We start from the raw sequence: 60,948 nt of genomic DNA on the forward strand, positions 1-60,948 counted from the left end.
TTTGAATTCCATGTTAATAATACCATACAGTATGAGCTCTTTTGTATGTAAAACTTCTTTCATTTACCATAATATTTTTGAGATACAGTCAGGTTGTTGTGTGTAGCCATTTATTTTTTAAACCAAAATAATCTCTATTCATTTTTAGAGATTCTCAGGTTAAGAGTTTCTTCTAAAAGCAACAGGAAAAAATAAGCTTTTTTTTTTTTTTTTTTTAAGGTAGGGGAGAGAGAGTTGAAAGGAACCTGAGTGAAAGGTACTTTGGCCTCTTAATTTTCATGATAAAGAAGTTGAGGCCCCGTCATTGCTCTGGGGCACGCAGACTGAGCTGAAACTGGAACCCAGGTCACCTGATTCACGGCTTGAAAGGGTTAGGAAGGCAGCTGAGTGGGGTGGTTGTTTGAGCTGAAGCCATGTGAGAATAGAGTTTCGACAGAGCTTTGCTTTAGAGGATGTGAAACTACACTAACCTCATGTGACAAAAAATCCTCGGAGGCCTTGGTGTGGAGCCAGAGGAGGAAGTTTGACATGGCCTCTGGTTACCAGCTCCACCTCTGAACCCACTGGCCCAGGATGACTTATGGTGAGCTTTCTGATTTGCAATAAAACTAGACATGGGACAGAGAAAGCTTTTCTACACCATGCCCAAGGCAGGACAATGCTAAAGGAGGGGGAAAAAAAAAAACAAGAAAACAAGAAAGACACTTTCAGCCACATGGCCTTCCCATAGCAGGGGACCCAGAGCTGAAAATAAAACACCCAGGGAGGAAGGGATGCTGTGGTTACAGACAGAGCCTTTGTCTCCCAAGTGCATGTTCCAATTCAGCCCAGGATGACAATGACCTGGAGGTTCCTGCCTGCCAGCTGTTGGCTGGCCTTTGTGAAAGTCCCCGAGCTCCAGGCCAATGCTTAGCGGGCAGGTATCCATATCGTGAAGCCAATTGGCACTGCTGGTACCTTTGTTGATGATGTGAGCACAGCCACTGGGAACCAAGGCTGCTGGTGCACTCTTGCTACCAGCTGGCAGGTGCAAACCCATGGGCAGGTGCCCTGGGGAGAGACGGTTAGTGCTGCCATGGTAACCGATAAAAAAAAGGAGGTTTCTTCAAGGTCAGTTTGCCCTTTTTTCTGCTAGAGGATATTGTGAGGAAGAAATGAATTTGTGGCAGCCCTGACTTGTGTGTAAATGTGTCCTTCATCTGTTTTGAATTGACACTTCTAATTGGATCTAATATTAGTGTCACCCACTGGGCAAATCTGGGTATTGGTGGGTCTCCTGGGGTATGTCATTGTGGACAAAGATCAAGTCACCAGAGAAGTCCCAGAAGAGACGTTCCAGTGTAAACCAAGCAGGATTGAACAAAGAATTCCAAAAGTGATTTTGAAAAGGCTGACAGTCAGGTTGGACAGGTTCTTCGGGCTATTCCGGGATGTGAAATTAATGCAGACTGTCTGAGGCGTGTCACCCTAGATGTCCTTTGGCCAAACTGTCCTAGGTGCAAGGACGAAGGGACCCTTGTCAGCTTGCTTGGTGCCTCAGGGGTTTGTCACAATGCATTCATTGTAAAGAAGCAAGCTTTCCTTATCATCATTGTCCTCTCTGTAAACCTTCTGCTCATGCCTTTACCTTGGGCAAACACATTTTCTGGTTTTGATTTAAAAGTTCAGCTTCTTGATAGTAATATTTCTGCACTTCATTCTGATAAAAGTTGTTCTAACTCAGGTCATTGGCTTGGGTGTCAGTAATTTTCCCATTTAGCCTCTCTTGTGTGTTTTTCATATTCTGAGATTTCTGTTGGCAGAAATAACAGCATTGTATTAATTAATTAGTAGCATTGTATTATTGCAGGGGCTTCATGAACCCCTGGGAGAATTTTACTCTGTTCTGCTTACTGGGATGCTACCAAAATTATTTAGTACCCTGACAATCAGAAATATCATTTTTTTGGATAAACTCTAAGCAACTTGCCTGCAAGTATAACCATGGAGGTTGGCCTCAGCTTCCCAATGTACAAAATGAAAAGATTAGATTAAATGATGTCTTCGGGTCCTTGCCAGCTAGTTTTCTAAGATGTTTGATTTTAACATAAAAAGAAAACCTGTGAATATATTCAACAAATAACAAATGGAATTTACAAAGCTCTGCACTGGATCCTTGTATTCAGTAAATATTTATAATTCATCTACCAAGTCTGGGTGCTGGGGCTATGGAAGCGGATACAGCATCATTTTCTATTCTGAAGGATCTCATAGCCTAATGAGGGAGGGGTCACAAGAAAAAAATTCTTCTCGAAATTGGCAGGAGTTTGAAGACAAAATTCTGCTTGGGAAAAGAACTTACCTTTTGGTTTGGAAGAGCTTCTAAACTGACATGTTTAATGTAGAAAGATAAGTCTTTTTCCCTGAGCCCCCTCAACTGGCAGGGCCATAACTAAGGTGATATTGAGTGAGGCACTTGCCTGGGATACAAAAAAAAAAAAAGGGTCGAGGGGGATGTCAAAAAACTTAGTGGTTAAGATAAACTGCACTATAAAGTAGTTTTTTAAAAATCAAAATTAATGAAAACAAAATCCCTGATGAACAAAGGATGAAAATTTAAAATAAAGACAGGATCTGATGCTGCATGTGTATATACCCTTTCCTCACTTTCCTCCCCCTAATCTTGGCCCTGGTTCTATTAAAATTTTATACAACTTGTAATTTGATTTTTAAAAGCATAGCATTAAAATATTAGAATATTTTAATATTAATATAATTGAATATTTTATATTACAATATAAAATATCACAATAACAATATTAATTAGTATAATTAATTTTAATATTACTATTTATTAATATTAATTTTATTACAAATCTGGAGGCATCACATTACTGAACTTCAAACTGTACTATAAAGCCATTGTCACCAAGGGATGGGGGGGTGGTGAGGTATAACAGACTACACATAGGGTACAGTGGACACTGCTTGGGTGATGGGTGCACCAAAATCTCAGAAATCACCACTAAAGAACTTATTTGTGTAACCAAACACCCCTGTTCCCCCAAAAACCTATTGAAATGAAGAAGTTTTTTAAAAAGAACATTAAAAAAACTTGCCAATTTGATTTTAAAGACAATTGCATTAAAATAGTAAACTATTTTAATATTAATATTAATTTAATATTTTATATTGAAATATAAAATTTTATGCTAAAATATAAATATTAAAATAATAAAGTTTAGACAAAAAAGAGTAGAACAGAATTTAGGGTTTTAGAAGGCTGTCAATAGAGGGAAAAAAGAAGTCTGTGGAAGGGGCCTGGGTTCCTAGAAGATGGTGGTACATAGCTGAGAAATTCTTCATAGTGGAGAATGGTTTGTGAATATTTATGAAACAGATATCTAATAAGGGTTTTGAAGTTGTTCCTCACTCTGTGTTGCCTTTTATCCCCCTTTACCCACTATCCTTCAGTGAGAAATCTGATACATACAATAACCCTTGAATTTATGCTGAGTTGAGAAATAGGACGGAAGAAGGGTGTTGTCCAGCATGTCCAGGAAGTGGGCTAATGAGAGAGTAGGAAAGATGTAGAAACCAGGAAGGATGTAGCAAGGACCGCCTCAGGAGAAGGGAGAGGACTGCATGGGTGGGTGGCTCTGGATATTCTGAAGTACAGAGGGTGCAGCCTTGAGCTCTAGTGTTTTGTAAAATTAAAGGGAATCTCTTAGGCAGCAGACACTTGGCATGCCTGCGAATCAATCATGACAGTACGTTGTTGTGGCCAGTCTTTGGTTTGTCCCTCCAAGGGAAAGGTCCACTTTCTTCCCTTGGAGGCTGCCCTGTATGGACCACAGGAAAGGGCTCCCTTGACCCTGGATTCCAGCTGGAGTTCCCTCCAGCACCAGCAGATAATTGGAAGGAGGGAGGAAGAGCCAAACTCAGGGCTTTTCCAGTGGCTCCTTTCCTGAGGGTTTGCTCCAGACTGGCTACATTCCTCTACTCAAGGTTGCAGTTCCTGTGAAGCATCCCTCTTCTTCTCCCTCCAAGCTCTGAGAACTACTTCTTCCTCTTACCTTTCCAGCCTAGGGATAGTAATAGAGCTCCTCTTAATTTGCCCAGCGGTATGTACTAACTTTTGTAGTCTCCTTATACTCTGCTTCTTTGTAAAGAGTCTCTGTTTTAAACACTCTTCAGTATGAGATTTCTGAGACCTGACTCATACAGATGTGAGAAGGACTAAAAAAGGTTTGTACGAAGCATTATAGGCTGGAGGTGGAGAACGCGATCAACTGCACAGTGGGAAGGGAACATAGGGTAGGGGCATGGAGGGTTACATGAGTGAGGTTTGAGCTGAATCATGTGCAAGGGGATATTTCCCTGGGATTAGGGTAAACCCCAGCCTGAAAACAGACTTGCAACTGCCAGGCCAGTGTCTGTGTAAGTAAATCTTAATGATTTTCATGGTCATAAAAGATAATGGTTACCCAGTGGGCTTTAAAAGACACGGGCAAATACTATACAAAGCAATCTACAGATTCAATGCTATTCCTATCACACTACAAATGTCATTTTCACAAAACTAGAAAAAACTATTCTAAAACTCACGTGGAACCAAAAAAGAGCCCAAACAGCCAAAGCAATCCTAAACCCCCAAAAAAACAAAGCCGGAGGCATCACATTCCCCAACTTTCAGCTATACTATAAGGCTACATTAATCAAAATGGCATGCTACTGCGTACAAAAGCAGATACAAAGACCAATGGAACAGAATAGAGAACCCAGAAATAAAGGTGTACACCTATAACCTTCTGATCTTTGACGAAGTCAACAAAAATAAACAAGGACTCCTTATTCAACAAATGGTACTGGAATAGCTTCATATGCAGAAAATTGAAACTGGACTCCTATGTTTAACTATATGCAAAAATTAATTCATGATGGATTAAAGATTTAAATATAAGACCTCAAATTATAAAAATCCCAGAAGAAATCCTAGGAGCACCATTCTGGACTTCAGTCTTGGGAAAGAATTTATGCCCAAGTCATAAGCAATTGCGACAAAAACAAAATTGACAAGTGAGACCTGATTAAACTAAAGAGCTTCTGCACAGCAAAAGAAACTATCAAAAGAGTAAACAGGCACCCTAAAGAATGGAAGAAAGTGTTTGTAAACTATGTATCTGACAAAGGTCTTATATACAGAATTTATAAGGAACTTAAACAACTCAACAAGCAAAAGAAAAACCCATTAAAAAGTGGGCAAAGGACATGAACAGACACTTCTCAAAAGAAGACATACAATCAGCCAACAAACATATGCAAAAATGCTCCACATCATGAATCATCAGAGAAATGCAAATCAAAACCACAATGAAATACCATCTCACACCAGTCACAATGGCCATTATTGAAAAGTCAAAAAACAGCTGCTAGTGAACCTGCAGAGAAAAGGGAATGCTTATACGTTGTTGGTGGAAATGTAAATTAGTTCAGCCACTGTGGAAAGCAGTGTGGAGATTTCTCAAACAACTTAAAACGGAACTACCATTCAACCCAGCAACTGTATTACGGGTATACACCCAAAGGAAAATAAATTGTACTACAAAAAAGGCACATGTACTCACATATTCATTGCACTACTCACAATTCCAAAGACATGGAATCAACCTAGGTGCCCATCAATAGTGAATTGGATAAAGAAAATATGGTACATATGTACCATGAAATATTACACAGCCAAGAAAAAGAATGAAATCATGTATTTTGCAGCAACATGGATACAACTGGAGGCCATTATCCTAAGTGAATTAGCATAGGAACAGAAAATCAAATACTGCATGTTCTTACTTATAAGTAGGAGCTAAACATTGGGTACTCATGGACATAAAGATGGGAACAACAGACATTGGGAACTACTAGAGGGGAGAGATAGGAAGCAGGGCAAGGGCTGAAAAAAACTACTTATGGGTAGCATGCTCACTACTTGGGTGACAGGATCATTCCTATCCCAAACCTCAGCATCATGCCATAAATGTATGTAACAAACCTGCACAGGTAACCCCTGAATCTAAAATAAAAGTTGGAATTATTTTTTAAAAATTAAAAAAAAAAAGCCCAGGGAAACTGAAATAATAAAATAGCCATCACCCCTGCTCCTTTAATTCCTGTTGATAATCTGGCATGCTTTCCTCCAGATTTTTTATGGAGTTGAAGTCACACTTCATACAATTTTGGATCCTAATTTCCCTAAACATTATATAATGAGTAATTTTCCTACCATTGAAAGACACTGCAAATAACTGCTGGGAGGCTGCACCTTATACAGGAAGCCAAATAACCTTAAATAACCAAATGCTATTACATCATATAGATGTACTATGATTTTTAAAAATGCTGTAGTGATTTTGCACATTTATACCGTAAATTTTTTTTTGCTTGTTAAATTTTTTGCTTGCTAAACATTTTTAATTGCTACTAAAAAATACCCACAAAAACAAAACCTGACTGCAGACATGTCTGCATTTTAGGATTGCTGGGTTATTAAAGATTTTGGTCATTTGTTTATTTTGTTTTCTTTCTTCTTCTTTCTTATTGTTAAAGAAGATTGAGTTTTCCCTTGGTGAGTGAGGCAGAGAGGAAAGGGTGCCAGAGACCCCATTCTGAGGGCAGGCCCAGTAACTTAGCCAGGAAGGGACTCCTTATAGATAGACACTAGCTACAGTGATGCTGAGTCCAATTTTGCATAGTGCCTTTCCAAAATTTCCAAACCTTCAGTGTAAGTCCTATTCAATACGGCTGTACGTTAGTAGTGCCTTGCGGAATGAAGGGGAACAGTGTACCTGCAAAGAAAGGAGGGCTGTGAGGGTGAGCAAGAGGGTTGAGAAGCTCAGCAGGAGCCAGGAGCAGGGGTTGGGAAATGAGTGACCCACACCCACCCAACAGGAGCCTCCTATGGCAGAGCCTCTGGAAGATTGAGATGGATACCAGACTTCCTGCAGTTCAAATAATTACATTTGAATACTGAAGAAAAGAGAGGCCCCCAAGCCTGAAGGATTCAGTTGTTATGTCATTCTGACAGCAAATAAGGGAAAACAGAGGAAGGGTTGAATGGGGACATATTATGAGGGAAAGATTGGGTCACTTACTGTGTCAGAAGGTGATGGGCATTAGACCTGGAGGAGGGAAATGCTATTTTATCAGAACAATTCCTGCAAAATGATCAAGAAGGGTACATGAAAATTTGTTCAGAGTTTTTGGAAAGAGAAAGTCTAATCCCTTCTGGAAGGCTTCTTTTATAAGGCTGAAATGTGGCAAGGTGAGCTATGATCCAACTTATTCGTAATAGAATCTTATAGGAAAGGAATTCATGCTCTGATGGGCTTGAACTCCAAAAGAAATAGAATTACTTGGGTTTTTCTTGTTCATCCCATGATGAAGCTAATTCAAATCTCAACTTAGTTGTGACTTTTTACTTAGTGACTTTTTTCCCCATTAGAATCCCCAAATAAGTGACTTATTTATTCTCATGTTATTATTCAAACCATTCTTCAGCTCACACTCAACCTCTGTTAGACATGAAGCTGGGAAATGGCTGGGAAAACATCTGATTGGGACATGCTTGCATTTTTCACATGACTTTGCCAAAATGGGTTTCTGTATTCAAACTGAGAGCTTCTACCTTGAAAGCCGTCTTAACTTAGCATTCAAATCTGCTTTGCAAGATCTTGAATTTAGAATTTCAGCTAGTTTTCGCAAATAATTCATAGAATGGTTCTATTTTTCTTGGGAAATGAAAACAGCACCTCTTTGGGCAGGATTTAGAGAACCCTAGGAAAATACAGGGCTAAGGTTTTGATGTGTCTTTTATTGTCGTATTGATTGGATAAGCTGTAATCTGGGAATCTCTCTTAGAAAAGAGCACATAGGACTTTGGCAAGAAGGCTGTTTTAATAAAAAATTATCTTCTTTAAAGGTCAGAGGCCTGTTATGTAATGTGTAAGGTAGGATAAAAGGCTGTTCTTTCTGCATCCATAGAATCCTATGTGTGCATAGTATGAAAAGCAATACCAAACACCCCTATCCAATATCAACTCAAGGAAAACATTAGAATGCTTTCTTATGTCCAAAAATGTGGTATTCCTTTATGTGAAGTGCCTCTGGACTGGGAAGCAGGACTGAACTCTCCAGCATCTGGCATCTGCTTTTGTTGTATCAACATGGTTCTGAACAGGACATGGTGATGTCTCTGACATTTGGTCTCGAATATCTGAGCTTTTTGGTCTTATCTTCACTTTCATCAACAAGTTGAGTGAAAATAGAGAAGACATATTTAGATGTTTGTAGATTACATAAATTTGAGAGGTTTTACTAACTGAATCAGTATTTCTAAAAGAGCTCCACATGTTAGATCAATGGACTGAAACTAAGGGGATAAAGTTAAATGAGGAATGAATACCAGATCTTCGGTTAAAAAAAAACAAATTGACTGGAGATGACTGGCTTAACGGAAGTTCATGTGAAAAGTCTCATGAGTTTTATCACCGAGGAAGTCCAATGGGAGTTGGTTGCCACGTGGTGAGCATCGAGTCTTAGAGTGCATTCACAGGAGTAGAATCCTCTGATAAAGGATGGCAATGGCCTGTCTGCATTTTAACCCTAGTCAAACTGCAGCTGAGTTCCATATACTTAGTAGGGTCAAAGACAAATAACAAAAAACAAAAAAGCAGAGTTTGGAGACAGTCAACCAGCTGGTTAAAAATCAGGCAACTGTATCATATCTGGAACTGTTGCAGAAATTGCAGAAACCATGATTTAGCCCAAAATGGAAAAGCTCAGGAGGAGGCATGAGTGATTTCTCTATGGAAGGGTTGAAGAGTATGGATTTTAGAAGATTTTATAGATTTTAGAGTGCATGTAGTAGTGGGGCAAGACCAGGATGAATGTCTGCATGTTTAAGGGAAATCAAATGGAAATTGATGCAAGAAAGGATTCTCCAATGATCTAATGAGTAAGATTTGTTCAAAAGTAGAATGGACTGGCATGGGAAACAGTCCCCTGACCCTGAAGAATGAGGCCAGGTCCCAACCTTCTGGCAAAAATTTGTGGGGGGATCAAAGTTTAAGTTGTACCAGATCCCCCTACAGATTCTGTTCATTGCAAAGTAGGTACAGGTTTTTCCTGGGGCTGTTCCCTCTCCCCTTTATCACAGCCATCACTCTGGGAAGGACAGGATCAACTACATAGCACCCTAAAGTTAATCACCTGTAAAGCTTGATGTCTTGAGCCCATGGGTATTTACACTTCAGCAAAGTTCCACCAAAACAGACATACTTCTATTCATGCAGAATACACTTGCTTCCACTAACAAACATGGAATATCACGAGAATAGGATTTTCACGTGCAACAATAAACTCCTGGAAGGAGACATTTGGGCAGGAGGTCAACTTGCATCTCTTAAGTGAAAAGACACAGGCAAGACTTTATATCCTATAGAAGTAGAAAGTCAGGAATGATTCTTCCTCACCTATCTGTTCTAGACAGTATGCTGTCTGTTTCCTCAAGGCAATTAGCAATCATTACCTAATGGGCTCAGGAGAAATAGAATACAAGGAACTGTTGCTGTTCTTTTTTTTTTTTTGAGATGGAGTTTTGCTCTTGTTGCCCAGGCTGGAGTGCAGTGGCACTGTCTTGGCTTACTGTAACCTCCGCCTCCCGAGTTCAAGCAATTCTCCTGCCTCAGCCTCCCTGAGTAGCTGGGATTACAGGCATTCGCCACCATGCCCAGCTAATTTTTTGTATTTTTAGTAGAGACGGGGTTTCACCATGTTGGCCAGGCTGGCCTCAAACTTCTGGCCTCAGGTGATCTGCCCACCTCGGCCTCCCAAATTGCTGGGATTACATGCGTGAGCCACCGCGCCCGGCCTGTTACTGCTCCTTGGTGTTGTTGTGGGGTTGAGAGATCAATGGGAACAGGAGCTGTGATCTTGGTTTGTGATGAGAATTTTTTAGCTACCACCTTCCACTCTAGGTCACTTTATCTCAGCAGAGGAAGTGGAAAATGAAGATGAAATATTTGGACATGGCTACAATCATAAACTCTCAGCTTTAGAAGATTATTTCTCCTTTTTCTTCTTTCTCCCAGCCAGCAAGAAGGATAGAACAGGGAGGGTATCCAAGCTGCAGGAAGGCAGGCTACCAAATATTTTTGGGGTGAAGAGTCGCTATCCCAGGAGACGGGAGAAAGGGCTGGGAGGAAGGAAAGAACTGAGGAGTATTTTTCTCCCTCATCCAGGAGGCGCCTGGAGACCCTTTCTGAATCCGGCATCCTCCGGTTGGTGTCTTTGCAGGGATGTGCAGGGGCCCTGTGGAGTTCCTGCAGAATCCTGCAGCTGTTGGGGCCTCGGAGGAGATAGGCAGTGTGTCTCCCAGTCCTTGTTAGTCCCACAAATAGCCCATTGAGGGGAGCAGGAGAAGGGAGAGGCATCCAGGGCTGCCCCTGGGGTCCCTCAATGGGGGCACTGTTTAGGCTTGGGTGGAGGCCAGCCCTGACACCATGCTGGTTGTTAAGGCCTCATTCTTCCCAAGGAGGCGGCTGGAAAGGCAGCAGAGCAGCTGAGGCTCCAGAAAAGGTATCGCTCTTGTTCCTCACAGGGCCCGACTGACAAACGAGAGGAAGCCACTTCCTTTTTAATTATTTTCTGTTGTTCATTCCATTTACATCCCAAGCGTTTTCCCCCCTTCCCTCTCACTCTGGTTTTACTACTCAAGACCCGAAACTGATGGGTTTTTCCTTTCTCTCCCCAGTCTCAACTGAAACTTAGAAATGATGTCAAATTTTTCTGTTTTGTACCAATGTCATTGGGCATCCCATCCAAGAAGCACCCTGAGAATGGCTGCAGTTTTGCTGTTGCTCTTGAGTAGTTGAAAGACTCTTTCAAAATGAAGAATGAGGCTTTGGAGATAGCAAAATACTAGTTAACCACTCCGGGAAACAGCTGTTGTATTTCACGTCTACCATTTATACGCCTCTTTCTGATAACACCACCTCCTTCCCTACACAGCCCACGGGCTTTGGTGGGGTTGATCTGACCCATGGATCCCCCGTTTCAGGGGTGAACACAGCACCTGCCAATGGAAGCCTGCATCTTTTATTCTTCTGGCTTGGGTGAGGGGTACTTGGAACCAGACTGGTCCAAGTCACAGTCAATCCTGAAATATTTTGCTGGAAGCATTGAGAAAGAGACTCCATTTCTACTGAGATTGATGAATGGGTACAGTGTAAGTTGAGAAAAGTAAAAGAAAAAATAATCACTTCTGCTACCACATGGGGAGAGTCAGTGTGAGAATACAGGTTATAGAGGAAAACTGAGCCAAAGTGACAGACCCCTGATGACATAGGGTACAGACTGGACCCAGGTATGTCTGAAGCTAGCACCCTGACCTTTCAGTTATGCTGGTCAGTATATTCTTTTTTTATTCGTTTGTCTCATTTGAGCTGTGTTTCTGTTAGCTGCAACCGAAACTACCTGGTATGTCTGAGTCATGCAGAGATATTAAACTTCCTTCTGCTTCCTAATCCCTGCTCAGGCTACTCTTATTTAATTATTTGCTACAGTGTTTTGTCCCAAACAGTACCAGAGCTAAGATGCCTTAACACTGTCCAAGATTTTAGCCTTGATGAAAACAGGACTTATCCACTCAGCTCCTCTATGACTGGACTGGGTAACAGGCTATATTGGAATCCCTACCTGCATCTTGGATCTGTGGTAAGAGCCTCAGCCTTTCCCATTCATCCAAGGATCATTTATTCTGTGTCTACTGCATGCCATGGAATGGCTTGAAGCATCTCACAGTCAAGCAGAGAGACATTGGTGTAAGAGCAAAGAAGTATGGTGGGCACTGCAATGAGAGTCTACCTCTGCTTCCATGGGGAGGATCGAGGAGGGAGTGGCCAGTTCTTAGCAGGAAGAAGAAAGGCCTCACAAAGGAGGCAATGCTTGAACTGTATCTTCAAAGAAGAGTAGAGAGTTTTCAGCTGAAAAAAGTGTGGGACAGACAGACCAGTCCAGCCTAGAATAGAAATGTTAGCTGGACAGCCTTCTGGCATAAAAACCTATCAATTGTAGGACAGAGAGGCAGTTCAGTCTTGTGTGTTTATCACGTTTCATTTGTGTGTTATACTGTATAGAACAGAGAAATGTGTGGCCACAGTTGTCCCCTCCTTCCTGCACTTGTGAAACTCAGAAATACACATAATGTTCTCTTACTGCTAAGCAAGGTTATATAGATGGTTGAGTCAATTGTGGCAGGTGGACCAGCATTCCATGCCTAGTCACCAGCTTTGTGGGGATATGCCACTCTGGAGGGGACAGCAGTGTTGGTAGCAGCAGCATCTTGCTACTTCCAGATCCAAGTTAGAACCGTATGCCCTTAAAATAAATTATCCATTGGTGGACCCTGACTTCCTCTTCAGCCCTTTCAGTAATTTCGTAAACACTCTGTTCCTACACTAAATCCTTTTTGTTTCAAATATCTAGAGTATGTTCTGCTGTCCATTCTGAGCCCTGATGGATACAGTGTATTAATAGAGTTTTTAAAAATGTTTTGAATTTTATGATGTTTTGACATCTTGAAAATTTTGCTGTTTGGGGAGAGACTGACCCTCCTAGGGTCTGTCTTACAGATAACAAAAGGCTCGCCTTTCATAGGCAAACAAACCAATAGAACAACAGAGTCTATACCTTCAGTAACCCCCTTTAACTCTCATATACCAGTCCAGTATTTATCTGCCCTAATTCATTCCAGGGCCAGGTATCAGACAACTAGAGAACACTCCTAGAGCCCAAAGCCTGACAGAATGATTCAAACTAGCCAATCTGAAACTGTTTACTCTGCCCAGTTTTAGTTCTCCTGCAGAAACCCCAATGAAAACTCCAGCCTAGACTTTCCCCTCCTTGCTCCTGCTTCTGCCTCCTGACAAAACCGGGTGCTCCCTAGGTGGCCTTGCATGGTGTTGTGTGCCTTCTCTGGGGGAAATGTAAGTGATAAATATCTTCTTTCAATAGCATCAGGCTCTTTGTGTCATCACTTGGTCACCTCCATAAATTAAAATCCTGTGGATATAGTCATTGAGCCATAGAGTTCCCCACTGTGAGGTCTGTAAGGGTCAAGACCTTGCTTATCTTGTTCTCCATCATGTCCCTAGTACCCAGCTCAGTGTCTGGCAGCAGTAGGTTGTCAGTAAACAGTTTCTGAGTAAGTGCATGAAAAATTGTAATATGCACATGCATGTATATATGTATAAATACACATAGTCTAAAAATTTCAAAAGATGCCTTAAGGCTGAACATGTCAAGAGATACCTTTCTAGCAACAAGTGTTATGTTGTCATAGGCTAGTAGTTACTGTGAGCTAGACTTGATGGAGAAGTCCTGGTAAAAATAAACTGGATTCTGGTGGATAAGAAGAAATTGGATAGGAAAAAAAGGGGGGGGCATTCTAGGTATGAGTCCCCAGTGCTACTATCACTGTACACTGATGACTAATGTGTACTCTCTCCTGAAATGAGGACTAAGTTCCCTTTCAAATGCATATGGGCTTACAAGTGAAGGGAAAAGGTCTTGGCATAGTGTTCTTGGGTTTTGCCAAGCCCTGATGTTGTGTTTGGAGCCCTCCTCTGCCCCCAGGCCACAAGAATTCCCCTGTCCCTATCCCATACCCACATCAAGCATGTTTCTAAATCTTCTGGGAAGCCACACAGTCAGCAGTCAGATCTCTGATCCTGCTTCAGAACAAGCAAGGCAAGATCTGAGTTCAATTAGCAGAAATTTCCATGGGGAGCATTTGTCCAGAACATTGGCTGACAGCCTCTCATCCTCCTGAGCTCCAGGACTGGGTGAAAGGTTTGGTGGACAAAGCTGTCTTCATTGTACAGGGATTACAAGGGATGGGATGTGATTGAGGACATCTTTACCCACCAGTCCCAGGTGGATCAGTGTTACCAGAAAGCCACTAGCCTTATGAGCACTCTTTTACCTAGGAACCAATCTAATGCAATGCCAGTTTCTCATTTCATGGTTTAGCTATAAAAAGAAGTTATTACGGGCTTTAAAAATGGAATATAAGGAACGCTTGGAATTGTGTTAAATAGATAAATAAGGTTTTACCACAGTTTGAAGTTCGGACACCAGATTGACTGGAGGTCATCAAATTAATTAATCAGAGATGAGCCTTGTTATGTAAATGTAAGAGAGACAGCAGATGTCTACAGAAGCTTTGCAAGGCTGCAAGATCTGTTCTCACACCACATTCGGGGTTAGAAACACGGTGAGTGGATGAGGCAAAAGCTCTAGGACTTCTGAACATTTTGTAAGGAGGGGCCTGTCCATGCCTAGAAGAACACTTGAGAGGACTGTGCCCTGGGGGCTGTGCTAGTACTCTGTACCCCCAGACTTCACTTGACTGATGTGAGTTATCTTCCTCTGTGTTTAATTGAAATCAAGTCTGGTCATTGGAAGGGCTTAAATTAGGAAATTCCTAATTTAGAAAATAAATATGGGAGTTCACAGCTGTCATATTTAATATGCTCTGAGATCTTATTGCTTTGATGTCTAACCTAAGCCTTCATTCTATTAAGCTAGTGGATTACATTTCTTAATCTCCCTAAACTTTAGTTTCCTCATCTGTAAAATTCCTAAGGACTTGTTGTGAGGCTTAAATGAGAAAACTCACATATATTTCTTAGCCTATCCTGGCACAGAGTAAACCTTCAATATGTATTAGCCATACTTATTATTATTAACATATATAAGGCCATCAGCTCAAAGAATTGTGGACAAGTGAATTGCTAAACCATGCTAGACTAGAGATTATAAATCTTGAGATATCTCCTAGTCTCTGCCCTTGGCTTGTTGTGTAACTTTAGGCACTTCCATGAGCCTGGGAGTGGGGAGAGATTGGACATGGCACTGCAGCAGGTCATATGCTAAGGGCTTGGAGGGGGCGTGGTTAACCAGAAGCTCACAGGACCTAGGCAGGGTGGCTTACCTGGATAAAAAGGCCCCTAAGTCTGAGGCTGCATAGGTCTGTAGGATCCATAATGAAGGAGGTGGTGGTTGGACTCACCTAAGAGCGCCAGGGTTTGAGAAGAATACTGACAAATTAAAGAATATTACAGGATGATAGATGTCCGCTGGACCATGTCTCTTGAGGTCCAGTAAAAGGAATGGAAAGATAGATTAGGGGTAGTAAGATTCAAGCTCCAAGTAATTTGAAGGCTGTTCTAGGGTAAAATCTAAGATCATTGGATGAAAATTATGGAGAGGCATTTTTGGCTCTATTGCCAGTTAGGATGGGAGTGGTAGAACCTTCTAGGAGATAGCAGTGGACTGGACTGCCTTGCAAAGTAGAGTTTCTGAGGCCATTCTCACTGTCTAGGCTGGTTCTCAGGAACACTGAGGAGGGTTCTAACCAGGAGCATCTGGAAGAGACTCAGTACAGCATTATGGATGGAAGTGATGGCCAAAGAAGATTTTCCTGAGTAGATAGACCCCAGGAAGGAGTAGACATTAGACAGACAAGATTGGGGAGTCAGTGGGGGAAAGAGGAGAAGGGAAGGAGAGAGGGCATGAGGGGTGCTGGGAATGGTAAGTTGTTTCCATGGCAGGGGCACAGAAGTGGTGGGGAATGAGTGGAGAGGAGGGCAGAGAGTGCTTTCAGGGCTTTTTATGTTATCTCGAGGAGCTAGGACTTTATGCTGAGGGATATGAGGAGCCCCAGAAGGGTTTTAAGCAAGGGAGTGGCATGGCCACATGGTGTTGTAGAAGGATCACTTTCATGGCATCAAGGACCTATGTAAAGGAAGAAGAGAATCAATATTTCCTGAGAACCCACCACAAACTTCAGGGAAGAGGGAGAGCATCCCACACCCATGGCCACCCTGTGAACGGCAGCCATCTCTACTTCATACATGAGGACATTGAGGACCGGAGGGGTTAAGTGGCTTTCTCAACACTGCCCAGTTATTATTAAGTGACCAAGCAGAGATTCAAAACCAAATGGATTTGATTTCAAAATCTGTGCTTTGTTTCCCTTCAATGAAAACAAAACAAAACAAATCCCCTTTTTGAAACTATACGCAAATATCAAATCTTCAGAGGAATTTTACTTAGCCATCTGCAAGATTGTGATCACGCCTGAGCATGCCTAGCTGTGGATCGTTCCCCTTTCGCGTGACCCATTGTTCTACGACCCCTTTCCTCCTGGTTGAGATTGTTAGACAAGGGCCAGTCTGATACTCCTTTCCAGTCTGAAACTGAGGAGCCAGTTTTCTTTCTGTGTAGCTGGACACTTGGGTGCTAAGGGACAGCTACAGCCCACTGCATGGATGGAGAAGCAGAGATAGATAACTGCAGAGAGAAAAAACACTGCAGATGGAGGAGCTAGGACTTTATGCTGAGGGATCTGGGGAGGCACAGAGGGTTTTAAGTAAGGAAGTGGCATGGCCACATGGTGTTGTAGAAAGATCACTCTCATGGGGTCAAGGGCCTACGTAAGGGAAGAAGAGAATCAATATTTCCTGAGAACCCACTGCAAACTGGATGCTTCAGGTAAAGAGAGCATCCCCTACCCACAGCCACCCTGTGGATGGCAGCCATCTCCATTTCATAGAGAGGAGAGGCCCAGAGATGCCAGGGCTCTACAGATCTTCTTATGGTCCATCTGGATTTCCTGAGACCCTCTCATCCTAACATATTTCCCCTTTCGGTTTAAGTTAGCTAGAGTTAGCTTCTGTTACTTTGGAAGAAGATTGAAAGGAATGGATTCATGAGAGTTCCGGTGGGGGTGTCAAGGAAGGCAGGCAGTGGGAGGGTGTGGAGTTTACTCCCCAAGGGGCTGAGATAGGGGCAGCAGGAGCTGGGGATGGAGTCCTGCGATGCCTTCTCACAACTCCCCATGGAGTCACCAAACTCATGAAAAGCTGAGTGAGCCTGGGTTTCCTGTAGAAACAGAGAAGGGGATGGAGTCTGCAACACACTGGTACAGGGCTCCATTGAGGCAGCAGGGCCAAGGCAGAGGACGAAGAGGAATAAAGGCAGGAAAATCACAAGGAGGGGATTCATCCATCTTAGGCATCATATGTGGGGTACAGACCAAGTATAAGGGATCCACGACAGTGGAAATGTTCAAGCAGACATCTGGTTTATAATTGAAATCAGAGGCTTAACTAATATTGCAAAGCTCTATTTATTTTATTTTATTTTACTTTTGTAGAAGAAATACATGGAGGTATTCTTGTAAAATTCCAAGTTATAAATATATGCGGAGTAAAAAGTGAACCCCCTTCACTTTTTAAGGGTGAAATTCCAGGTGGAACCTGGCCAAGCCCTGAAAAGCCCAGTTCAGGGTGAAACGTGACCCAGGCTGTAGGCAGCAGGTAGGAGATGAGCACACATCACTGTCCTGCCTCCTGAGGGATGCCGTACCAATGCCAAGGGTCAGAATTAGTTTTTCGAAAATTTAGCATAGAACAAGCATTCGTTAATCATAATCTATTATCACATAAAATGCTTTTTTTGAGAGGAAGGTACAGAGAATTCCCGTATACCTCCTGCCCCCACACATGCATAGCTTCTCCCATTACCAGCATCCCCACCAGAGTGGTACATTTGTTACAACAGAAGGACCTACATTGACACATCATTAACACTCAAAACCCATAGTTTACATTAGGGTTCATTCTTGGTGTTGTGCATTTTATGGGCTTGGACAAATGTACAAATGCTCCTCAATTCAGAAGGGGTTATGTCTGGATAAACTCACTGTAAGTTGAAAATGCATTTAATACACCTAACCTACCTTAAACATGCTCAGGACACTTACATTATCCTATATTTGCATAAAATCATCTAACACAAAGCCTATTTTATAATAAAGTGTTGAATATTTCATGTACCCCGTCACTAGCTTCGGAAAAGATCAAAATTAGAAATTCAAAGTGCATCGAAATTGCAATGGTTTCACATCATTATCAAGTCAAAAAATTGTAAGTCCAGGACCATCTATATAGTGACATGTACCCACCATTATAGTATCATACAGAGTGGTTTCAATATCCTCAAAATCCTCTGTCCTCCACCTATACCTATTCATCCCTCCCTCACTCCTTCCCACTGGCAACAACCGATGTTTTCCTGTCGCCATAGTTTTGACTTTTCCAGAATGTCAAATAGTTGGAATCAAACCCTGGGGGCAGGATTTTGAAGCTTCCTGGACTCGTTCCCAAGGTAGGTAGAGAGAGGTGGGCCAGTTCATGTCAGTACTGGGTCCCCTGAGATTTCTCTGTAATTGTAAGAGAACAACAAAAAGAAACCTTTTATTTTTCTGTATTGGGATGGGATGAGGGGATGTTAAAGCACAGAATGGTGAAGAGTGAAGAGAAAGGAACATTCCAAATGCACTCTAGCAAGGGGATAGGAAAAGAGAGGCAAAGTTGGAAGTGAAGGAGGCAGCCTGCTCTCTTGCTCCCCAGCTTGAAATTGGGGTGTGGAGATGGGCATGGGTTGAGGGTGTGGTAAGGAGGTAGCTGCACATCTGGGATGACTACCTTCTCAGGTTCCACTGCCATTGCTAAATTGACCCTTTCTCCCTTCTCCCTCCTTCTCTACTCCCTTTTCTCTGTAGTTCAACCCTAGCCTGCACAGTGAAAAAAGTCACGTCTCATAGAAGACATGAGAGTGAGTCCTGTGCTGAGGACCAGCCAGCTTGGTGTTCATGTGATGGTTCTTGGGGATGGTTCTTGAGGTTGAACTGCAATGCCTCTTCCGTGCCACATAGTTTTGCTGGGTAACTCTCCTCACTAAAATGTTCAAGAAAGGAAGGAGACATTTGCAAGATATAGATGCTACGAGAATGAGCCATTTAGATCCCTGACAAAAGCCTGCATTTGACCCTGGCCCACTCCTATTCAGAGATTGGCTTCCCAGTTTGGGCATCGCTCAGGCTCTTTGTTTCTTGTTTGCTTTTTTTCTCAAGTATCTGGTTGTTGGGTGTTTTGCAGCTCAGGCTCACTTTTACTAACGGAAAGAGAAAAGATACATTACAAACCAAGCAAGCTTGCCACTTGTTAGCCACTAAAGATTTGGCATGGCAACAAGCTAATGCTAATGTCTCAATTCAAGGTCTGGGATTGTATTAGTCAGGAATCTGCAGAGAAATAGAACTCATAGGATATATGGAAAGAGATTTATTATGGAACTTGGCTCTCGTAATTATGGAGGCTGAGAAGTCCCACAATCTGCTGTATGCAAGCTAGAGAGTCAGGAAAGTTGGGGGAGTAGTTCCAGTCCAAACCCAAAGGTCTGAGAAGCAAGGGAGGGTGTGGCACTAATGTAAATCCCTGTCCAAATTCAAAGGCTAGAGAACCAGGAGGGCTGATGTCTGAGGGCAAAGATGGATGTCCTAGCTCAAGCAGAAGAGACTGACTTCTCCCTTCCTCAGCCTTTTTGTTCTATTCAGCCCTCAATGGATTGATTAGGTGATGACTGGCCATATTAGTGAGGATGATCTTCTTTACTCAGTCTACCAATTAAAGTATTAATCTCTTCCAAAAATACTCTAACAGACACAACCAGAAATAATGTTTTACTAGCTATCTGGGCATCCTTTAGCCCAACCAAGTTGACACATAAAATTAAGCATCACGGAGATTATGTGTGAGTTGGAGGTCAAGCTAACAACTAAGAATATATGTTCTCAAAAGTGAGAGGCGAGGAAGCAGGTGGAGCAGGGGGTGGTGGGAGATGGTGGGTGGCAAAACGAAGAGAGGAGGCTGGGAGGTGGAATCCTCCCTTCCCCAAGCTCTGGAGTTATGCCTACCGCAGACACAGTAAACTTCCTCCGGAGAGAAGAGGAGCATTAGTGCTAACTTGTGGGGCAGCTTATTATTCATGTTGGAAATAGGGGTTAAAAAATAAGGGAGAAGTAAATGAGAAAAATCCCTGCCATGCTGCAGAGGGTGGGAGGCCTCACTGAGTCCTCGGATGTGTTGTAAATGTGGAGTTTCTCCAGGCTGATTAAGTGGAATTAACTCTGTGGTCTGGGATCTTACAACCTCCTGTTGCTCTCATCTCTCCAAACCCTTGTTTTACCTCTACAGAGCCTCCTGGAACCCTGAGGAATTTATTAATGAGGTCCAATTATGAAAAATTTCAGGATTTTGATCAACTTTGGATGCAGGGCTGAAGGTCCATCTCCTACCCCACCCCCCAAAACCGTACATTAAACAAGACCTAAGATGAGCTCATACATGATTTCCCCTCATTCCCCCACCTCCAGCCCTCTCATCCTTTTTGTCCACAGCCTCTCCACCCCGACTTCTCCTCCGCCGCATCCCCCACCCCTGGGCTTCACACAGAGCAGAGGACTTCAGTTACTCCCTTAGTTTAAAAACCGCAGGACAGGCAGGCCAGTAGCCCTGGCTGGCTTCTGTCCAAGCTCTCCCCACCCTCATTTGTAGCTTTCATCTAGGTGTTCAGAAGAGACTTTTCCTGGCCATTTCCACCTTGTCTTCTGCAGCAAACAATCTTCATTTCCTCCTCCAGGATATTTTTGAAGACAGATTAGAGGCTTGAAAAAGCACCTGGAATAACTCTTTAAAAAGGCTTACCAAACACCAGTGGAAGGAGACAAAGGCAGGGTGGGAGAATCAGACCCAAATTATGCTCTATTTATCAGCCTGTGTTGCCTCAGGCCCCAGGTAGCTTGGGTTCTCCTTGGCCTGTGGAAGCTGCAAACTTCTGGGGCTCAGGCTCTGCAGCTGCTCCTCATGCTGGGAGACACGGCCCCTCCACCAGCTGCTGTGGGAATGCCACATCTGGCATTCCTGCAGCTACTTCCTCTCCAGGGAGAAGCCAGGGCTCCACCCTGTGCAGTTTCACAGGATGATGCCGAGCCTCCTGGGAGCAAGGCTGTGAGCTGCTAACATCCTTCCAGGTTCTGCAGGGGTTGGAGGCGCCGTTCAGCTGATTAAACATTCTTCATCTGGGAAGACATTTAAAGGGATCGTGGCACAGCATGGCCAGGTTTTCCAGAGTTGAAAATTCCTTTTATCAAAGTGGGGAGCATGGTTGTTTCTTCAATTTTTTCAAAAAAATGAAACTAAGTCGTCTGGAAAATTGGCCTTCAGAGGTGGGCGCTTTAGCTCTGTCTCTTTGACGAAGCCTTCCCTGTTCACTGTAGCCAAGAGGGACTTCTTAAAATTAGCTAAGATTCTTTTGGTTGCAAGCAACTGAAAAGCCACTTTATCTCTAGGTTGAACAAAGTAGAGCATTTGTAGGCTCCTGAAATCAGGGTGGGAATAAGTTTATTCTTAGGAATAAATGGAGCCTGTGGGGTGCTGAATCTGGCTCTTGCTAGTTCTTGAGAGCCAACTGTTTGATTTTGAGGGATTTTGTAAGCCAGTTGTTAAATATAACATTATTAAAAAATAAATGATATAAACTCACGAGTAAAAATTATATAAATACAAAAGTAATAAATTCTAAAACCTCATTACTTCTCAATTATTTTACTGCATTTTGCTATTATCTACACCTTTGAGATTCTTCATATCTGTGGTATTGGTATGGTGGAAATCCTGTACAGTGGTGTGCTATTATACATCTCTTTCCAACTTCATATGTATTGATGTCACGTTGGAAGCTTGAAAATGTCCGTAGTGGAGGCATTTAAACCATAGAAATGAATGAATGCTTAAAACCAAGGCTTAATCTATTGTTTTGTTGATTGTCTAGATTCTAGACTTAAAAAAGTGAGGAAGAAAATGTTGGCAGTGCAAATTGAACTTGAAAGCGTGTTGTATCTGCAGTTCTTACATTGTGAATAGCATCGAAAATTGCTAAGATCTTTCATATTTTAACAACAATTATTTGACTTGACAAAGCAGTCAGTCATATCATTGAAAAGTGAGTCAAGCTCCAGTATGTGTCTTTGTTGATTTACTTTCATTTTACTCACCTAAAGAAAATTACCAACCATCATTTGTGTCAGAACTACATTTGGAGAACTAGTTGTTAATGACCAGCATCTTTGATGTCTCTTATTTCATATTTCTAGTTATTTCTTGGTATTGACTCTCTTTCCTCAGACCAGCATCTTCCAACAGGCTAGAACTATGTGTTTTGGCAACCCCAAAGTTCATGTGCCCAAGCTTCATTTCACAAGAGGGTCAGATAGAAGGAACTCTCTCACCTTAGTTCCAATTTGAAGACACCAAAGAAGAACTCTGATTGGTTTGATTTGTATCACACAATCAGGAATGCAGAGGTCTATGATTGGCCCAATAGAAGCACATTGTGTGTGTGTGGGTGTGTGTGTGTGTGTGTGTGTGCATGCGTGCACTCGCGCATTAGGGACAGGGGGATCTTGAAGACCAGATCATCAGAAGAAAGAGATTGGGATTGAAAAAAAAAGAGGAGATGTAGATAGATGAAACAATAGATGTCTTTTTTACCATGTGACCATGTGAATTTGGGCAAGTTATTCAATCTTTCTGAACTTCAGTAAAATTGAGATAATTTAATCTCTTTCATAGGTTATTGTGAGGATTAAGTAAACAATGTGCACAAAGCATTTTGCATATAGCAAATACTCAGGTAATAGTCGGGGAGCATTATTTGAGGTCGCATCATTTTTCCTAGAATGTACACTCTGAGAGGGTAGGTTTTTTGCTAATATTTTATGCCACTTTTAGCATCCTACGCAGCATTTTCCTTACATAGCATAAGTGAATATTTTTAGAAAATTTTAATAAATATTTCTAGCAATAACATCTTCACTGAGATAGACTCTACTGTAAATCTACTAAGCTTATTATGTACTTACCATTTAATAGATAATGGAAATCACACCCTAGGCCTCACATGCCATCAAAAAGTTCTAACAGATTGAGTGTTTCTTTGATCAGCAAATAAGTGTACATGCCTGGGAAACCCCAGTTTTTCCTGCCTGTTCACAGACCAAAAATAAAAAAGAGAGAGAGAATTCTTTGATCTAAGACAGATTTGCAGATAACCACTTACCTGGAACATATATCATTAGTTTACATCTGGCTGGTGGAACTTTTTGTTTTCTTTGTCTGTGTTTTACTTTGGGGAGAAACAACCATTAGTGGCCAGCCATTGTTTTATATTTACATGCAAAAAAAGAGACAGAGAAAGGTTTCGAACTGAGGCCCCAGGTCCTGGGGACTAGAATATGCTTTATCTGTAGTATTCCTATCCAAGATCCTGAAGCTGTCTGGGTGAGGCAGCCTGGGCCCTGTGCACTGGGCCTTGCTTTGCCTGTTTTTTCCATTCTCTGCTCTAGACTCCTCCCCTATCTTATCTCTTGCTAAATCAGGGTAGTTCCTACAGTTAATTTGCCCAACTCACTTTGCATAATTTTTCCTCTGAGTTACCCCAGAAAGCTCTAACCAGGTTCACTGATTCCCACTCCAATCCTAGCCTCCGTCACTTATATTTCTGGGCAGCGGCATTCAGTCAAGCGGTTTGGTTTGTTTCTGTTTGTGCCCATCTTCTCCACTGAGCAGTCCTGGTACTCTCGCCTCCCTATGGAACCACAGGGCCCTGCTTGCCTACTGTGGCATTCATTCCCAGCAGCTCCATCTGGATCCAGTGGCCAGCTCCTTCTACCAAGTAGAGCTGATTGGGCAGCAGACAATGGCAAGGAAAACTGAAGAATGTCACTGGCCACAGGCCCGCTGAGAGTGAGACTCCTGTGCTCCCACTGTGTCATTTGTGATTTCCCTTTCTTGTGTCTTCTATGCCAGCATGGATTCAAACCTTTGGTTTTGTCTGGAAGTGTCCAGGTGAATACTTGTTATTCTTAAAATATTCTTCGATGTATGTGCAGAACTTCTGAATTCCATTATATGGAGAAATAAAAGCATCCATTTTCTTCAGTGCTTCATTTTATACCTCAAATTCTGCTGAAGTGATTTAATTTTCTGGGAACCACCCTCTTTTATACTTTCCTAGTGAACTTCCTTTCCTAGGTTGACAAAGCAAGCTGAGGATTTTCCTACTAAGATTTTGAGTTTCCCTGTAGTCCCAGCTACTCGGGAGGCTGAGGCAGGAGAATGGCGTGAACCCGGGAGGCGGAGCTTGCAGTGAGCAGAGATCACGCCACTGCACTCCAGCCTGGGCGACAGAGCGAGACTCCGTCTCAAAAAAAAAAAAAAAAGATTTTGAGTTCCAAGCAACAGAAGTTAACTCACCTGTGTATTTATCTATGGGTGTGCAGAGCAACTCCTTGTTATACTTTCATTTACAGAAGGGCAATAGTGACAACCTAACAATGGTTAGGTCAAAAGCAGGTCCCTGCTGTTGCAGAATAGAAGCTACCACAGAATGAGCGTGTGCTCTGTGGCTCCTATTGTACCAGGTACTTAATACATGATCTCATTTAGTCCTCAGAATAACTTGTTATGAGGAAACTGAGTCCCAGAAAGGTGAAGGAGCTAGATCAATATAACATGGAACCAAGATTTGGACTCGGGCCTCCCCAGGCCTAGCACAATCCTCTCTTCATTATACTGCGTTGCTTGTTTTTCTCGTTGATAGGAAAGAGATTTGGCGAATTATCTTGGTGTCCCTTAAATCACACCAAGCCAGCATCTTTCTTTGTCCAAGGAGTCAGGCAGTGAGTCTTGTGTGTGTACATTTTCCCACCTTCAGAACCTTTGGCTCATGCCTTTACCATCACTGTTTCCCGCTGATTCTAGCAGACAGATGGGCCTCTTTCCCAACCTGGGTCATGAGCAGAGTGGTTCATGAAGGAGTTGTTCAGAATCCTGATTCCAGGTATAATCTGCATGAACCCCATTGAGAAGGAGCCCCTTCTCAGAAGGTATCAGTGCTCTTGTGGATTGGCAGGGTTGGTGGGGTGGGGTGGGGGAGTGGGCCTTACACAGTTCTTTCAGCCCAGGGCTACTGAATGTGTCACTGAACCCATGACTCTGCTTCCATGCTATTTCACAGAACCATTTAAAGAGCAGCATATGAAAGAAAACATTAAAAAACATAATTTTATTCAAGAGTACATTCCAAATGCCTTGGTATCGAAATCGCTCCTTCTATACCTTAAGTTGATTTCCCCTAATTTGGTTTTCGAGGTATGTGCAAAGAAATCATCCCTGTGTTTTAGATATTTGAAGTTTCCTAAAACTTCCTGTTCATCTCTTCTGAGCAAACCTTTGCTTTTTTCCCCAATCTTTTAGGTATTTCCTAGTCCATTTGAGCTCTTAGCCGGTTTTGCATTTTTCTCTGCATCTCATCTAAATTTACCACCTGTTTAGGTTTTAATGTGATAATTAACAGAGTATATTAATATGCCCTGACTTGGAAATTCAATTTGACAAATATTTACAATTGGCTTTTCTGTATACAGCACAGCTATATGCTCTGTAGGAAAAAAGAATGGGTGCTGACAGGTCCCCACTCTTAACTGCCTTACCACCTGGTAAAATAAAAATGTAATTGTCTCAAAATTGGTCTTAGGGCCAAAGAGAAATGTTTACCACAATGATTTCAAGATACCACTTTTCAGATTTTTTTTTTTGTCTTTAAGACAGAGAGCTTGCTGTAATTTATAATTTTTCAGAAGATTTGGTCTCTGTGAAATCTGTTGTACTGTCTTCCATGCTGATGTCTCCCTTCTCTGAGTTATTTTAGTGCATATGGCCAGTACTGCACAATTTATTTGTTCTTTAGTTGTTTCCTGTATGTGTCCCTTTTCTACTACCAACCAAGGTGTAAGGTGGGGAAGGTAACGACAATCACTATTACTGTTCTCTCCCTTAATATCTGCTAAAGTGCCAGACAAATAGTTATGCAAAAACCAGCTGGTTTCTTGGCTTATGGGCTGACACCCAGGAGAACTCTTCTTCTCTCTAATGTCTACACACTTCTGATATGCTGCTTTTCATCCACCAACAATGGGCAAAATCGAATGAAAAACTTGTTAGCATTGTGGACAAAATAAGAGTACTTAGCTCTGAGTGATATTCTAAAAGATCTCTTGTCAATGAAATTCACAACCATGAAATGTAGATGTTTAACATATTAATGTCTATTTTGCCTGCTCAGAAGCTTCCCTTTTCCAACCTCATTCTTACTTTTTGGTTATTTCAATATTTTGAACACGCTGAGGTTAGATAAGTGAGTTCTGAGTAAATGTGGTGTCATTATCATGGCCTTCCAAATAAGTTTATAAATTGTTTTTTAATTTTCAGATCCAGAAAATTGGAGCTTCTCGTAACTTTATAGCTTTTGATTGCCGAATGGCATGACTGGATTTTTGGTAGAGTTATGAAAAATCTAATGAAAATATGATATTTATAATCCAAAGTATATTGTTTTGTTTTCAAATATCTGAAAGGACTAAATGATTCACATTCTAAAAATAATTCAAATAAATCCACAAAGTATAATTAATACATTAAAGTTTGTACAAGACAATTTTACATAAGAAATCGTTTCAACAAATCCCTGTAACTAATAATTTTTTTTTTTTTTTGAGACAGAGTTTCTCTCTTGTTGCCCAGGCTGGAGTGCAATGGCCTGATCTTGGCTCACTGCAACCTCCACTTTCCAGGTTCAAGCGATTCTCCTGCCTCAGCCTCCCAAGTAGCTGGGATTACAGGTGTGCACCAGCACACCCAGCTAATTTTGTATTTTTAGTAGAGATGGGTTTTCCCCATGTTGGTTAGGCTGGTGTCAGACTCCCGACTTCAGGTGATCCACCTGCCTCGGCCTCCCAAAGTGCTGAGATTACAGGCGTGAGCCACTGCACCTGGCTGTAACTAATAATTTTTTATTGGTATTTAACAAAGTGATACAATTCATAACAGTATTCTCCATTGGTTATGAATGCAGAACAGGAAGGGATTTGGAAAATCAACCCAGGTATACTGAAGAGGGAGGATTACAATTGCACCTAAAAAAAATCTTTCAAACCCAGGGATTAGAATTTACATGAGATAATATTGGATTGTTCTTGTGGAAAACTCAAGTTGGCTTGGGTGGCATGGACATTGAAAATAGACTCTCCCAATGCAAGACAATTCCACTAGGATTTACTGAGTGCTTACTATGAGCACGCAGACCCTCAACCAAGTATTAACCAGACACAACATTGCTTACTTTCAAAGATACAGTGAAATTGAGGATATGAAGGCTGATACAGTCTTATACCCCAAGCAAGTATTTATTGAGTGCCTAATGTGAGTCAAGAACCGTACTATTATATTACATCCTTTTTTGTTTTATTGTTATTATTTTTTCAACAGAGTCTCACTCATTGCCCAGGCTGGAGTGCAGTGACATGATCATAGCTCACTGTAATCTTGAACTCCTGGGCACAAGGGATCTTACTGCCTCAGCCTCCTGAGTAGCTGGGACTACAGGTGTGCCCCACCACACCCAGATAACTTAAAAAAAAACAAATTTTTTTTTGGTAGAGATGGGGTCACGTTGCCTGGTCTGGTCTCAAACTCCTGGCCTCAAGCAATCCTTGTGCCTCGCCCTCCCAAAGTGCTGGGATTACAGGTGTAAACCACTGTACCTGGCCCCATTCTTGATTATAGATGAGAAAACTGAAGCTCAGAGAGGGTAGTTAATTTGCTGAAACACAGGAGCCAGGGTTTGCAGTCAGGCCTAACTCCAATGAAGGAGCTTCCTTTCTGTCCCATTGTCTCCTATGTGGCTGCAACCAGAATTTCCTGCCTTGATAGGATCCTTTCTCCCCTTCATTGAGCTGTGGGTACCACAGTGACCTGGGGCAGGGGCCCACCTACAACTACATAAGATGGAGACAGAAGGGCTTAGATGTCAGGAACAGTCAGTACGCCTTATGAATGGGAATTCTAGTTCCCTGACTTACAGAAATTCTGAGAGAATTGGCACTGGTATTAGCAAGAAGTACTTTGGGCATCTCAGATGAAAGGCTCTACGTGAGTACAGAGGGTGGCTATTAGAGACTGGCATGGAATTTTATATGAAGGAGAGTGCTTACTAATTATAAGATAGCTACTCATTTGTAGATTTATTTTCTAGCTTAATCTCTCATTGTTGCTATTACAAGGACTTAGAAAAAAATGCCCAAAGGTTTATGACCAAGACTCAAAAGCTAAGCTTGCATGTCCTGAATAGACCTATCTGATTAAAATAATAAAAATAATAATAGTAATTAGAATAAATTATGTTTACACCTTGTCTTTGCCTGAATGGCTTTAGAGTCCTGTAAAATTTTGCCTTTAGTATCTACATTCATTCATTGGTCTGTGCTTGCCTGAGCATCTGAGAACATTTTAGAAATATTAGAAACTGACGGGACCACAGAATTAATGAGGCACCATCTTTGGAGCATACCTGTTGGGAGGAGAAGAAGGGAAAGCTGAAATTTTTTCTCCTGTAGCTAGATGGCCGCAAATCTTCCAATTCCTTTCATGTTCTTAGCCAATCCTGGTTCAGCCCTAAAGACTGTTATTATAAAATCCCCTCAAGTTAATGTTTCCCTTTGTCTATTGTTTAATTTAAATGACCCAGGCAGTGGCTCAGAAAGGAATGCAATTCTCATAAAACATTTTCCCACATTAAACAATCAAAAATTATTTGGGGGGAAAAAGAGAGAGAAAAGCAGGAGCAGGAACTTGGAGTTTTAGGAAACCTTTTACAGAAATTTGATTGGTATTTTTCTTTTCTGGCTATAAATAGAAAGCCAAGGAAAGGTTAAGTGCTAGGGGCGAGGACACGGAGTAGATGGGAGCTGCCAAGCAGGAGTGGACGTGGACTGTTCAGGTCATGAGGTGCACATTCTTTGTGTAAAAGAACATTTCAATATTCCTTATTTTGGAGTCCTGTCTTCAAAAACCATCCATAGATACCATCTACCAGCCTCTTCTTTCTCCCACCTGTTTCTCCTTCCTCTCTTATATAATTTACACTTGATTATTTAAAAATGCAGCCATTGGTCTCCTCAGTCACCTCTCTAGCCTCATCGTGCTATACTAATTAAGGTAATGATAGCTGCTCTAATAAACTCACCCCTAATTGTACATTGGATTGAACAATATAATTGTTTTTTTTTTTCTTGGTGATATAGAGTCTAAAATGGTTGTCATGACTGATAGGTCTCTATCCTCCAAGCAGTGATCTGGGAACCTGATCCTTTTGTCTTGTGGCTCTACCATCTTCAACATTTGGCTTCCGAAGTCACCCTGAATGCGCGCACACAAGGATGGAAAACAGCACAGAGAAAGAAAGGCAGAAGGTCGGTATGTGCCTGGTCTGGAAGTGACCCATATCATTCTGTTCACATTACTTTGGCTAGAACTCAGTCAGGTGACCACACCTAACTACAAGGGAGTCTGAGAATTGTAGTTGGCTGCATGTCCAGGAAGAAGAAATGGGATTGTGATCTGACCAGACTGCCTGGCTTAACCACTTTCTCCAGCATTGGCTTCTGTGGTTCCTCCTCCTTTCATTGGATGCTTTTACTGATCCTCTTATGTCCTCCCAGTAGCAAGTACAGCAGAATCTCCTTAGAGAGACTTTGGTCTTCCTTTGTCACCTCTTCTTCTCCAGACTCATTTTCTGTGGGAGCCCCTTGGCACCCAGCCTGCTCCTAGCCCTGAGTGGTGCTTCTACAGGGTTCTGCTTCCCCTTTTCAAGCTTCTCTGTTTCGTGTACCTCATACATTGCAGGAGAACTACGAGCTCCCTGTCCTCTCACTTCAGCCTCCTCAGTGCCCAGCTCCCCTCTTTCCTTGTGTGCCCACACCTTGTCTTCTAAACTAGAAGCTCTGGGCTTTTATTTAGGTAATCCCATTTGCATAACCCTTTTGAGTTGACAGAGAAATTTCTCAGAAATTATACTAATCCCATATACAATCTGAAAGACAGACATCATCCATGCCAATCCACCCATCAGAAAACGGATCTGGGGAGAAGAGTGACTTTCCCAAGGCTATGCTGTATACACAGGGTGAAGACTTAAGCTCAAAGCCTATTACTGCTTTGAATATCTCAGGGCTTTTAATTTAATTCGTCTAAACCACCTGTTGCAAGGACTTACTCTTGCTGCCTCTATTTTTCTACTGTTCCAGCCTCTTGCCTCTTCTGCTGTCTGTGGTCAAAAACATAGAGCACCTTCATGCCTTGACTTTATATCTGTATTAGTCTGTTTTCACACTGCTATAAAGAAATACCTGACACTGGGTAATTTATAAAGGAAGGCAGTTTAATTGACTCACAGGTCTGCATGGCTGGGAGGCCTCAGGAACTTACAATCATGGTGGAAGGAGAAGGGGAAGCAAGGCCCGTCTTACATGGCGGCAGGAGAGAGAGAGAGAGAGCGCACACAGGGGAAACTGCCACTTTTAAACCATCAGATCTCATTAAGAACTCCCTCTGTATCATGAGAACAGCATGCGGGAAACCGCCCCCATGACCCAATCACCTCCTACCAGATCCTTCCTTGACATGTGAGGATTACAATTCGAGATGAGATTTGGATGGGAACACAGAGCCAAACCATGTCAATGTCTTTAAACTCAAGACTGCAGACTGGAGTGGAATGCCCCTGGAAAGAGCATATGCTGTATGGCTGAGATTCTGAAATGATAAGATTTGTAGACTGGGGAAAATTCTTTAAAATGTTATTTTAATATAGAAGAAGTAGTGTGTGGAGGATGTAGGACTGTGTGCAGAATGTAGGACTATAGATATCAAATGAATGACTGACTGAATGAATAAATAGCCCACTACTTGGCTGACAGTTTTTTACTCCCAGCTACATAAAATTTTGTGTTTGGAGTTGTGAGCCACACACAGAATGAATGAGAGTCCCTGCTCTCAAGGAGGCTTAGAGAAGCACGAGAGATAAGACTAAGCCCAGATACTGATAATAAAACAGGGAAATGATAGTGCCAGGGAAGCACAAAGTTCCCCTGTTACTTCAGATGGACTAACAAGAATATACCCAGCTGGAGAGGCTGAAGGTTGAGCTCACCAAGGAAGCAAAAATTTTGAACTTGTCTTTGCATGTATTCATATAGTTATTAACTTGACAACTGATTTAAGCACATACTAAAGACCCTCTTTTAGAGAGGTATCACAGAACACAGCATGTGCAGTTTTTGTCTTTAGGAACTTACTGTCTAGCAAGGGAGAGAGCCACCCCACTGATGACTGCACAAATCATTACTTAATGACAGGAGGGGTAAGTGTTATGAAGGAAAAGCACAAAGGATGTGAGTGTATAATAGGGAGACACTATGGAGTCTGCACCAGAGGGATTAGATTTGAATATACTGAGAGAGAGTGGGTAGCAGGGAGACCTTCTAGGTGGAAGGAAGGAGGAATAGAGCTCCACAGTAAAGCAGTCTAAGCTGGGCTGGAAAGGAAGACAGGAAAGGTAGACTAGTACCAGCCCTAGGAGGGCCTCTTCAGACGTCAAGACTCTAAAATTGATTTGTTAGGAAATGGAAAACCACAAAGGTTGAGGTAATCAAGAAGAACACTTGTGACCCACTTGAGAACAAGGCCACGTGAGAATTACGTAGCTCTTGTTTTTGTACATAAAACCATGCTGGTCCCTGTGAGAGGCAAGACAAGACAAGATCAGCAGGAGAGGGGTTGGACGTATGGTACCTTTCCATGGAAGTCCTGTCTGCGGTTCATGACCCAGAGTCTCGGTCTGTTTGCTTGTCTCACAGTGCACAAGAGGCAAGAGCTTAGAAAGCAGATCAGGGAAGAGTGGGGAGGAAGGTATTTGTGCATCCCTGTGGGGGAAAGGTGGGCACTTCCCAGCACAGCCTGCGACAGTGCGAGGAATGGCACAGAGGAACACTCTGCTTTTTGGTTCACAGTATGGCCAGGACAGAAATGAGACCTTTCTCTACATCCTGAGGTTTTATTTTCTTTGTCTTTCTCAGGTGGAGCAGTTAGGTCAGGCCAAGCCTGGCTCTGTTCTGATACAGCTCACCTAGCAAATTTGAAGTTAGACTATTTACAACAAGAAGAAGGCATGCCCTGCCATGGCAAAACCTCACCAGGTCTCCCTGTATGATTCTTGAATGTCTTCTTTAGCAAGGTTACACCTGGCACACAGACCCTATCAGCCACTGACTGCATTCCTTACAAACCCAAACCCATTGGTGGGCAGAGCGGGAAGGTGGCTGGCCACCATCCAGACAGTAAACAATAGAGGCAATTATTATGCAGCCATTAATCTTGTCAATTACACATTAACCCAGGCTGTGTGTAAACAGGAGCACAATCCTCATTCTTTTTCTCTGCCTTTCTCAATGGCTCCCCACCCCACCTCCTCAGAAAATAAAAAGGGACTGCATTCTACCACATTCTCAATATCATCCTTAATTCCACTTTTTCACTTATGGAAACAATCATACCAATCTGGAAATTCCTTTAACTTGTGTATCGATTTTATCTTTGTGTGTGTGTGTGTGATTTCTATTACATATGGTACTCTGCTGAGTGCTTGGGAAGCTGATTTTGCTGTTTTCTGCAAATCTATGGTTCCTTTTTCACTTTGAACTCCCCAGTTGAAAAGGCTATATTCATATATATTACCTCATGAGGTAATATAATGATTGATAGCACAAATTTATTACATGTTTTGAAGTCACTTTCGAATATACCTGGATAAGGATCTATTTCCTATTCATCTTCATCTGGGTAGATGCCACCCAAAGACATCCTTGTCCACTTAAAAACCTGTAGCAGTTGGCTTTGTGGTCAAAGGAGATTTTTGTTTTTTAAAGTGAGGAGCAGTTCTGGAAGCAATTAGATCTGGCATTGTTCAGGGCAGATGGTGAAGTGGGCAGAGATTCTCTTCAAAGCCTCTAGCCTTTCATTTTCCTGTGCTCACTCTTCCTTTAGTACACTTGACCTCTCCTTTCCCTCCTCCTCCTCCAAAGCCATCTCTAAGAAATGGCCCACGTCAGTCATTTATCTCTTCCTGGGCATTAAAGAGTCTGGGGAATGCTCATTCCTGCTGTGTTTTCACTGAAAGCCTTATCTTTAATTGTGGAATGAAAGGAATTTCAGGTATTGGATCACAGCTCAAAGTTCAAGTTTTTAACGTTCTATTCACATAGCGGTCAGGAAAAAAAATCCTTTTCGATTGGAAGGAGGGCAGTTTTCACAGGCCCTCTTCTCAGGCTCTGGTGGTGATCCGTCTCTGTTCTCTTCTCTTTGTGGAGCCATTCTGGAAGACAAGGCTTGAGGTTGGGGTGGGCAGGACAAGTAGCACAGAGATTTCTCAAACGTTGCTTGATAAGGTGTTTGAGACCGATTTCAGTAGAACCCTAATACACATTAGGTAAGATTTCTGAATCAGGAATGTGAGAAAGGTCTGTTGAAACTGGGCATCAATACCCTTTTTCCTTGGGATATGTCAGGGAATTCCCCAGGAGGCTTCAATGTTCAGGGCAGCCCTGCTACCCTATTTTTTGGGTGGTGGGGTGGGAACTTGGAAAGAAGTCCTGCTGGCTGAAATTAAATTAGCATGTTGTTTCGAGGGAGTTGGGAACATTTTCAAGTTGCTGTGCATAAACCTGCGAGCTCATTTTCTCAGATTTGGTTCATGCATATAGGGTGGTACTATGTATTCACTAGAAAGGGTTCAGACTTGTTGCATCTTGGTTCTGTCTCTAGATCTAGGATAATGCATTTATTCCAAAGCTTAATTTTGGTAAAACGAAAGAATCAACTAGGCAATCACTGAGGTTCCTTCTAGCTTCAAAAATCCCGATGATCTCTGAGATCTATGAATTAAAATTAATTGGTGCAACTTGTGGGATGTTATTTAAGTGAAAATTCTTAGAGTCAGGGCACTAGTGAAAGGTAAGAGCCAGGAATGCAGGGGATACTGGTCATTTTCCACAGCTTCTTTCCTCCCAAATTGTGGCAATTCTGGGGTTGTGGGAAGAAGTAGAGATATGAGTGGCAAATCAATACAAACTGTGTCACCAATAAGGTTGTTCAGGGAAATAAGTTTATAAAGAGTGGAAAGGAACAGGCTGAGTCTGACAGGGTTAAGGGAAGCACCAATTTCTACCAATGACAGTGGGTTTTGTTTGTTTTTTACAAAAAGCACGTTTCTCATTTGAGGAAATGATTACATTGAGCCATGGAAAAGTTCCTGGGAGGAAAAAAAAAAACCAAAAAACAAATTGAAACTCAGCAGCCATCAGACGATCAGAGTGTTTATTTCACAAATGATCAGCTATTTAAAAAGTACTCTCAGCCACCAGACCTTCAGGTTAAAGGTGTCCAGTAAGCATCCTACCTCATAAATCAATGGAAAGACAATAGAAAGAAATGTAGAGGAAGCTGATGATTTCAGAGTTTATTAGGATTTCTATTTTGGCAGAGTGTTTCTGTCTTTGATGTCACTGTGGGTACTTTCTTCAGTAACACATTTGATTAGAGTAGGGTGTTAGCAGGGCCAGGGTCCGGGGGTGATTCCCATGGGCCTGTCATCTCTAATTCAGTAATAATTGAGCAAATCCCTTTTGTCCTTAATACTTTGCCAAGAAAGACAGGACAAAAGAAAGGCAAGATACATTCACAGCCTTGGAAGAATTTAGAATTTAGCAGAGAATGCAAAAACACACAATGAGTAACAAACCTGGAAAACTTTTAACCTTACAGCCAGACTGTGTCATCTGGCCAGGTGTCAGGGCTCACACCTGTAATCCCAGCTGTTTGGGAAAATTGCTTGAGCCCAGGGGTTTAAGGCTGCAGTAAGCTATGATTGTGCCACTGCATTTCAGCCTGGGTAACAAAGCGGAATCCTGTTTCAAAAAAAAAAAAAAAAAAAAGTGTTATCAGCCCTGATGAGCCATTTCCAGAATGGGGGTCTCAAGAGAGACCAAATAAAGTTGGATAAAGGTATTTCTCACAGGATTAACTCACCATCACTCTAGAGCTTGTGTGTTTCTCTGTTTTAGGGTACTTATTCCATACACAAAAATTTGTGTATTTTCTAGTTAGAATGTTGATAGCTATTTCTTTCCTTAGTAATAAAAACAAGGATTTGGTGATAAAAGGACTATGGTTTTAGAGTTTAAGTTCCTCCAACTTCTTCTAATATGCACAAAGTAAAGATGAGGAAAGTAGTCTATGATAAATAGGTGATAAAAATCTGTTAATAGGCTAATATTTTTTGAAAATCTAGTCTATGAAAGGCCCTTTGCCAGTTCGCAAATTCCTTTTGTACTCCCTACTCATGTAATCCTATGGGATTGATTAGCCATGTGTTTTGATCCTCTGAAGGGCTCTGCCTAACGGCTGAAGCATAAAGTTTTACTGCTCCTTCAAGCAAAAGCTGGTGTTAGAAGCCAAAAGATTGATAGGTACTTGCAGATCCTCTCATTCCACCCTTACCTGTGGACAGTCGTGTTCCTTTTGTAAGCCTGATAGAGGACAAACTTGTTGAATATGAAATGGCTAGCATTCTTGTGGTTAGCAGCTTTGGAAGGTTTAAATGTATTTGGGATTTCTCCTGCTGCTCTCTGCTTAGTCTTGAAAACTATTAAGATTAAAATTAAAAAAAAATTGACTAAGTTGCATTTATTCCAAGAATTCTAGGTTGATTTTGTATGTTGCCATGTTACCAAAATAAAGGGGAATAAAAGCATATGATCATAAGAATAAATGTGGAAAATTTTTTTACAAAAAATATCTTCCATTCTTGATATACACTCTTTAGGAAACTGGGAACAGAAGGGAATTTCTTAACTGGATACACAGGATGATACATAGCACAGAAACCTATGGCAAACATCATGCTTTGTGGTGAAATGTAGAGTGCCTTGGGTCAAGTTCCCCAGAAGCAGAGATTGAGGGAATGTTGAGGGACAGCTCTCAGGCAAAACCTGTGCCAAAGGGAAGGAAGCAGGATAGGGCAGGGGAAAAGGCCAAAGATGTGAATTCAGATGAAGCCAGCTTCTGCTGATCCCATAGGGAACCTTACAACAGGAATGGTACCACAGAATTATCCCACCTTCAGGCAAAAGGGCAGGCCTTTTTGGTGCCTCATATCTGTTAGTCATTGGTTACTGGACACCCCGGGAACCATGCATAGCTTTCTACATACTCTGTTTCCAAGTGGCTGCCATTGGTCAAGGGCAGTTTTCAGGAGAAGAATATAGCTGTGAACTGATAGCAGCTCTTCACCTCTTCTGCAAGTGGGAGAAGAGTATTTCAGCCCATTGAAGGCAATGTGGTAGGCAACGACAGTGTCTGCTAATTGACACTTTGTGTTAAAAATAATTTAATTGGCCGGGCGCGGTGGCTAACGCCTGTAATCCCAGCACTTTGGGAGGCGGAGGGCTAATCATGAGGTCAGGAGATCAAGACCATCCTGGCCAACATGGTGAAACCCCGTCTCAACTAAAAATACAAAAATTAGCTGGGTGTGGTGGCACGTGCCTATAATCCCAGCTACTCAGGAGGCTGAGGCAGGAGAATAGCTTGAACCAGAGAGTCAGAGGTTGCAGTGAGCTGAGATCTCACCACCGCACTCCAGCCTGGCGACCGAGCGAGACTCCATCTCAAAATAATAATAATAATAATTTAATTCAATTCACCTAGAGCTAGAAAAACCTTCATTTTGACCATTTCTGGAGATCTGTCTGGCTCCATATTCCAAGTTTTGATCAGTAACATCTTCCTTCTACCTGTAGAACTTCCTTTAACAATTTTTGTAGTGTAGGTCTGCTGATAATAAGTTATCTCAGTTTCTGTTTGTCTGAAAAAGTCTTGATTTCTCTTTAATTTTTAGGATTTTTTTCCACTGGGCATACATTCTGGGTTACTAGTATTTTTCTTTCAGCATTTTAAAGGGATCATTCTACTGTTATCTGGCTTGCATAGTTTCAGATAAGACTCCTGCTGTCACTCTTAGCTTTGTTCCTTTGTATACAATGTTTTCTTTTTCAACTTTCCTCAAAATTTTCTCTTTATCTTTAGTTTTAAGCCACTCGACTATGATGGATCTAGATGGGTGTGGGAGTGTATGGGTTTCATTTTTCTCCTCCCTCCTCCTGCTCCTCCTTTTTCTTTATCTTGTTGTTTAATCTCTTTAGGCTTCTCTGAACTCCTTGGACCTGTGGATTAATATATTTCATTATTTTTTGGAAATTTTTCAGCTGTCATCTCTTCAAATATTTCTCCTACTCTACACATATATTAGACCCACAGCTCTTGTATGCTCTGGGTTTTTTTATTTTTTGTCATTTGTCATTCATTCCTTTTTTTCCTTTGTATTTCTGTTTGAGGAATTTCTGTTTATCTATTTTCAAGTTCATTGATTTTGTTCTTGGCTTGTTGAGTCTCTCGATCAGGTAGTTGAAGGCATTCTTTATCTCTGTTATGATGTGTGTCATCTTTAGCATTTTCAATTTTTTTCTATAGCACTTATTGCTCCACTAAAATTTCTCATCTATTTTTATGTACTACTTGCCTTTTCCACTAGAGCATGTAAGATATTATATTAAGCAGTTATTTAAAATTCCCTCTATGATAGTTCTAACATCTGGGTTATCTCTGAGTCTGGCTCTGTTGCCTACTATGTCTTTTTTACAATTAGTTATTTTTCTTTGATTTTTGTGTGTCTTCTAATTTTTGATTGATTGCCTGATATCAATCAATCAAAGATAGAAAGGTAGAGACTGAGGTGAATAATTCCTTATGCCTAGAAATGGACATGTCCCTTCTGCTGGGCTATTAATCAGGAAGGAGGGGGTGATGTTGAATCAGTCTAATCAGGGGCTGAATTGTGTTTGGCTTTTGCTGTTGGCATGGTTGCCCTCAGTGTGTCATTGAGTTCAATTCATCTAATTTTACCTTGCCCTTGGGGTGGAGGTTGGATTACTGGAGGATTTTTTTCAATGCTTCTACTCCATCTTCAGCTTTAAGGCTGCTTTATGCCCTGTGCTTCAGAGATAGTTTCCATTTATGTTCTTGACACTTATCCAGTCATAACTCCTGTTTCAAGTAGATAGCCTGGTGGTGGGAGCAGAGGGTTTCTCTGTTGCCCTGGTTCAGAGTTTGTCTTAGAGAAGTTTTGTGTCTCTGTATCTTTTAAAAGTCTTTCTGCCTGGAACATATATTCAAATATATTTTGATAACTGAATCAACAAGTAGAGCCTTGGCACTAAAGCCAAAAGAGACTCCAGCATTAGCCCTGAGGTGAGATCAACACAAGGTTTTTTAGGTAGCTAGAGAGTTCTCCTCTTCATTTTTACTCCTGTACAAATGTAGGGAAACAGCCTGGGGCAATGCTGTACTACTCCAGGGGAGACCTTCACATAGAATATAATACAAACGGTATACCTGGAGTTGTGCAACCCAGCAGTCCTGGGTGAAGTCATATTCTAAATGACTGTTGGGACTTTGGGGAAGTTGATTGAACACTGTGGTGTATAAGGACATTTCTGGGTATTTGAAATACCTCTGAGCAGTTGACTTCCAATGTTCTTGGAGTGGAGGGACATGGTAGCTGATAGTGAGATGGGAAAAAAAAAATACTGGGCAACTTCATGTCTCTGTTGACGTCTGCTACCCTGTCAATCAATATGCCATACCTAGAGAAGAACCCTCTAGTCTCTTTTTCAATCAATTTCTTTATGACCCAGATTGAGGAAGGAAAATGTAGGGGGAAAATACCACTTCCATTTGCCTATTCATGGAATAGAAATAGAAAAAAGTTTTACTCTTTTCAAAACTCCGCTGGGATGTCATTAATATTACATTTTTGAACAGGTGAGTAGCTAGATCCCCTGGGTCCTTTTTCCTGCCTCTCCCTGTTCCTGGGGAAAGGCTTGATGATCTCCCTGCAGGTGACCTCTGTGCTTGCCCGCCTACAATCCATTCTCTACACAGAAGCCAGAATGATGTTTAAGAAATATGATGAATTGATTGGTTGATTAATTTTGTAGCAATTTTTATAAAGAATTATTCTAGTCATTACAATAAAGTTATTCAAAATGTAATGCAAAAATTCTAGTCATTACAACCACTGTAGAGTTTTTATAATAGAAAAACATTAGAAGCAACATAAATGTTAAAAATATAGGGGCTTAGAAATATAATATTTTGTACCTATCAAAAGAACATTTATGAAGAAGTTTTAATGGCATGGGAAAGTGCTCGTAGTATTAAAAAAGCAAGTTTTAAAAAGTATATGTATCTTCTCATCACCACATGGCACATACTCTCAAATCCACCACATAATTGGACATAAAACAATATTCAACAAATACAAAAGAACCCAAATTATACCAAACACACTCTCGGACCACAACACAATAAAAATAGAAGTCAAGACTACAAAAATTGAATTGCTCAAAACCATGCAATTATATGGAAATTAAATGACATGCTCCTGAATGACTTTTGGGTAAATAATGTAATTAAGGCAGAAATCAAGAAGTTTTTTGAAAATAATGGAAACAAAGATATAACATACCAGAATCTCTGAGACACAGCTAAGGCCATGTTAAAAGGGAAATTCATAGCACTAATTGCCCACATAAAACATTAGAAAGATATCAGATTAACAACCTAACTTCACAACTGAAAGAATTAGAGAAGCAAGAACAAATCAACCCCAAAGTTAGCAGAATACAAGAAATAACACAAATCAGAGCTGCACTAAAGGAAGTCAAGTCATGAAAAATCATTCAAAAGACAAATACCATTTGACCCAGCAATCCCATTACTGGGTATATACCCAAAGGATTACAAATAATTTACTATCAAGACACATGCACATGTATGTTTATTGTGGCACTGTTCACAATAGCAAAGACTTGGAACCAACCCAAATGCCCATCAATGATAGACTGGATAAAGAAAATGTGACACATATGCACCATGGAATACTATGCAGCTATAAAAAATAAAATGCCCAAGAATACAGCTAACCAGCAAGGTGAAAGATCTCTACAATGAGAATTATAAAACAGTGCTCAAAGAAATCAGAGAAGACACAAACAAGTGGAAAAACATCTCATGCTCATGGATAGCGTATTAGTTTGTTTTCATGCTGCTGATAAAGACATATCCAAGACTGGGCAATTTACAAAAGGAAGAGGTTTAATTGGACTTATAGTTCCACACAGCTGGGGAAGCCTCACAATCATGGCGGAAGGCAAAGAGGGGCAAGTCCAATCTTACATGGATGGCAGCAGGCAAAGAGAGAAATGAGGAAGACGTGACAGCAGAAACCCCTGATAAAATAATCATATCTTGTGAGATATATTTACTTCCAGGAGAACAGTATGAAGGAAACTGCCCCCATGATTCAATTATCTCCCACCAGGTCCCTCCCAAAACATGTGGGAATTATGGGAGTTCAATTCAAGGTGAGATTTGGGTGGGGACACGGAACCAAACCATATCATTCTGCCCCTGGCACCTGCCAAATCTCATGTCCTCACATTTCAAAACCAATCATGCCTTCCCAACAGTGCCCCAAGGTCTTAACTCATTTGAGCATTAACTCAAAAGTCTACAGTCCAAAGTCTCATTTGAGACAAGGTAAGTCCCTTCCACCTATGAGCCTGTAAAACCAAAAGCAATCTAGTTACTTCCTAGATACAATGGGGGTACAGCCATTGGGTAAATTCAACCATTTCAAATGGGAGAAACTGGCCAAAACAAAGGGGGCTACAGGGCCCATGCAAGTCTGAAATCCAGTGGGACAGTCAAATCTTAAAGCTCCAAAATGATCTCTTTTGACTCCATGTCTCACATCCAGGTCACACTGATGCAAGAGGTGAGTTCCCATGGTCTTGGGCAGCTCCGCCCCTGTGGCTTTGCAGAGTACAGTCTTCCTTCCAGCTGCTTTCACTGGCTGGTGTTGAGTGTCTGCAGCTTTTCCAGGTTCACGGTGCAAGCTGTTGGTGGATCTACCATTTTGGGGTCTGGGGGATGGTGGCCCTCTTCTCACAGTTCCACTAGGCAGTGCCCCAGTACACTCTGTGTGGGGACTCTGACCCCACATCTCCCTTCCACACTGCCCTAGCAGAGGTTCTCCATGAGAGCCCAACCCCTGCAGCAAACTTCTGCCTGGGCATCCAGGCATTTCCATACATCTTCTGAAATCTAGGCAGAGGTTCCCAAACCTCAATTCTTGATTTCTGTGCACCCACAGCCTCAACATTGTGTGGAAGCTGCCAAGGCTTGGAGCTTGCACAATCTGAAGACACGGCCCGAGCTCTATGTTGACCCCTTTCAGCTACGGCTGGAGCAGCTGGGATGCAGGGCACCAAGTCCCTAGGTGGCACACAGCAAGGGGTCCCTGGGCCTGGCCCACAAAACCACTTTTTCCTCCTAGGCCTCCAGGCCTGTGATGGGACGGGCTGCTGTGAAGACCTCTGACATGCCCTGGAGACATTTTCCCCATTGTCTTGGGGATTAACATTTAGCTCCTTGTTACTTATGTAAACTTGTGTAGCCTGCTTGAATTTCTCCTCAGAAAATGGGATTTTCTTTTTTATTGCATTGTCAAACTGCAAACTTTTCACTTTTATGCTCTGTTTCCCTTTTAAAGCTGAATGTTTTAAATAGCACCCAAGTCACCTCTTGAATGCTTTGCTGCTTTGAACTTTAGGGAGATGCTTTAGAGTATCTGGAGGAAGAAATTTCTAAGTTCCACAAATTTCTAGGACGGAAGCAAAATGCTGCCAGTTTCTTTGCTAAAACATAACAAGAGTCACCTTTGCTCAAGTTCCCAACAAGTTCCTCATTTCCATCTGAGACCACCTCAGCCTGGACCTTGTTGTCCATATTGCTATTAGCATTTTGGTCAAAGCCATTCAACAAGTCTCTGGGAAGTTCCAAACTTTCCCACATTTTCCTGTCTTCTGAGCCCTCCAAACTATTCTAACCTCTGCCTATTACCCAGTTCCAAAGTTGCTTCCACATTTTCGGTTATCTTCTCTGCAGCGCCACACTCTATCGGTACCAATTTACTGTATTAGTTCGTTTTCATGCTGCTGATGAAGACATACCTTAGATTGGGCAATTTACAAAAGAAAGACGTTTAATTGGACTTACAGTTCCACATGGCTGGGGAAGCCTCAAAATCATGGTGGAAGGCAAGGAGGAGCAAGTCCCATCTTACATGGATGGCAGCAGGCAAAGAGAGAAATGAGGAAGACACAACAGCAGAAACCCCTGATAAAACCATCAGATTTTGTGAGACTTATTCACTACCAGGAGAACAGTATGAAGGAAATTGTCCCCATGACTCAATTATCTCCCACCTAGTCCCTCCCACAACATGTGGGAATTATGAGAGTTCAATTCAAGATGAGATTTGGGTTGGGACACAGAGCCAAACCATATCAGATAGTAAGAATCAATATCATTAAAATGGCTATATTGCCCAAAGCAATTTACAGATTCAATGCTATTCCTATCAAACTCCAATGATATTCTTCACAGAATGAAAAACCATTTAAAAATTAAAATGGAAGCAAAAAAGAACCTGAATAGCCAAGGCAATCCTAGGCAAAAAGAACAAAGCTGGAGGCATCATGTTACCTGACTTCAAACTATACTACAAGGCTACAGTAACCAAAACAGCATGGTACTAGTATAAAAACAGGAACATAGATCAATGGAACAGCATAGAGAGCCCAGAAATAAGGCTGCACAGCTATGACATATGATTTTTGCAAAGCTGACAAAAATAAGCAATGTGGAAAAGACTCCCTATTCAATAAATGGTGCTGGGATAACTAGCTAGCTGTATGCAGAAGGTTGAAACTGGATCCGTTCCTTATACCATACAACAAACAAACAAACAAACAAACAAACAAAAAACTCAAGATGAATTAAAAACTTAAATATAAAACCCAAAACTATAAAAACCCTGGAAGACAGACAACCTACACAATACCATCCTGGACATATTAATAGGAATGAGCAAAGATTTCATGACAAAGACACCAAAAGCAATTTCAACAAAAGCGAACATTGGAAAATGGGATCTAATTAAATGTAAGAGCTTCTGCACGTATCAACAGAGTAAACAGACAACCTACAGTATAGGAGAAAGTATTTGCAAACTATGTATCTGACAAAGGTCTAATATCCAGCATATTTAAGGAACTTAAACAAATTTACAAGAGAAAAACAACTCCATTAAAAAGTGGGCAAAGGACATGAACAGGCAGTTCTCAAAAGAAGACATATATGTAGCCAACAAGCACATAAAAAAAGCTCAGTATTACTGATCGTTAGAGAAATGCAAATCAAAACCACAGTGAGATACTATCTCATAATAGTCAGAAAGGCTATTATTAAAAAGTCAAAAAATAACAGATGCTGGTAAGGTTGCAGAGAAAAATACACTGTTGGTGGGAATCTAAATTTTTTCAATCATTGTGGAAAACAGTATGTTGATTCCTCAAAGAGCTAAAAGCAGAACTACCATTTGACCCAGCAATCCCATTACTGGGTATATACCCAGAGGAATATAAGTCATTCTACCATAAAGATGCATGCATGTGAATGTTCATTGCAGCACTATTCACAATAGCAAAGACATATAATCAACCTAAATGACATCAATGGCAGAGTGGATAAAGAAAATTCCATACACCATGGAACACCATGCAGTCATAAAAAAGAATGAGATCATGTCTTTGTGGGAAGATGAATGGAGCTGGAGGCTATTATCCTTAGCAAACTAACGCAGGAACAGAAAACCAAATACCACGTGTTCTCACTTATAAGTGGGATCTAAATGATAAGAACTTATGAACACAAAGAAGGAAACAAAAGACACTTGGTCTGTTGTTGATGGGGGAGGGTGGCAGAAGGGACAAGAGCAGAAAAAATAACTATTGGGTACTGGGTTTAATACCTGGGTGATGAAATAATATGTACAACAAATCCCTGCGACGTGTGTTTACTTATGTAACAAACCCTCCTATGTACCCCCAAAGCTAAAATAAAAGTTTTAAAAAGTGTACGTATGATTGTTTCTTAACTGTGTAAAAATATAAGGTTCATATAACAAAAAGGCTGAATGAAACCTACCCAAAATATTAGCCATTAATTCTGGGTTGTGGGATTATGGGAGATTTTCCTTCAAAAAGTGGGACAAATTCTTTATAATCTTCCTGATTTTCCAGCTTTTCTTTAGTGAGGAAATACTACTTTTAAAACCAGAAAAAGTGAATAGATAACAATGTGAATGTAATATTTAGCAATTATGAAGGACTAGAACAAGTGGCATTTTGTCATTAGTGATTATCTTTATGTGAAAGCCCTGAATTTTTGTGTAAGTATTGAAAGAAACCACACTATTTTTGCTTCAAGTATTTTATGGATATCTTAGCCATGATTCATTGATTCTGGATTCTTGCTGTTATGGTCCAAGTACACTATTTACATATATATGGAAGGAATGCAATCTTTCTATGTTAATATTTCCCCCTCTCTTTTTTGGTTAGAGGCCAAATCTGTGTGACTTAAGTAACGTATGTGGTTTGTTTGTTTGTTTTCAGTATTTTTGGTGTTAGGAAACTCTTCCAGATGAAATCCATTCAACTCTTTCTTGGATAAATGAGCAGAACAGTCAATCACCATTTTTGTTTAAGAAGTTTCCCAAATGGGAAATGTTTCTAATGAGTCCCAAAGAATGTTGCAGAAATTTATCTCAATTTTGGAGACATAGGTCACCAGTAGTTCTATAAATATTTTCCATCCTTAGGAAAAGATCTCGCAGCACTCGACACAATATCTGATCTAGAGGAGATCTTTAATAAATATTATTATTATTGATATGGCTAATTTTTTTATTAGTACTGCATCATTGTGTCTGTAGACCGTAATGATGTCCTGTAGTGGATGTGATTTCAGTAGCCTGTTTGTTTCAAGAAACAGATCAAGAGTTCCTACATTACTTTTGTTTAATCACTGAAGTTCAAGGTTTTACTTTTGTTTTTCCAATATCTGTTTCACATATTGAACATAGATATTGAACATCATTTATTTGACTTGAGAATATTATAGAAGGAGAATGAGAGATGCATGTAGATGATTTCATGATGGACACATCAATGTTCAAGATTCCTCTGATCTTTTCTCCCTCATTATGGGACTGATCTCATATGCCACATTATTAATTCCCCCTTGTCCAACAAAATCTGGAGGATATCTACCTCAAAACCTTTTTTTCCCCTTTAGTAATATTGGCAGGCTGAGTTTTTCCACTGTCATGAGAAGTTCCTCGATCACATCTGGATCTTAATTCTTCTGGAACATACTATTAGAAAGACAGGAAAGAAATTCTTTGGGTAGAGTCATCCTTATATTATAGATAACAGTTGACCCAAGTCAGACACATTCCATTCTAATGCATTTCCATGTAACTAAAGACAGTTTAAAATGATTTTCCCCCATTACCTGTGTGTGTGTGTGTGTGTGTGTGTGTGTGTGTAGGAATTGGGTTATGTTGGCAGGTAGGTCAACTGCTGCTACAACTTTGAGTTTAAACAAATAAACAAAAAGACAGTACTTAACCACATGGGCAACTGATAGCAAATCGGGGCTCTAATTGGCACTTGTCAGCCACTATAGAGTGGGAGAATGTAGTATGCCCTAGCTGTGGCTGAATTACAGAGTAGGTCAGTGGCTTAGCCTCCTGGTTCCACCTTCCCAGGGGAGGCCTCCCTGATCCGGAGGAAAGGCTTCATGACCTTCCTGCAGATGACCTCTGTGCTTGCCATCCTACAATCCATTCTCTACACAGAAGCCCAAATGATGTTTAAGAAACATAATGAATCGATTGATTTTGTATCAAATTTTCATACAGAATTATTCTAGTCATTACAATGGAGGTATTTTTAAAAGAAATAGGCTGGGCACAGTGTCTCACGCCTGTAATCCCAGTACATTGGGAGGCTGAAGCGTGAGGATCACTTGAGGTCAGAGGTTCGAGACCAGCCTGGCTAACATGGTGAAACCCCTGTTTCTACCAAAAATACAAAAAGTAGCCGGGCACGGTGGCCCGCACCTGTAGTCCCAGCTACTTGGGAGGCTGAGGTGGGAGAATTGCTTGAACCCAAGAGGCAGAGGTTGCAGTGAGCTGAGATTGTACCACTGTACTCTCCCTGTAGACAAGGGGAAATGGCACAGTGTGAAGACCAAAGGGAGGTCAGAGAACAGGTTATGGTGCTTTACAAGGGTCAGGGTAAAGCCTTTGTATGGTGTTTAAGTGTTATGGGACTTCCTGGTAGACATTTCCCCTTGTCTACTGTGCCCTGGCACAGCGGGCTTCTTTTGGCCTCTGGAAGTGGTTAAATTTGTTGCTGCATTAGTGCCTTGCCTCTACCTGCTCTCTGCCAGCAATATTCTTCCATTTCCCCACACATGTTGTCTCCTTCTTGTCAATCAGAATTCACCTCCTCAGAGATGCTTCTCTGATTGCCTAGTTCATTGATGATTATCATAACCCTCTATTTTCAATTCTCTGCATAATAGTTATCACTCTAAGTTATTTTTCTTATTTCTTTGTTCATTGTCAACCTCCCCCATCTGCCAGTGCCTGAATAAAAGCTTCATGGGTACAGAGACTTTGTTCAGTCTTATGAATCTCTAATCCTTCTGTCTAGAACAGTGCTTGGTACATAGTAGGCCTTCAAAAATAATTGTTAAATGAACAAATAAATGTGAAATTGAAGCAACAACACTGACCATAAAACATTATTGTGAAGATTAAATGAGATAATGTCTATAAAGTGCTTAAAATGGAAAAGGCACATAATATATTCAATAAACCATACTTATTATTAGTGTTGTCATTATTATTTTGTTATTTCCCTGGTGTTTTCCCCCCAGTCTTTATAACTGGGAAGTTCTTTCTTTGATGTTAACCAATTCCTGTTGCAATTATCTAATTTTCCTTTTTGTGGGTCATACAAAGTTGTAATTCTTCTGACCTATTAGAAAATAGCACATTTAGCTTTTGGTATTCTTTCTTCCAAGTCGAATAATTCTAATTCTGTTCATGTTTTCCTATAGTTATTATGCTTGAAGAAGTTTAAAAATACTTATGGTATCCTGATCTGAGTCCTGAGGCAGGGCTACTGAACTGAGCCATCAACACATACTAATTAGCAAATTCCTGCACAGCTCTAATTTGTCCAGACATAAAGGAAGCTACCCACACACTATTCACTTGAAAATGACAACTTTGCAATAATAGTTCTACCTACTCCTAATGAGCAGGGAAATCCTTGCACAGACATTCTCATATACACTTAAAAAAATAACATTGGTTGCTAAGGGGTTCTGGTCCGTTCAACTCTTGGTTCCTTAGATATTTTTAAATATCTCCCCTCACTACACCTTAGATTTCCCCATTCATAAAAATGACATGATCGTTAAAATTAGGATCTGTGAAATCATTTCATATCTGAAGTACGTACTATATTCCAACATGATCGGAGAAGTTATTTGTTCTGAGTTTTTCAACACAGATGGCATTTATTTTCTGGGGGTTTAATGTTTAATTTAGATCTTAAGAATTGAAAAACGATTGCTATACCTTTCTTTTGTTACTTTGGACAGGATTTTATTTAGGGACTCTTGATTTTGATAGAGGACAGTTGCTATTTCATTAAAAAAGAAAAAATAATGTACAAATCTACTTAATGTATCAGAGAAGTTGATGGAATTTTTTAACAGTCTGAGAAACAATTACAGTTTACATATTATAGAACTGTATATTTGGAAGGGAATTCATCAGCCCTCTCTTTGGGTGCGGCCAAACTTACTCATGTCTGGCTACTTTCCTAAGTTTCTTCTCAAAATGGAATGTACATTTGGAGAAAAGAGACAAAACAAGAGCATGTAAAAACATCACAAATGCCAAATTTGTACATTTATATATATGTTATATATTATATTTACACTTTTTTCTCAACGATGAAGTCAATTATCTTTTTTATTTTCACTCTTCATACAAGTTTTAAAACATTGTGAGATTGAGGCCAGTTTAAATCTGAAATACTATGGAATATTCATGACGGCAGCCTGACTAGCCATTTTGTTAAAGCAATTTAAATGACATTAGAAGTAGTAAAAACAACATTGATACTATGAAGAACTAAAATTAGTGAGATAAAAGATAGAATTGAGAAAAATCCAAAAATAACTGAGGAAAAGAAGTGAATTGCAAGAGATTAGAAATGACATTATGGCTATGAAGAATAGTCGATGGAGATTTAATACACAGAAAATAGCAATTCATGGACAAGAAAAGAGAAAAAATAAAACATTCAATGATATAATATAAGAAAACTTTCCTAGAATGAAGGACAATCTGAATCTGCAGATTGAAAGGGATTATTGTAACCTGGGAAAACTTAATAAATAACAACCCATATCAAAGTATATTCTGGTGATGTTAAATAACATCAAAAAAGAAAACGAAATGAAAAAAAGAAATTTCTGTAATCATCCAACAATAGAAACAGAAGCAGATCACTATTACTTTATTTCTACCCCTACCTCCATAAAAATCAGCCCACAAAAACAAAAACAGGCCAACAGTTTAGCCTGATCTCAAGCACTTCAGGAACATTTTCTGATGAAGACAATGGAATAACATCTAAAGAATGCAGAGGGGAAAGAGTGTCACTCAGCCAAGATGTCTTTCTCATGTAAGGGAAATACTAAAATATTCACAGGAATGGAATTATTCATGTACCCTTCCTGGAAAATTTTTTGAGAAACATAACTCAGCTAACCAGATTAAATGTAATAACAATGATGTAAAAAGAAAGAAAGAATCCTAACTTTATAAGTGAAATAAAAAGAACTGGAAATAACATCGAATTGATTTAGATTTTAAATTAAGGGCAATAATTTTAATTGAAAGTATAGAGAAATTTCTTCTTATACGGATACCTGAAATGAATATTTATAAAGGCAGGACTGAGCTGGTGGTAAAGTGGGGAAACAATTGGAGGCCAGAGACGGAAGAAAGGATGATACCACAGGTAGAAGTGAACTCTGATCTGTGTTTGCCTTGTGCAATATCCCCTTATACTCCCTTAAATCCCTGGAGGATTTGGTCTAGATTTCCATGGGCCAAATATTCTCAAGGGACAGGAGCAAAAACTGGAGCTTAATCCAGGACAGGGTGGATTGAATGCTTTCACATAAATTTAGAACTTCTAAAAGATGTCATCTTCAGTGAGTAAAAAATCAATGAGGCAAAAAAGGACTATTCAATTAGAAGTAATCGGGGAAAATTGGTTGTCCTTACAAAGGATAAAAAAATTAAAAATGCCTTTCTCTTTAGACCTTACACAAAAATCATTTCCAGATGCATTCATGACTTAAAAATGGAAAGGCCAAATTTAAGCCTTTTAGAAAAAAATAGGAAATATTTTTATGATTTTGAGGTAGGGAAAGACTTCCTATGCAAGACACCAAAAGCATCTAAACATAAAGGAAAAGATTATTATACTTGACTATATTAAAATCAAGAACTTCAGCTTATCAGAAGAAACCTTATTTTCTCTGAGAGAGAAAAAATAAGAGTCATAAAGAGGGAGAAGACATTTGCCACACATGTGACCAAAGGGCTAGTCTCAGAATGCAAAAGAACTCCTTTGAATCATTAAGAAAGAGAGGAATAAACTAATAGAAAAATGGGCAATTTTCATGAACAGTCATTTTCTAGAGGAGGAAATACAAACAGCCAGTAAATATATAAAATATTATTGCTCTTATTATATGTCAAGACAATGTAAATAAATACTACAGTAGTATCCTTTCATATCAGATTAATGACAGTTAAAAAGTCAGTTAATACCAAGTGTTGGCGAGAAAGCAACAGGAGCTTTCAAAGGCTGCTTGTGGGAGCGTAGCTTGTTACAATTGCTTTGTTAAACAATCCAGCACTAACTGGTAAAGGTGAATATGTGCATACTCTAAGACCCAGGAATTTATCTTCTATGTATAAATCTTAGAGAAACTTTTACAGGTGAACCAGGGCATGTTCAGAAAAGCGTTATTCCTATTAGCAAAAATCTTAAAGTAATATAAATATCCATCAACAATGAATTGGATTAAAAAACTTAAGGATATATATATATATACTGTACTACCATGTAGCAGTAAAAATAAATGAACATGCTGTATTCTATCTGTATATGTAAACACATATGATGCTGAACCACAGAAGGAAGTTACAAAAATATAGAATGATTTCGTTAAGAAAAGTTGAAACAAGGCAAATGAAATGATATATTGCTTGGAGGAAACACAGGTGGTAAAACTATGAAGAAAAGCAAGGGAATGCTCAGTGCTATTTCAATGTAGGATACTGCTGAGGGCATAGAAATGGACAGATCAGAAAGCAGCACATAAGCCCTCTGCATGGATCAGAGCACAGTGTGAGGGACATGGGTGTCATTTTTTATTTTTCATTAAGTAGTGAAAATATACTGTATGTACTTTTAGTACATACAATTTTTAAATAATAAACATTTTAAGAAGTTAAATGGAAAACTATAATAAATATGGTGAAAAGTGATTTTATTGTAATAAACTGACAAAAGTACAGGTGTACATCAAGAAAATTAATTTAGGGTAAAAAGTATTAATAAAAGCAAAGCAAATGATTTTATATGTTGGCTCAAATACAAAATTAAGACAATAATTATAAAGAGAACACATAGGAGCCAAAAAGAGGCAGCTTTTAAAAAAATAGGATGCAAAGCCCAGAAACAGACCCAAGCACATATAGAAATCCAACATGTAAAAGCAATGATAGCTCTTATTTTGATCATATTTACTAGGTACATTGCTGCTTGAACTTAAATTAACTCCTGATTTAAATGTAGAATGAAGCCATAAATATAAGACTCAGAATGCAGCTTAAATGTCACTTCCTACAGGAAGTTTTCTTTGACGTCCCTGGAAGTCCATAAATGCTCCTGCTGTGGGCTTCCAAGCAGCCTATATATTCCCCATTACTACAGATAACATTCTTCATAGCAGTTCTGTGTTCAAATCCACCCCATTCTAACCCCCTAGAAGACTATGAGCTCAATGAAGGTATGGTACTATTTTTGTTTTTGTGTTTTGAGACAGGGTCTCTCCCTGTAGCCCAGGCTGGAGTGCAGTGGTGTGATCACAGCTTACTGTAGCCTCCAACTCCTGGGCTCCAGCAAACCTCATGCCTCAGTCTCTTAAGTAGCTAGGGCTACAGGTACATACCACCATGGCCGGCTAATTTTTTTTTTTCATTTTTGCAGAGACAGAGTCTCACTATTTAGCCCATGCTGGTCTCAAACTCCTGGGCCTCAAGCAATCCTCCTGCCTACACCTCCTGAGTCGCTGAGATTACCCATATGAGGCATTACACTCAGCCCCTTATTTTATCTTATTCACTAGCAAAGTGGAGAGTGCCTGGCACAGAGTAGGTGTTCAATAAACATATGTTAAATTCTCACATAAATAATCAGAGAAATGGATTTCAATTTGATATGGGGCAGGCCTATGAAAGCAAAAGCCATAGCAGCAAATAATTGAATAATTGACTACATCAGACACAAAAACACAATAATTCTATAACCAGAGAAAAGGCAAATGGCAAAATTGAGAAAATGTATGGTATTGAGATAGAAGAATAGGGAATTAGGGTAACCAGGGGTTAAGGCACAAGCAAGGGAACAGCAGGTGCAGCCAGTTCTAGGCAAGATTAGGCAGTAAACAGGCCACATATTCACTCCTGTGACAACAAGACAGAAGTCTCCACTTCAGCCTTGGACTGGTCGTAGGGCAATCCTTCATAGGGTGTAACCAATTGGAGGCCTCTAAAGGGCACCCAGGGGTGTTACCAAGTTTTTTGTTTTAGCTTAATAAAAACCCTAAAGAACATTGCAGTGGGGTGAGAGTGGCTCTTGAGCCGCTTGCTAGAGCCTGCTCACACTCTGTGGAGTGTACTTTTGCTTCAATAAATCTGTGCTTTTGTTACTTTTTTCTTTTGTTGCTTTGTTTATGTGTTTTGTTCAACTCTGTTCAACAAGCCAAAAACCTGGACAACTTACAGTCAAGACCTTTCACTTGGTAACAGTATTAAAATGTTAGGCAAAGAGTTACTATCCCTCACTTACAAAAAGCTCTTATAAGTCAATAAGGAAAAAATGAGCAAAGTAATTTCATACCCACTTCATATATATGCACAAATTTATTATGTCTCGTGATTCTGTGAATTAATGGGCCTCAGCTGGACAATTCTTGCTTGGCATCTTTCATGAAGTTGCAGGCAGGTGTTGGCTGGGGCTGCACAACCAATATAGCTGACTGGCATGGTCAGCAGCTCCTGATGGCCGATGGTTGACAGCCCAGATGAGGCTGTTGACCAGAGTGCCTATGTGTGGCTTCTCATGAGGTTTGAGCTTCTCACAGTGAGATGCTGGGTCCATCCTAACAGTGAGTATTCCAACAGATCCGGGGGAAACTGCACAGCCCTAGTAACTAGCCTCAAAAGTTATGCAGCCCCATTTCTGCCATATTTGTTGTCCAGCTAGGCGCCAAGGATAGCTCAGATTTCCAGACGGAATTAGATTCCCATCTTGATGGGGGAAGCAGCCCATGTGTCTAGGAAGTGCAGGCATTGATGGCAGCCATCTTTGGAAGCTATCTACCACACCCACATATCTGTTGCCTGCTTATTGAACTATCCTGGACAAAAGTGCTCAGATTTCTGTCCCAGGAAAGGTGCACATCTGTTCTACTGGATCTTGGTTTGAAACCAGTTGGTGTCCAGTGGCCGTGTAATTTGTGCTCTGCTCTGCTCATGGTTTTATTATTTTTCTTTAAATCATAATTTCTTTTTCAAAACCAGCTTACTCCTAGAAATCTGTAGTGACTTTTTTTTCTTTTTTCAAATGACTAGCTTTGATATTCATCCTTAAGTTCATCTAGACAGTGAAGGTGGCTTTTGAAAAATGATGACCGGGTCTGCTTCCTCCCACCTTTTTGAATTGTTCCTTGCAGTTCTCAAGTTACAGGAAATTTTGTCATGTTTGCTTGCAGTGTGTGTGTGTGTGTGTGTGTGTGTGTGTGTGTGTGTGTGTGTTGGGGGAGTGTCACTTCACTGGGAAAGCTCTTTGAATTTGAAAGACAGTTTTGCATTTATTTGAAAGCTTTTATTTGTGAGCTTGAGTAGTCCAAAGTGTCCTTGTGTACAAGCCCCGCCTTTGCTAATTCCTATTATTATCTTGCTACAGAAGGTCATGCCAACTGCTTAATTACATGGAAAGTTATGAAACAGCTAGGGCACCAGAACATTGTTCAACTGTGGGCTCCTGAAGGAAAATAAACTCTTCTTACACTGAGAATGGCTGCCAGTAACCAGGCAAGTTTGTCTGTTTGTGGCCACATGTATAGCTCGCTTGTATAAAGGCATTCTGTGCCTGGGCAAAAATCCTGGATTCACCTTTGCTAACAGCACCAGCATCTTAGTACAATAGAACCCTTTTAATTCAGAGAGAGATTATATCTGACTACTTCAAGTCAGACTTTTCCTTTCATTGAATGTAAACAATAAAACCTCTCTATGAAAGCTTTCCTGCTTCACTCAGAAATAGGCTAGTATGTTTCGTGGTATATCCCTAATCAACCGTTGGTGCGGTAAAAATGTTCATTTATTAGAGACGATTATGTAGTTTAGGTTCCTATAATCCACCTGCCCCTCAGTGATCTGCCTTCAGGAAAAAACAATTTGTGCAAAGAAAATTCATGTTCAGAGAAGTGAGGGCTTTTCATTTGGTTCAACCTGTCAGATTCTTGTTTTTGGTCTAATTCTCACCTTGAAAACGAACAGCATCGCCTTTGCTTTGTCCGCCTTTATGCAAAGACCATGCTAATTCTAAGTAAACTCCTTGGAGAGTTAGGCATTGAAAGAGAAACAGAAACAGACCCCTTGAGAAAGAGTTTCTCTCCTGAAGAAGTATTTTTTACAAGGAATAACTGGGATAGCCACTAACTCTTGCTTCTACAGGAAACAGCTTGCCCTGCTGCAGAGGGTGGGGCGCTCTCTTATTTCTCTAAACACTTTTGGAGAAAAAAAAAAATCAGGCTCCAGTGCCAAAAGACAACTTTAACCCTCAAATCCCAGAACCTAAGGTCAACCAAAGGTCACACATGCAGTGCTTAAACCAGAAGGTTGGCAAGCTCTCTCTCCAGGCAGTATCTGTCCCTGCTGAAATCGAGGCCATGGAAACGGCTTGTGCATTCTAAGTCCAAGGTACCTGTGATTTATGAAGTGGTGTTAGGCACTGGTCAGGACATAAAGTTAAATACTGAAAAAGGCTCCTGCTCCCACGGCTGCCCTTCCTTCTTGAAACCTAATTTAGACTATATCAAAGTTTTTATAAAGACATTCCTGATACCATTGTGCTGTAAATCCTGTCTGATCCAACCTTCAAATATTTATGTAAACTGAAATATGTCTGGAAAGAAGTCAAAACAAAACAAATATGCCACTCCATCTCATTCCAGCAGGTCCTTCCTTCCTCATTTACATTCAAGCGTAAACCTCTCCAACTGGCTTCCAACTGTTAGGGCTGGTTAATTAGTGATAATTGCAGAGACTATTTCTTTGAATGCCCTGATGGTCTTATGTCTTGCAACCAATTTAGCCTGGAGTTTTTAGCACGTGTGAAATGCGTTGGTAGCATTAAAAAAAAAATCATTACAGATAAGTGCAGTTGGTTTAGTCTTCCTATGACCAGCTGTAGCAATAATTAGTGCTTTTGAAATATCTACAGGTTGGTCCCAATGTATTCCTTAAGCTCCGCACTCAGCCTTTGCTTTTACTCTGTCGTTAGAGTGGGCTGTTTCTTCTTGGGATCCTTATGGGTGAAGTGCTCTCAGTTGCAGATGCAGTTTGCTAATGATATTTTGCATCACTTGTAAGTTGTAGCAACATGAAGATCTCATGGTCTATCTTTTAGTCCATGATATCATGTAATTAGAGAGAGTGGAAAATAGGAAAGAATTTAAAAGTGGCTGTGTACTCATATTACAGCTTTGAAACCCAAGGGAAGAAAAGAGGAGGCAGCCATTTGTGTTAAGAATGGAATGCTCTTATGCCCTTTGGAAGGTATGTTGTACTCTTTTGACACTGGAATTAAAAATGGAAGTAAATGAGCTTTGTCTACACAAAGTATGTTTAGAGAGACAAGAATGAATGAGTGAATGGGGCACTGAAACTGCATGGGGGAGTTCACTTTCACATACCATATTCTTATTTGAGATTTACTACAGTTCTGGGAGGTAATGAAAGGCAGATGTTAACTACCCAATTTCTGTCCTTTGCAGGTGAGGAAATTGAAGTGCAAAGAGGTTAAGTGACTTGCTCTTTGTCATACAACTAGTGGGAGCCAAGATTAGGAACCAAGGCTCTGACTCCAAGTTTAGTCTTTTTTCCTGACATCTTGAGGTCTCAAGGTTGGGAAATGGGACAAATACAAATAGGCTTGTAAAAAAAAAATGGCAGCCATAGTCACATTCCATTGACTAATTAAGTTATATATACCAGAGCTAGGTCTTCTGGCCAGTGAGAGATGCAAATATATAGGGAGAACGCAGGAGTGATGAGAGTTCCTACAGACATGGAGTGTGCTCCTGTGTGAAGCTTATGGGGCCTTTATTTTGAATTAAATAAACATTGCTTCAAGTTTGTAAATTTTCTTAGGGAAAGGTGGTGATAATGATGATGATGGTGAAGAAGAATAGGAAGACACAAATAACAGCGATTGAAACAACAGCCAGGGGTTATATTTAGTGAGTGTTTACTATGTGTTAGGTGCTCATCTAAGCACTTTTAAAAGTATTAATTCTTTTAATCCTCCCAACAACCCTTTGAGGTAAATATTATCATCCTAATTTGACAAATGAGGAAAAGGAGGCGTGTAGAGTTGAAGAACTTTGACCCAGGATGTCCTGTTGCAGGTGTAGGATTTAAACTGGCAGTCTGTCTCTAGCACCTTCTGAGCAGTTTTGCCTCTCAATCTTCTTCAGCTGATGCTTCTCCCAGTAGATGAAAATATATGTAAAACCTTTCCCCATGGTTTTAACTCTTGGAACTGAAGCCTTTCTCAAAACTTGCCTGACCACTACTTCTAATCCAGGTGGTGCGGAGAAGGGGCCAATAAAAGTAAATTTGGGTATTTACTGATGTGGGCTCGTAGTGGTGAGCAGCTTAGGAGAAGGAGGCTCAGACTAAATGGAGAACTGTGAGAGGCTGTCACCATGTTTCTCCCTATAAAGTGGCCAGTTGTCACACTGCCCTTTGTGCAAAGTGAGAAGACAATCATGGCTGACTGTCCTAGGCAATCAAGAGGGAGCCTACTGGGTTCTTTGTGGCTCATCAGTGTGCTCCAAATGGGGAAGAAGCAGTTGCATCCAAATTGGTGCGACCCCTCCAGGAATTAGAGCCTCCACTTGTAGATTTCTAAGGAGCTGCCATCTCTCTGTTTCATAACTAAAAGTTCTGTGGTATAGGTCTTTTTTATAGGCTAAAGTCCTTTAAATGGGTGCATAATGTACCTCTACTGATTTTTCTGTTGACTATTGCTTTATTATATGGTTCAATCAACTTAGCTTTACACCACTCCATATAAAGAAATAGGTATTGAATTTCACTAAGAGTTTCATTTTAGGCATATTTTGACTCTTACCTGTATGGTCTCTTAACTTTCAATAGATATTCAGTATGCCTGCTTTCAAGTGGACTGTTTATTCAGTCTCTTCAGATACTAGAGGAGAATGGCAAATAGTCAAATAGTCAAAATAGATTGAAAAACAAAGGGGAAGAGTAAAAACAAATTTGAATAAATGTTTGTTTGTGACTAATGTCCTTATATTTATAAAGAGTGCTTAAGAAGTCACCGCTTGAAAGGTGTAGTATTTTGAGATTTGGGGTGCCTTATGCGGAGATTATATTCCAGCTACTCATGCCTGAGACCTGCATTCTTGTCCTCTTTGAGTGCTGCTTAGAGACCAGTTAGTTTTATAGCACAAAGTCAGAAGGTGAGCCAGTGTGGTAAAGCTGAGTAGGTCTAACAACTTGTTTTAGGTTGGGTTGCTAGAATCACACCCAGTATACAAGTTATTTAGTAATAAAGTGTTCTAAGAAGAAACCAGGAAGGAAGTGGGGAAGCAAGCAAGTAAGAAGGGAAACCAAGCAGTGGTGTGATTTCAGGTGAACTCCCATCCCTTAGCAGAAGGATGCAAAGCTGAGGGACTAACACACAGATCTGGGTGGAACATGGCAGAATTTGCTACACAGCCTATTCCTCCAGGTGCAAACCCTGGACGAAGAGTCCAGATGTGTCCCTAAGGGCTCACAGAGGGGAGATATTGTGGCATAATTCTGGAAGGGGAGGAATAGACAGCTGTGCTTGGAGGCATAGAAGTAGGCAGCAATTCCCTCAAAGTGTGAATGGGACAGGGCTTGCATCCCCAAAGGATGGACCATTGCTACGCTCTTTCCTGGAAGATCAGAGAGATGAGAGGACTGCTTAGGAACAGATTGCTCCCAGCCTTGGCATGAAACAACTACTTGTTTTCAGTGATTAATGAGCATCTCAGGGCTGACTCCTTTGGAGAAAATCTCGAGGCTCTTGTAGCATTTTCTGGTTACAAATCAAGCCCTGAGTTGACCTGGATGGAGACCCTTGATGGAGAAGAAGGGATCCAAAGTAGGTTTCCTAATCAATTTTGGGTCAGTTTGTTTTGTTGTTGTTGTTGTTGTTGTTTTAGTTTTTAATTTTCGTTGGTATACAGTAGGTGTGTATTTTTATGGATTACATGAGATGTTTTGATACAGACATACAGTGAATAATAATCACATCATGGAGAATGGAATATCCATCCCCTCAGGCATTTATCCTTTGTGTTACCAACAGTCCAATTATACTCATTTAGTTATTTTTAAATGTACAATTAAACTTTTATTGACTATAGTCACCCTGTTGTGCTATCAAATAGTGGGTCTTATTCATTCTTTCTAAATATTTTCTGTAACCATTAACCATCCCATCCCCACCTCCTCCTCACCCACTTACTATATTTCCTGGCCTCTAGTAACCATCCTTCCACTCTCCATCTCCATGAGTTCAATTGTCTGATTTTTAGATCCCACAAATAAGTGAGAACACACACTACTGTCTTTCTGTACCTGGCTTATTTCACTTAACATAATGACCTTCAGTTACATCCACATTGTTGCAAATGACTGGATCTTGTTCTTTTTTATGGCTGAATAGTACTCATTGTGTATATGTGTCTTTGTAGGAAATGAGTTCACTTTAGGTGTGTGGATTTGTTTCTTGGTCCTCCGTTCTGTTCCATTGGTCTATGTGTCTGTTTTTATGCCAGTACCATGCTGTTTTGGTTACTATAGCTCTGTAGTATAATTTGAAGTCAGATAATGTGATTTCTCCAGTTTTGTTCTTTTTGCTTAGGACAGCTTTGACTATTCTGGGTCTTCTGTGGTTCCATATAAATTTTAGGGTAGTTTCTTCTATTTCTGTGAAGAATGTCATTGGTATTTTGATTGGGGTTGCACTGAATATGTAGATTGCTTTGGTTAGTATGGACAGTCTAACAATATTGATTCTTCTAATCCATGAACATGGAATATCTTTTCATTTTTTGGTAATATGGTTTGGCTGTGTCCCCACTCAAATCTCAACTTGAATTGTATCTCCCAGAATTCCCACGTGTTGTGGGAGGGACCTGGAGGAAGTCATTGAATCATGGGGGCCGGTCTTTCCCATGCTGTTCTCATGAGAGTGAATAAGTCTCACGAGATCTGATGGTTTATCAGGAGTTTCTGCTTTTGCTTCCTCCTCATTTTTCTCTTGCCACCTCCATGTAAGTAGTGCTTTTCACCTCCTGCCATGCTTCTGAGGCCTCCTCAGTCATGTGGAACTATAAGTCCAATTAAGCCTATTTTTGTTCCCAGTTTCAGGTGTGTCTTTATCAGCAGTGTGAAAATGAACTAATATATTTGGTATCTTTTTCAAGTTATTTCACCAATGTTTTATAGTTTTCATTATAAATGGGTCTGAACATTTTTTATGTGCCCACTGTACATTTGTAGCACTGTATCTTAATTCTTACAGGATCTCAGTTGAGACCCTATAACTGTCCCTCTCAGCAAGTGGAACTCACAGAGTTTAAGCAGAGCACAGCTACTTTCCTTTCCCAAACTGCCTCTTCAAATTTATCCTGGTGGCTGGCCCCTCTCAGGCAACAGATAGTGGTCTGTCACTCCTAGTCAGAAAAACAGTCTCAGTTTAGTTATTATTATGTCCAGTCAAATGTAGTAATACAAATGTACACTTATTTTGAAGTTAAAGTTTCTATCACTGCTACCCCACCCCAAGCCCAGACCTGCAGTGGAGGAGAAAGGACTGGCTTCTCCATCTTACTGCCTTGATTTTTTTCTGCCTTCTCATTCACTCTCTAGGTTGCCTTGGGCCCCTACTGGGTTGAAGCAAAGGAAGGGGAGGAGTGCAGAGGTAGGACCATTCTGACTTGACAAATCCCATTGTGAGTCATCTCAGAGCCTACGTGTGTTTAAGGCTGGCTCTACCAGAGAATTTGGCAAGTTCTTCAGGTATAGTCTGCCCATATGGGGATAGCTCATGTGGTTCTCTTGCTGGTGGCGTAAAGTTTCTCACCTTGGGGGTGCTGGTGGTTTGCCACCAAAGGCATGGGGGATCTGTTTGCCTCTCCAGACAGTCCTCTTGTTTAGGATCCAAGGTGATCTCAGCCTGCCGTCTCTTCTCTGTGGCTGATATCTGATCCATGGGAAACACTCAAGCTTCCTCTACTCTGACTGCCTCTGGGTGAACTGTCTGATCACAGTGCAGCCATCCCTCTTATTCCACTGGAGAGGTAGCCTGCTAGCCCTTACTACTCACCCTTTACGTGGTTTATGCATGAGACAGACACCCGACCACTGTGACCCCATTTTCAGTCCACACCTATTAGAGTGGACCATTTATGCCAGCTTCCCTTGATTTCAGATAAAGGAAAAGCACCCACAACCCTTACCCCATGGGTGGGAGTGGGACTCTCAGCACACCCATAGTTCTCTCCAAAAATCTTATTCTATTTAGTGCCCTTTCACCTTTTAATTTAATAGGGTGTACTCTGAATGAATGTGGCAAATGGCTAATCATGACTAAAGCCTGGTTTGTAGATACTGCCTTTGCAAACCCTACCTTGTAATCTCACATTTCACTTCAGAGTGTGGTGTCTGTTTTCTGGTCCCTAAATACAAGTGATTATTGATGAATTATTGCATGTATTGATTCCTTTATTCAATGAACATTGAGTACATTCATTCAACATGCTAATACCTAGAATATAGCTATGGTATATGCAAGAATACATATTTTAGAACTGTGAAATCCCTTCTATATATAAAAGCTGTAAGTTATTGTCAATGGTATAATTTTCATGTTGAGTGGTAATTTTGTGGATATTTAGCATAAAATGAATACATTAATAAGAAGGACATTAATAAGAAATAAATACATTAATAAGAATACATTAATAAGAAGGACCACTCACGGATCAATAATGAGAATACACCATAAATCAAAGATTATAATTAATCTAATTCTGTATACTCAAGTTTTTTTAAAAAGCCTTCTTGGGGATCTCTTGAGGATCTTGGGGACACTAAAAGCGACAATCATAAACATTTATCAAGCATGACTATGTGCTAGGCATTGTGCTATGTGTTTTACAGACATCACTTCATTTATTCTTTTTAACAGCCTTAAGAGGCAGGTAGTAATAGTCTCTT

General features: G+C 40.7%; 1 long non-coding RNA gene across 1 annotated transcript; it reads right to left on the reverse strand.

Moving 5' to 3' along the window:
- Positions 1–45,217: 45,217 nt before the first annotated feature.
- Positions 45,218–59,608, reverse strand: LOC129527951 (uncharacterized). Its single transcript, XR_008673057.1, has 4 exons — positions 59,523–59,608; positions 59,301–59,402; positions 56,801–56,878; positions 45,218–45,357 (listed from the first exon to the last, which is right to left on the reverse strand). It is a non-coding gene; the product is annotated as an uncharacterized lncRNA (long non-coding RNA).
- Between the last annotated feature and the right edge of the window lie 1,340 nt (positions 59,609–60,948).

Source organism: Gorilla gorilla, chromosome 19 (assembly GCF_029281585.2).
Source record: "Gorilla gorilla gorilla isolate KB3781 chromosome 19, NHGRI_mGorGor1-v2.1_pri, whole genome shotgun sequence".
Taxonomy (NCBI): Eukaryota; Metazoa; Chordata; class Mammalia; order Primates; family Hominidae; genus Gorilla; species Gorilla gorilla.